Genomic DNA, 57,109 nt, shown 5'->3' with positions numbered 1-57,109 from the left:
GTTAAATCCGGCCATAAAGTTTATTGCTTCAGACTCACAGGCGGGTGAGAACACGGAAGCAAAAAGAAAAGAACAGGGTTCAGGGCCTGGCCCTGTGCGGGGGAAGCTGAGTACCCTCTACCTCCTAGGTGGGGACCCGCTGCCCCCAGCATTCTGTGGGTGCTAGCAGTCTGGTCTCTGCCACACAGATAGGGCCCCAGCCAGCTTCTGCTGTCTCCAGCCAGTCTGAAACCCAGCACCGAAGGCCGCAGCCTCAATTCAGTCCTGCCAAATGACCCTGGCCCGCGAAGACATATTGCCACAGCCCCATAAGGAATCCCGCCAGTATCGGCCTCGGCCCTGCCCGGGCCTTTCTTTCAAACTCTCCAGTTCAGTTCAGCCTTCTACTTCAGTGGCCCGAGCCCCTTCAACTCCCAGCCCCCCATCCCAGAGCTCCGCGACCCCCAAAAAGCCTGGACGTGGCCAAGCTTAGCAAGAGGGACGGGGGCCCGCCAAGTTTCACACACAGACCCATTCTCAAACACACAAAAAAATCATCTTTTTTGCACGCCGGCGGGAGCAGCGGAAGTCATTAACATCCCCGATTGTGAGCAATTAAAGTTAGGCCTGGGATGCGGCTCGGCCACAGGCGCTGTTCACCGTGCTGCCCCCACAAAGCTGGCTCTGACTTTGCTAATTTGGGCAGAGGGAAAAGTTTGTTCTCCCATTTTTGAATTCAGAGACAGTTTCAGCGTTACTGAGCCAGAGAGAAAGAAGAGCAAGAAACTTTTCCGAGTGCAAATAAACTCAAGAGGCGAGAGCTTACCTTAACTTGGAGGGAGCCATTTTTCAGAGAGTTTTGAGAACTTGTGGTTTGGACACTTCTGGACCTAAAATTGACAATTTGAATGACCAGGCAGCACACGTAGCCTGCAAAAGAGTCAAATGGAGCCCAGCGTTAGTGAGATTATATGTTATGTGGTATATAATGTTGGATGTCAACTCCCCAAAACCATAAAACTTACTTTAATGGCCCCACGTGACGTTTTATAGCCAGTGAGCCGATCTGTCTGTGCTATGGATGATTTTACGATCTAATTCATAGACAAAACCCTATTCATTTGGCACCCAAATGTCATATAGCCGGAACTGGGGCTTATAAAGTTTACTGTTATATAACTTTTAAAAGGAAAGGCGGCATCCGTGTAAGCAGTGGGTAAATGTGCAAATCTCTAGTTGCGCTTTAGCTGCCCTGAGGAGTTTCCCAATGGAGCTAGGATGGGGTAAGTACTTTCCATTTGTAGCAAATTAATTGTAGCAAAAGAAGCCAACTGGGTTAAGTAAGAGGAGTGGGGAAGGGGTACTAGGGTGGGTTAGTGGGCAGGGGGTTTGGGGTCTACATCCTGGCAGAGGATCCCCTTCAGCAAGGCCTAGGACAACCTTAGGGATGAAGGATCTGTGTGGGCCGGACTGTGGCTAACAAAGCCCTGGTTTTTCTCTCCTTTCTCTTTCTCTCCTTTTTGGCACCCACTAAGTTAACTTGGTTTCCTCAGAGATGGACAGAGTGGGCTCAGGCCTTGGAACCTCCTACAGCTTTTCCCACCTGCTTCTGGCCTGAATTTTCTGATGGCTCAGAGTTAGGAAGGCCTTGAGTCAAGGTGGTGGTGGGAGGCCACCCTGAAGAGGCAAGCTGCCCAGGTAGCCTCAGACGCACCAGCTTCCAGCCCCGCCGCTGGGCAGACATTAAAACAGAAAGAGCCCTGGCTTGCTTGCTGTTTGGCACAAATTAGACGACCAAGAGAACTTACAATAGAAAGTTTATTTTTTGTTTCCAGTCAGTTTTTATCCTTAAAAACAAATACAAAAAAAAAAAAAAGCTGATCACAGTTTGCTTAAACAGCCAGACTCAAACAAAATTTGTAACTTTGTTCACAAAAACATACATCACTGAAGCTGCGCTTAGAAGAGCCACTTCCAGAGTTCGTGCAAAGGGTCCTACAAAGGCACGCAGGGACACACCGCTTGGAGTCACAGTTTTTGTCACAGTCACTAGCCACTACACGTTGAACAAGTTAAGTTGTGTCTCATCAAGTCACCTCTACAACAGCATTAATTACACAAGGAATATAGGTAGTTTGGATAAAAATATCTTTAACAGCTTGGAGCTATTGAGACAGGAACACTTCCACGCACATGCACGTTAACCAACTCAAGTGCAACACACAACATTGGCACTAAACGAGGTTGAAGGGGGGCTTTTTGTGTGTGTGTGGGTTTTTTTTTCTCTTTTCTTTTTTTTTGTTTTAGTTACTTCAAGTAACACAGCTTGCTTCATATAAATAAGTTAAAACATCTATTTTTTTTTTCAAGACAAAGCCATTCAGGACAAAGAGATGAACAGAGGCAGATCTACTTATACAGGCGCTATCATGGCAATAAACAGGCTCATGATTAAAAGATGAATTAGGGCAACGAGAACAGGGCTTCTTCACAGAAGGAACACAGGGGGAGTTTGAGACAGTCACCTTAGTACTGACATGACGGAGGAAGAACTCCGCTAATACTGCTCAGTACTTGACCGGCCCAGAGGCCCAGGGGCTCAGGGGCGGAAGGCCCCTCCCGCCGCGGCCATGCTCATGCTTTTCAGCTTGTTATCTTTTTTCCACTTCATCCTCCGGTTTTGGAACCAGATTTTAATTTGTCTCTCGGAGAGGCAAAGAGCATGTGCTATTTCAATCCTTCTTCGGCGGGTCAGGTAGCGGTTGAAGTGGAATTCCTTCTCCAGCTCCAGGGTCTGGTAGCGCGTGTAGGCCGTCCGAGCCCTTTTGCCTTCTGGCCCGCCTATGTTGTCTGCAACAGAAAAGTCAGCGGTTTAGCCACCAACTCCTTAGCACCTGGTTCTAAGACTCAGCCAGGGTTCTGAGCTGGGGGAAAAGACTCAACAAGTCTCCCCTCCCTTTCCCCCCTTCCCGAATTCCCTTCCCTCTTCCTTTCTGAAGTGGAAAAACAACATGACTCTGGGACTCTGAGCACAACTGGCCCACCTGAGGCTGGAACCCTGTCTTGAAGGACAGCTTGGCTCTCCCTCGACCCCAATCTGCTCTTTGGCTCTCCACGAGTTGTCATAAGCAGGGCATTGCCCTCCCAAGCTGCCCACCGCCCAGAAACGCACCGAAGCACTGCCTTTTTCTGAGTTCCCAAGTGGCCTCCAGGTCACCCTCCGTTAAAGTTCCAGCCGCCCTAGCCGCCTTCTGTTCCAGCCTGTACGCTTGGGGCGCCCGCTTTCTTTTTCTTTTCTTTCCTTTCCTCTCTCTCTTGGACCCAAACTTCAGAATTTCGCCTGCCCTCGCCTGGATTATTCCCCCCAAGCCCCTTTTAGGGGGCTGTAATTAGTAACGCTGTTTCCCCAGCGTAGCCCTTCTCATAAATTATCCACCCTGACAAGCCCGATTCATGGCCCCTACTACCATCCCTACCTCTCCAAGCCCTGCTCGGCTGGCCTGACCCTTAAGCGCGCTCCGAGGCACTGGGGTTCCACATGGAATTTCTTCCTCTTTCAACATCTAAACTTTTGCTCGGCCACCCCATTCCCCCCAGTATTTGCGAATACAGGATGCTGCTGCAGTAATGGGGAGGAAGGAAAGAGGAAGGCAGGGAAAGGAAAACCGCAGGGAGAGGCTCTGCGGGCTGGAGAGAGGCGAGACTAGGCGAGAGACCCGGAGAGTGGCTGCAAAGAACAGAGGGTGACCGAGACCCGCGCCCCCACGGACGCGTGGATTAGAAAACGGCTGGCTTTACCGTGACTAATGTGCAGCTTGCGCATCCAGGGGTAGATCTGAGGTTGAGCTGGCGGCGCCGGGCTCGGCTCGCTCTGGGCGCTCGCCTGCTCGCTGCTGGCAGGGGCGTCCTCCTCGGCTGCGGACGCCGTGCCAACCCCCTCTCTGCTGCTGATGTGGGTGCTGCCCGCGTTGGCCGAGGCGCCGCTGGAGTTGCCCAGGGAGTTTTTGCCGCCGTGGTGGCTGTCGCTGCCGGGCGAGGGAGCCACCGCCGAGCAGGGCAGCGGGTCGGGCGGAGGCGAGTGCGTGGACGTGGCCGGCTGACTGTACCTGGGCTCGGCGGGCGCCGCACTGGCCCCGGCCGCGTAGCTGCGGGCGCGCTCGCCAGAGCCAAAGTGGCCGGAACCCGAACGGCCGACGCTGAGATCCATGCCATTGTAGCCGTAGCCGTACCTGCCGGAGTGCATGCTCGCCGAGTCCCTGAATTGTTCGCTCACGGAACTATGATCTCCATAATTATGCAACTGGTAGTCCGGGCCATTTGGATAGCGACCGCAAAATGAGTTTACAAAATAAGAGCTCATTTGTTTTTTGATATGTGTGCTTGATTTGTGGCTCGCGGTCGTTTGTGCGTCTATAGCACCCTTGCACAATTTATGATGAATTATGGAAATGACTGGGACATGTACTCGGTTCCCTCCTACGTAGGCACCCAAATATGGGGTACGACTTCGAATCACGTGCTTTTGTTGTCCAGTCGTAAATCCTGCCTGATGACCTCTAGAGGTAAACTCGTGCACTAATGGGGGAGTTGGGTGGAGGCGAGAGGGGTGGCGCGCGCGCCCTGGGCGCGTGCCCGCCACCCGCCGCCGCCGTTCAGTCGGACTCGAGCGCCACCCTCTGGAGGCAGGGCGGATCGCATCGCTTCCGACCTCGGGCTGCAAGGGCCGGGGTCGAATTGAGGTTACAGCCCATTATGGCAAAATTATTGCATTTCCCTCGCAGTTCCATTAGGATGTACCAATTGTGAGGCCGTCAGCTGCCGATCGCACGCCCGGCGAGGATGCAGAGGATTAGGGGGAGGTGGTGACTTGGAATTATTTACAACAACTTTATTTCCCTGGCTTTGTAGCCCCTCTTATTTTTGTGTAGAGGTTGGGGTCGGTCCTGCCCGTCCGGCCCGCAGCTGTGAATTTTGAAAACACAGATATCACCTTCGGGGAAGGGAAGACCATTTAGCCAATTGAAGAAATAAATCCTGCCCACAGCAGCAGTCACAATTAAGGCTTTTTCTTTTCTTTTTTTGTTTGTGAGCCTGTGAAGGGCAGTGTCCCTGCCGCTCTTAAATGACAGGCGTCTATTAAAGACAGCTTTTTGTGTAGTGTTGCTCCGAGGCGAGGTCAAATTCCATACACTCGTATAACCAGAGTCGACTTTTCTTCCGTGTAAATATGTTTTTCGTATCATTAGTTTGCTATCTGATTTGCTTATTTATCCAGCCTGGAATATCTTCAACCCTGGTCTGTTTCCTTCGGCCAGCCGGGCCCCAGGTAGCAGGGTTCTTGGTGAACCCAGAGAGTGGGCCCTGACTCCCTGCAGCCTCTAAGGCTGCTTGGAAGTTGGGATCTGTGGGTAGAGCTTTTGGGATCTCTCTTAGACCTCCGGGAGTAAATTGCGGGAACTAATGGAACCATTTCGTGGCAATGCCTAGTATCACTGTAGTTATTTTCCTGGGCTCCAAAAGACGAAAGCAAATCACAAATGTAGCTGAGAGGCGAGCAGAGTCTCCCTACTAGAGGCCTGGCATCTCAGGCGCCCCTAGCATGCTTTTTAGCTAGAACTCTTCAGGCTCCCATGGTCCTGGGCCCCCTCTTTTGGGTCCTGAGAGCTTCTAGGTGTCGGCGCCTGCTCTGTAAGAGGCAGGGAGTGGGAATCGGGAGCTGGGAGCTTGCGGGAGCCTTGTCGCTCCCGAGCTTGTACTATTCCACTCGCGCCCAGGTTGGTTCGCCTCGGCTGAAGCTGCAGCTCTCCGGCAGAAAGACTTGGTTCTGTCGGAGAAGAGGAGAGTTCTCCTTTGTTCCTCCGGCTTCTTGTTTAGGGGCATCCTGAGAGGCCGCGACAGGGCTGGGGCCCAGCTCTTATGCCCTTTCGTTCCAGTAGCCAGAGCCGATTTGGCGATGCCCTTGGATGGCGAGGGACCAAGGCGGAAAAGCTCAGACAGCAAACCGGGCATTGCCTGGGGCTCTTTCTTCCCCCAACAACACCGCGTTTGTAGCTCAGGGAGCGCAGAGGCGCCAACACAGCAGCAGGGACAATTCTGGGTGCACCCCGGGACTCCCAAGCTGACTCGGGCAGCTTTGGGGGAGAGAACCTGTGTGTGTACAGTATGTCTGTCCCACAGCTGACATTGGGTGTGTGAGTTTTGTTTGCTTGTTTTCTGTAATAAGTAAATGCGCAGACTCTTGCAAAGCTTTGGACTTCCCTAAGCTGCAGAAGCACCCGGGTGAGAGCAGGCTGGAACAAAACTTGGGGGAGCAGGCAGGAGCACCAGGGGGCAAAGCCAATAGAGATTAGGACGCTGGCCTGGTCCCTGCCCTGGAGTCTACTCGCCCGCCTTGGCCTCAGAGTCTTCCCCGCTGGGTTGTGTGGAATTGATGAGTTTATTTTCCTTTTTCCACTTCATGCGCCGATTCTGGAACCAGATCTTAATCTGACGCTCGGTGAGGCAGAGCGCGTTGGCGATCTCGATGCGGCGCCGCCGAGTCAGGTAGCGGTTGAAGTGGAATTCCTTTTCGAGCTCCAGCGTCTGGTAACGCGTGTAGGTCTGGCGGCCTCTGCGCCCGTGACTCCCATACACCGCACCTGCAGGCAGAAATGTGTTGCGGGTAAGCGAGACCAAAGGAATCCACTCTGTGTGCCTTCCCCCTGCAGTCTCTAAGCCTGAAAACTCCCTGCTGCCACCCCAGTGTCTAGCACCGCCACCGAGGGCAAAAAGCCGGCTGAATGGCCAAGATGATTTCATACCAAGAGAAACGTTTTCACCTAAAATCGACTTGGGGCGGGAAGTTATTGCTTTTGACAAATGTGTTTTGTTAGAAACCCATTAGAAGCGAAGAAATAACACGGGCATTCTTAACTTGAGGGGCCAAAGTCACTGTTTCAAGGGAGGGTAGCGTTTACTTGTCTGTAAATGGAGTAGGGATCCTAGGAGCAGCAAGGAAACTGAATTCTCACATTGGTGTCCGTGAAAGAGGCCATGGAGCTTCCTTGTGTGGGATCTCAGTGTATTTTTGGAAACTGAAATATGGCCAGCCTTCTCCAATCTTTGCATATTGGTTAGCAAGCACTGTGATTCATCTGAAGGCACTCCGCTGGGAGGGTGACTTCTGAAGCCCTCATTAGGTTCTGTCCTGCTGCAGGGGGAAAGGGGACTCCCTGTGGGATCTTGGAAAACTTGGAGTAAAGAGATGGTTCCATAGGTGAGCTGGTGGGATGTGGCCCTGGTGGGACTGTGATGGGCTGTCCCGGTGCCAGAGGTACCCAAGCCAGGTGTGAGGCTCAGGCACGGTCTCAGGAGGAGATAGAAGTTGGCTTAAAGTGTGAAGTTGAGTGGAAGGTAAAAGTGGGAGGAGAGAGGAGAGAGAGAGAGAAAGAGAGAGAGAGAGAGAGAGAGAGAGAGAGAGAGAGAGAGAGAGAGAGAGAGAGAGAGAGAGAGAGAGAGAGAGAGAATATATGAATATTCTGAGAAGGTGGCCTTCCACAGCTTCATAGCTTTGCTGGGGACATTGAAAGAGGTCAAGTGAGGGAAAGAGGGACTCTGCCTGCCTGGGTTTCTGGTCTTGGGAAGGGCAGAAGAAAGAGGAGAGGGAGTGTGGAGGAGTTTGTCCATGGTGTTTTCTGGAGACCCCTTTTGCTTGAAAACTTGAGGGGTGTTACGAGGGTGCAGCTGAGCAGCTTTCTCATCTGGACCAGCCCCCCCCCATTCTGTTGCCCCTGTTACAGGTCTCATATAGCTTGGCAGTGAATGAATCCTTCACACAACCTAAAGTGTCACCTTACGTGGCTCTCCTGGCCCAGGCTTTCCTCTGGCTGGGCCTGATTGTCCCACTGGGAATGTTTAGGGCTCTCTCTCTCTCTCTCTCTCTCTCTCTCTCTCTCTCTCTCTCTCTCTCTCTAAAAACAGACAGATGGAAACTTTGTCCATTCTTTCCTTCTTCCCTATCTATCCTTCCTTCCTTCCTTCCTTCCTTCCTTCCTTCCTTCCTTCCTTCCTTCCTTCCTTCCTTCCTTCTTTCCTTCCTTCCATGCCTGCCAGCTTTTCCTTCTCCCTACACTCTCTAGGGTGGGGGAGCAGGGAAATGCCTTACCCGCACAGGAATTCATCCGCTGCATCCAGGGGTAAACAGGGCTCGTGTACTTCCGGTCGGTGCCTTCCTCATGGAGGGCTTTGCCCTGCACGCTGCTGCTGTCAGGTTTGTACTGCTGTTCGGGAGAAAAGTGCAGGTAGTCCCCGGGCCCCCTCTGCTTGCTATTGCCCGAGGGTGAGGCGCCACTGAGGTCCTTATCAGAATAGAAACATGAGGCCCCGTATTCGTAGGATGCCCGGTTGCAGGCCAGGACCGAGTTGGACTGTTGGTAGAAACAAGGTGAAGTGTATGTCTTGTCCGGAAGACTCGATGCCCCGTAAGAGGCCGGGAAGGGCCTCAGCGTGTCATAGCCGGCCGGGTAGAGGGGCAGCTGGCCCAAGAAGGAGTCCTGGCCGCTGGGCAGGCTCCCAGGGAAAGTGGGATTCACAAAATAGGAACTCATTTGCGCGCCCCTCTGCAGGACTGTGATTTGTTGTGTATTAGTACATCTGGCTATAACTATTAGTAGTCATCGAACTGGTTTGTTTCTGGATGGCCGAACGCCAAAAGCGACAGCAGCAAATCGCACCAGCTGACGCAGCGGCGGCCAATGGGAGCGAGCGCCGGAGCCCGCTCCCCGGGGACCGCGGCGACCGAGGCAGCAAAGTTACAAACAGCCCCCAGCCCGCCCGCTCGCCGCCCGCCCGGCAGATTAATGGGCGCACACAGCCAGCCGGCCCCCGCTCTCCCCCACACACCCCTGAACGCCAGCGGTGGGCACGGCCCGGGCAAGGATGTGTAGATCAGAGTCGAGTAGAGGCACTAGTGCCCAGGTCAATGAAAAGGCCCCACCAGGCCTGCCCTTTCCTCTTTCCCTTTTTGCCTTGTTGGTTTTTGCTGGTTTTCTCCTCTAAACAGGAAACCTGACAAGCCTGAGCCAGAAGGGGCGGTGACGAGAATGGCTTTGCTCTAGAGAGCCCTCTGTCCCAGGCGGGACCTGAGCTGCCCCTCCCCTTGTACTCCCTTAATCGTGGGTGTGGGTTCTTGCGCTGGAGAAGGGTCTCTCAGAAGCCAGGCCTTCACGCTGTTTTTCAGCCCCGTGCTTTAGGGATTTCTGACCGCCTATCCCCTCCAATTCTTACTACAGGTTGGGCCTTACTGCCAAAGGCTGAAAGACCACTCCTTTCAGACAAGGCCCAGGCCAAAGGCAGGGCCTTCCTGTACCCCCTTCTCCCCACTACTGCCCTCCATGTGTGACTCGCCTACAATGGCCCGTGCCTGCATGGGCTTAAAGCAAGCAACAACACGACTGTGCACCGTATCCTGTCCGTGAACTCAGAAAAAGGAGAGGCTAAAACCCATAGTTTCAAGAAGAAATGATCTACAGAACAGTGTTTGTGAGACCGGGAGACCGGACTAGGAAGCCATCCATGAGACTTAACTCCTCTCACCCAGTGTCCCATGCAGGACTCCCCTAAGCTACTGGACCGGCTTAGAGCAGTGACAGATGAAACTCCAGATGCACTTTCTCCTTAGTCTCACTCTAGAAGCAAGAGAGGTGCAGGGCCCCGGCTGAGCAGGGCTCTTGGATTGCAGCTCCTGCGGCCCAAATCCTCGCACAGGATAATTAATGGGCTTGGCTTCCCGGTAGTACGTTGATTGCACTGTCGTGGGGGCATACTCACTTTCCCCCTGCCTCGCAAAATATTACTACTGGGGCAGTAGCTACAGAACCAGAACAGTTCCGTCACTCTGTCACTAGCTCCAGAATCCTGAATTGGCTTGACCACCCGTTCAGGCCTGACGATTCCCAGACTGGACCTGGAAAGCCTGTCTTGGGCTTGCTTGCATAAGGATCAGTCTCATTTTGTAAAACGTGATATCGGTTCCATGGCATTTTCACGACTGTGTTTGTAGGGCTTGTAAAAGCCCTTGATTCGGCTTTAAAATCCCCAATTGCGTGGGCGGCAGAGAGACTGTTTATGAGATTTGGTTGGAATTCAGGAGGTTGTTTGTAAGATCTATAAAACCCTGGTTCGTGTGGACTAACGGGGTTTGGGCCGAGGTAACAATCGGTAATGGTCCTGTAGGCATCTGGTTAACGACTGACTTCCTTAATCTCTTCTTTGCTTTTTTTTCTTGATCTTTCCTCCTCTCCACCCCCCCCCCACAAAAAAGGGGAAAACTGGAAAAGGGCTTGCCTAAGGTCGGCCTCCAGAGAACCCATGAAATCACTCCGAAGGAAGGCTGTACCAGAAACGGTGTGCTGAAGTCTTTATCCCTCCAACCCAGGAAAGTTTTTTTCTTTCCATAAGACCAAGAGTTATCCAGGAGAGGATAAAATTTAGCATTTCTCACAGAGAAGATGCAATACACAAAACACAAAACAAGAAAACTTGGGAGAAAAAAGGGGGGATTTTTTTCTTAAAATGCTCTTTGAAGAAAATAAGTTTGAGTTATTGGTTCTTAAACAAAAAATCAGATAACAATTATTTCAACCAATGTCATTTGAAGCGAAAATAGGCATTTTGCAAGTGTTAATTGTTTGTATTTATCGTCTCTCTTCCATTCCTCCATGTCCCGCACAGGGTTGGAGCTGGTGACAGCTTACCATTCGTATTGTTATGCTTTGACCTGGATTCCAGATTTAATTGTCTCAGCCAAGAAGAGAATCTGATTTCTCAGCTAGGAGCCAGAAAATGTATTTCCAGGTTTTGTAAACATTAAGATGGAAAAAAATTAAATTGAAATCTTTACGTGTAAGACAAGGTTAGTGCATATTTCAGTTGCCAGTGGATCTGTTTATTCTTCCATATGTATATATGGGGGGCGAGGAGGCAGTCAGTTCTGATGGATCCACTGAGTGGGGAGCAAGATCTCCACACTCTCCACAGAGCCTCTCCTAAGGTTATGAGAGTGACCACCCCAGGACTCTCTGCTAGGTCAAAGCCACACAGAAAACTTACCTTTCATCTTCTCTTCAAAGAGGCTAGGATGGCAGTAGGTTCGCAGAGTTTGCCCTTGCCCTGGGCTGCCCATTGAGCCCTTCCACTTCGGCCAGCCTGGAGCGGGGCCTGCAGGTGTGTGGGAGGACCCTGAAGGTCCATCTCCATCCAGCCAAATCTCTAGCCCAGAGCCCAAAGCACACAGGTGTTGCCTCTGCCAGTCAAAGGCCCTCCCCAAGAGCCGCCTTCCAAGCCATAGCCAATTCTCAGGGCCAGCCCGGCCAGCAAGGCCTCAGAACTACAATTGATCTCTCCGAGGTCAGACTCTCAAAGCCAACGCCTTTCCAGATTGGCAACTGACGTGCGCCCCCAGGGCGCCTTTGGGACGCGTAGTTTGGACAGAAGCAGCCATAACCGGCCAGGCGGCCTGTACAACCAGTCTCCATGGTGCTGGGTTGGGGGCGAGGGGAAGGACCCGAGTCTATTCCGGCGGCTGAGGTTTCTGTCAGGGATAGCCGAAGCAGGGAGGTTTCACAGCCAAACAGACCCTGGGAGATTGCCCCTGATGCCCGCCCCCCTTCCCCTGCTTCTGGGGAAATCTCTGAGGGGCCGGTACAGCAGTCGCGCCGGGCTCGAAGAGGCGGGCCGCTGCTGGCGCCCGTCCCGGTGACGGCCACAGCGTGGCAGCAGCGAGCTCCCAGCACAGTCGTAATAAATAATCTCCCCTTGGCAGTCACAGTCAGGCAGTCAGCGGCCCTAGGAGGCGTCTGCGGCGGCGCTTTATCTGCCCCTGCCCGGGGCGCACCCACAGCGTTATCCGCTGAACATCCCAAATATCAACGTGTCATTCTTAATTGTCTGGCCTTTGCTGAGATACTATCTTGTGATAGGAAAACAACAACAACAACAACCAAAACCAAATAAACAAAAAGAACTATTGCCCAGAATCTCGCTACTCATTCTCCAGTGTCTCTGTCTCTCGCGGGGGCAAATCTGATCTGGTCAGATGCGTTTTCACGCTCAGCCCCCATGACTGCTACCAACGCGCAAAGCAAAGCGACAGCCAGGCCAGCAGCACTCAGTGCCGCCTCGCGGCTAGCTGTGGTCCTCTCCCTGGTTGCTTAGGAAATAGGGGACCTTGAACATCATCCTTCCGCTGTCCTTAGGTTGATTGGGGCTGCCATTCTGTTATTTCTCAGTCTCCGTTTTGCAACCTTCCTTCAGAAACCTTAGGTTTGGTCCTTCCACACTCGCCAACACAACAGTCCTTTGCACAGAAACATCCCCCATTAACACCCAATTAATTCGATTCTCTCCTCCAACACAGAATTCCACATATGCACCTAGCCCATTTCTCAGGGCTCCAGACATCTCTCTGGTCGGAAAACCGGGCAAATGAAGCAGAGAATCATCGGAGAACTCTGAATTAGTAAGTTTTGCTTTTGTGTTTGCTTGTTTACCTCATCCTCCATTCTCTCTGAGACTAGCCCTACTGGAGAGAACAGAGAGTTGACGCTAACGCTTGTGGGCTACCTCGCTTCTCTCTCCCCTCGGCCCACATTCCCAGGTCGGGAGCTATCTCTGATATTGGGGAAGTCAGTTAAATCAATTTGGGTCATGAATGAAATAATCCCAGATTCCAGGGGCTGATAGGGAACAGTAGAATGTCAGATGATTTCCCTTTGGGCTTTCCGGGGTCACCGGGGAAGGGGGAGTGAAGACCTAAGCGCTCTTGCCCAGTGCCAGGGCACTGTGCCACAGACGGGAAGGCCGATTTGCCTTGTGAGTGGTGTAGGTGTTGTCCGTAGTGGGTGAGAATGAGTGACGTGTTTGGGCTGTTGTGTGAAGGGACAGTGTGGATGATGGTGAGAAATGCCCCTTTTCAAAGTCGTTCTGGGTGTCCTCTCCTGCCACCGTGGCACCTCACCCACCTTTCCCCTGTCTCCTTCCCACATGTCTCACCTTCAGACCGCGGCTCCCAGAACCTCCTGCCTCTCTGACAGCTGTCCGCTTCGGCAGCCCAGGAGACGAATTGTCCTCCTTCCTGGTGCCAGAGGACGCAGGAAATTAGCCAGGTTGTGAGTTGCAAAGCGGCGGCTGCTGCTCCAGGAACTGGACGCGCCCCACCTCCAGCGACAGCGGCGGGCCTGGGCCTGGCAGTGGCTTCCCCTCGCTCGCCATCGCCGGACAAAGCGCAGCCCAGGCAGGCTGAGAAGGCAGAGCTCCGAAGCACGCAGGACGGAGCGGAGCAAAAGAATGCGGCTCTATTCTCGCAAGGGAAATTATAAAAAAGTTCATGTTCACGGTTCCTATCCACATGACCGACAGCGGCCAATGGAAGGGCCGAACAACTCATAAAGTTGTATTGCAAAGTTGTAAATTTTCATAAACAACAACGGATTTATGACCCTTTCCCCATCACTAAGAGGAGGCAGCTCTTACACCGGCGCCATCTTACCACTGAGGCTGTCCCGACTTGGGGCTGCAGGTTTTACAGACCCTTTTAGGTACGATTTATTAAAAAGAGTCCTAAGAAGCTGGTTCAACCCAGCCAAGAGATAAAAATGGAAATCTTCGCGGGCCAAGCTCAGGATCCTCTAAGCTACTTTCACCGCCCCTCGACCCTGGTCCCTCGCTGCTCGCCCCTTCCCCAGCCACAGTTCCTCCTCAGCAACAGGACTTGCCTAGGTTGCGCAGCAGCCGTGTCTGAGGTCCATGGCAGTCCCAGAACCCCTCCACTGCAGTGTTAAGCCCTGGGGCATCTTTTGCCTCTACTGAAGGCTAAGTGGGGGTGCTGCGGCAAGTACCCTGAATCCCATTTACTACTCTGGGACTGGACTCAGGGCGAATGCGGAATCCGGAATCAGTTGGAGGGTAGGTAAGACTATTTGAGAGCTCAGTTTGCACCTTTAGAGGAAAGGTTGAATTTGGAATTCGTTCTCCAAATGCATGAAGTTTGGGAGGCCATAGGTAGAATACACTGTATTAACTACCAGCTGTTTTCAGTGGATCTAGATATTGGTGTGCGCACACAATAGCCAGACAAATACATCTACAAAGAGGAAGGCACATAAGCAATTACAGACACAGAAAAACGTGCGGCTGGACACAGAAACCCACACATCCAATTATAGACATGGAAAACGTTGATACACAACAGATATACACACATCATGGATATGGAAAAGTGCACAATTATGAAAATTATAAGCAACCACACATAAAAAATAGAAATATGCTTATTCGTCCAAATCTAAACACAAAACATGGAAAAAAGAGACAGGGCACATTTATACATGAATATTTAAAATCTGGACTCCAGGACAATTTCTGCACGCTGGCTTCCCCTTGGTCCTTTAACCTGCAGACAGGGCTTGCCCTTCAGCTATGGCCGCCTCCCCTAGCCCCAAACCCCCTGAAGAAAGCAGCCAGTGTTTCTTTGTCACCAAGCATCTTTATTGTTACATAAAACATAGGTAACTGGGCTGGGAAGCACGCCTTCCCTGAACCCCAGGCTGGGTCTAAGGGGGACATGGGACAACACGGGAAATAATGGGCACTGGGGTGGGTACTGGACCCCTCCCACCCACAACAGAATTAGTTCAATACAACACACCATGCTACAAAGTCACCCCATTAAAACATCCTTCCCAAGTCAAGACATTCCTTTACAAATGAGCTCCAAGATTATAGAAATGACCAAAAAAAAAATCTGGTTCAAATATACAGTATTTATCCTAGGTAGGAAAAGTCAGGGCATAAGTATACATGGCTGAGCAGTAGGACACAGAAGCAAGGGAGGGGACAGTGAGGCTGGGAACATTTCCTTAGTCCCACAAAAGCCAGTCTGAAGCCAGCTCAGGAATGCTCCCCTCCAGAAATAGGGGTAATGGCCCTGAACTTGAGGTGCCAAAGCCAAAGAAAGAGGGATTCTAGGTTGCAGCATTTGGTATGCTTTGGAATAAATATATTATTTTTCAATTTAAATAGAAGCCAATGCCCTGGTCCCTGAACCTCATTGCCTTGTCATCGAAGCCTCAGTGACCCCAAAGACTGTCAGCTAGAAGCATCAAGGCCTGGCCTGGGAGGAGTGGGCACGGTGAAGCAGAAAAGCTAGCCAGCACAAAATAGGTAGTTTAGGCCTAGTAGGTAGTACTGGTCATGTGTTTTGCAGGGATGTGGGGGGCAAGTGCTGGGTGTCTGCCACTGTAAGGATGTGGAGGGAGCTTCTTAGGAGTGGCAGCCCACTGGGGCTGGGCCCATAGGTAGTTTGGGGGTGCCTCTCAAGGAGGCCTGTGCTAGGTAGTATTTTGACTGTGCCAACGTACAACACTGGCACAGAGTTGGGGGTATCTACTGAGGTCCTCAGAGGCAGAGAGGGTCCACAAGGTAACCTACTTTCCCCCTGGGAGCTAGAGTGGGTGATGGGGTGGGTGGGATGAGGGTGGGGACTGATTCCCTCTTTCTCTCTCTCTTTTTTAACACTTTATTTCCCCCCATTTTTGTAACTAAAATCAATGAGTCTCTTAAAGACGCTTTCTCGACTGTCCCGTGCAGTCATGGCCCTGTTTCTGGCCCTTTATTCCTCTTCCTCTTCTTCCTCCTCCTCTTCTTCCTCTTCCTCCTCATCCACTTTGTCAGCAGCTGCCTTGGAGACGGAGGGCACCGCGTCTTCGGGGGCCGCAGTGGGAGCCTGGCTCTCATCTTTATGCTCTTTCTTCCATTTCATGCGCCGATTCTGGAACCAGATCTTGATCTGGCGCTCGGTGAGGCAGAGCGCGTGGGCGATCTCGATGCGGCGGCGCCGTGTCAGGTAGCGGTTAAAGTGGAATTCCTTCTCCAGCTCCAGTGTCTGGTAGCGCGTGTAGGTCTGGCGTCCCCGCTTTCTATCAGGCCCTGAGAGCAGAAATTTGGACATATAGACAAACAGACAAGCAGGCTGAGATGTGAACAGAAGAGTGTTTTAGTCAGGCCTCACTGTGCAAGAGCCTGTACCTTCCACCCTGCCCAAACTCAGGCGCAACCCCCATCATCCCCAATTGAGCTGGGGGGAGGAGTGTGAGCGGAAGACCCCGGGGCCAGACAAGCGAGCCAGTCTGTGAAGAGCCTTACAGCAGAATCCCAACTTTACAACCGGCCTTTCCAGCCGGCTACGTTTCTACAATGTCCTGCTTCCCCTTGACAAAGGGAAATTGTAAATATAGAGTGTGGCAAGGAGGAGACTCTGCACTTTTGCCAGTCAAAGGCAAGCCAAGCCGCTTTCCAGCCTGGCTAGAAAGTGGGCAACCCTCCTCGGCAGCCCCATGCTCAAGATCTTCCTGTGGCAATCCCACCCTCTGTCCTATTTGGTCCAACTAGGGTCTGGAAACGGCCTCTGATACACGGGTGAGTGGCATCCCGGAGGTCTTGGCTCTCCTTGCCTTTGAGAACGAAAGCCAGGCCGAAAGACAAGGAGTAGGGGAGGAAGAGCTGGAGTCAAGAAAGGAACGGAGAACAGGAAAGAGGGCATAGAGGAGAGAGACTGAGGGAGAGAAAAAAAAGAGGGAGAGGAAGAAGGGGGACGAGAAGGAGGAGAAAGAATATGAGAAAGAGAATAGCGGATAAACTTACTGTAAAAATTCCAAGGCAAATGGAGTTAAATAAATTTACGAGGATCGAACCCATTAATTGGGCCATAAAAAGTTTTATGGGCCTCATTTACATACAATGCTATGGGTCTCTCCACGCAATGGCGCCTCAGCTCTAATTAAAACCAGAAAGGCAGCGCCACCGGGACTTGCGGGGCCGCTGGCTGGAAGCCGCCAGACTGGGCTCCCCGCGCCCCGCGCCCGCACCCCCGCCCCTTTGCTCCGCCCGCACACCGACCCGGAGGGCCGAGGCGCCTACCTGAACTGCGCATCCAGGGGTAGATGCGGAAACTGGCCTCGGCCGGGCCGTGCAGCACGCCCTCGTCCGCCTTGTCGCAGGCGCCTTTGGCGAGGTCACTGCAGAGCCCGGGGATGTTTTGGTCGTAGGAGGCGCAGGGCAGGTTGTAGGCGTCGGCGCCCAGGCCGTAGCCCGACGCGAAGGGGCTCTGATAGAGGGGGCTGTTGACATTGTATAAGCCCGGCACGGTGGAGGCGAAGGCGCCGGCGCCCGGCCCGTAGCCGCTTCTCTGCGAATTGGGTGCAAAGGAGCAAGAAGTCGGCTCGGCATTTTGGAAGAGAGAAGCCCCCGCCGTATATTTGCTAAAAAGCGCGTTCACATAATACGAAGAACTCATAATTTTGACCTGTGATTTGTTGTCCGGCAGCTTTCAGTGTCGGTTTTACGAGGTAGCGTGATATATGATAACATTACACCCCCAGATTTACACCAAACCCCATTTTCTTTTGGACTGAGCTCGCCGCGGCACGTGACCGCCCACATGACCGCCTCCGCCAATCTCAGCAGCCCTCACAGGTGGTCTCGCGCCACGGGCCGGCGGCCGCCTAGAATGGAAAGGGAAGAGGCTCAAATACGCGGCCCACGCAGCGGCCTGCACCCCGCCTGCCCCCAGTTGCCCGAAGCAGTAAGAGCCCCATCCCGGTGCCCGCGCTTTTGGATGTCCGGCAGGGCTCGCCCCCACAACCTCATACCGATTCCTGAACCCCAGATCTAGTGTGTGGATTCCCGCTGTCCCTGTCCTCTCTGCAGACTCAAGCCCCTGAAGGGTCTCTGCAACCTGTCGGCCCAAAGACGGTCTTGAGAGAAAGATTTACTCTGCCCCCTCTTTCTCCAAGCAGAACGTTTAAGCCCGGATCTGATGCTCCAGGGCAAACACCGCAGGCGCAGCGTCCCCTCTAGCTAAGCAGTGAGAATGCTGCCACAAACTGGAACCATGTGGTTTGAATAAAGTCAGCGTCTCCCAGCTTCCTTTCTTTAATCGGCGGAGCACTGTTTATCCGCTCTAAAGGAAGCAGTGAAATATTTATCTATTAATGAGCCTCATTTGCCAACAGATTTATTAACATGAGATTCCCTTTCCTCCTCCTGGACACTGCCGCCCTGCAGACTCTCTGTGTTCACTCCTGGGCACCTGGCTGGCCCTCAGCAATCCAATAGGTGGCTCAACACCCCCTTTGTCTTTCCCACAACCCCTGGTGTTAACCCCCCCCCCCCCGCATCACGGGAAAACTGGGTCATCCTCCCGCAGCTTGGAAGCTCGGGTCCACAATTTTCTAAATACATCCTTCATAATGGGAGGTTTGGAGCAGCTCTCAACCAATTTACCCCTGGACCTCCACCTTGGGGGCCAGGAAATAGTAGATTTTTTAAACTGGTTTAGAGAGAAAGGGGGGGTCTCAGGGACTGGGGCTGTAGCCCACCATGGAACCCCAGTTTTTTAGGAGATTATGAAAAGCAAATAAGGGACCCCCTCAAGGGCCAACTGGATCTCACAACTTCACCTTTCTTTCTTTCTTTCTGCACAAACGCAGTCTCACTCTCTAACAGTCAGTCTCTCTCCCTGGGGGCCTACCTCGCGGGGCTTCAGACCCCCAGCAGTGATAGATCAGATGAAGGCCCTGCTGCCCAACGCTGTCTGAAAGATACTTGGGTGAATTCTTTCCCTAAACGCCTCATAAACTGCCCAGGCCTTGCTGGAAGACTGGCCACCTTTTACTGCTCAACTCGATAGCACATCATAAACCCGACTTCACAATGGAATTGCCCCGGAAATACTCTTTTAAATTATAGAGTTTGGTTGCTCGTGTACAAAGCACTTTCTTATCACTTTTGGTGGGTCCAGGCTACTCCCCTCCCCCGGTTCACCGCATCCTCTCAGGGGATCTTGGAAGCACAAAAGAGGAAGGACGGTTCAAATCCCGCGGCAACGGAGCCCCAGCGCCTACCTAGCAAAGGGCCCCCAGACTTCGGTGGGGAGGAGTGCAGGTGGGATCTGGGCTATCTCCCCCGGAGCATAGGAACCCTAGGGCGGCAATATCCGGGATCCCCTTTATGGCGAATCAGGATGGGAAACAGAGGGGGTAAAACAGGAAGGGGGAGAATTCAAATAACAGCGTCTTGTAACAGAGAAATAAAATTTTAAAAAAGCTAAAGGAAGACGAAGCTAACAAAAAGAAGGCTAGGAGATCAAAGAGGAGAAATTAGGCTACTTTAGACCAATAAATTGTTCCTGGGGTGACACGAAGCAAGGCGCAAAGGGAAAGACTAGGCAGGCCGCCGCTGTCTGTCTAGACTCAGGCGACTGGCGCAGTCCAAAGCGACGATGTGAAAGTGGAACCTTCCTTTAGAAGAGGCCGGACAACCAGAGTACGGAGCAATTTGAGGTAGCCCAGGAAAAATCACACTCACACGCCTAGGAAGGTCGTCTGGATTTGGCACAGCACGACCAAGAAGTCCGGGCAAGAAGCTCTGTCCCCGTTTGTCACGGCCAAATATGGTCCAAATTCTGCTGCTTTCAAGGCCTTGGCACTTGTGAGCACAAGTCTTCTCTGAGCAGGGGTCTCGAGGTCACTGAAAACCTTCCCTTCGTTTCTGAGTCTAGACTTCACAACACAAAAGTCTGGACAAAATCAGACTCTCAATAAAGCCTATTTAATTCTACGTTCTCTGGCCATTAGTTCCCTATTTATTTGACAGAAATGTGTTTCTAAGTATGATAATATTCACATACTATTCAACTCAGGCCCTGGAAAAGACGCCTTATAAACCAGCTTTTAATCTGCAGAACAATCTAAATATTTCTGAACGCTTTCCCAGAGTTAGGTCTCAGACCTACTGTCAGAGTTTGCTTCCTCTGTTTCCTGTTGTCAAATACTCCTCAATGTTTAAATCTAGATATAGAATATAAACTCAGCCCTTGACAGAGAATGGCATTTTCCAGAGAATCGAATGGTTCCGAGTTTGGGGTCTTTAAATATTTCTATCCTCCTCCCCCCATAGACTTCAGGCTTCAGCTTCTGCCCCCCACCTGGCAATCGAATTGTAGCTTGGATGCGGACATCAATTCCTCCCCGAAGCGAAAAAATAAGCGCGGTTTCTTGCCGGGTCTTGCCTGGATGAAGCCTCTCCAGCAGAGAAAACCAGAGAGCAGCCTGCCGGCCGCCGGTCGGCCAAGGGCAAGGGAGGCTGCGGGCCTAGACAGCTCATCAGGCCTCTGAGCCCTTAGAGGCCCGCACCTACCTGGGGCCTCTGTGATCGGCAGCGGAGAGAAGAGGTGCCCCCAACCTGTGACTTCCATTGTTAGAAAAATGGAAGCTTCTATTTGTGTCCACTGGTCAGTGGGTTCGCCGCTTATTTGCAGTTACATAAAGACAGATTTCTGAGGATTAGGGTAAGCGAGCACCGGTGACTCTCCAGGAAGCTATAAAGCCCTTCCTACAAGCACAGGCTGTGAAGTAGTGTGTGTTACATACAGAAATATAATCATGCTGTGTGTCTGTCATGCCCACGTGTATATAGGAAGATTTTTAAAAGGGAGTAGGAGGGAGGGAGGGAGAAAGAGAGAGAGAGAGACAGAGACAGAGACAGAGAGACAGAGAGAGAGAGGGAGGGAGACACAGGAGAGATGTCAGCCAAAATCAAGCCCCTAGTTTTACAACGTGTTCAGCACGGAGATGCGAGTCATAAGCATTTTGTGGGTTTGGCCTAGACTATTACGACCCAAATAAACGCACAGCACAGCCTTTACTTGCGGCGCTTCGAAGGGTTTGTTCTCTGTCTGCTCCTGTGTTTTCTTTCCGAAACCATCCTACATGGGGGGCTGATCCTCGCACCCTGGCCGTGTTTGTTCCAGAGTATGTCCCCATATCTAGTATTAAAAGTAGGCTGGGAGTGGATTGGGTTTTTTTTTGTTTGTTTGTTTGTTTGTTTGTTTTTTTTTTTTTTTTTTGCTTTTAGCCTCCACAGCCGGCGACAGCCACAGTAGCCTTGGTATTCCATTGCCAAAGAAATACCCCTGCCAGAGAAACAAGGGCGATTTCAACCTCGTGAACGCCAGTCCTGGTGCTCCGGTGTTATTCTACTTATTTAAACATATCATTTATTTTCAGATACAGTTCCTAGTGTATGGCCCTGAGTTACCCCAGCGCGGCTAAAATTCGAGGCAGTTCTACATTAGACAGCCACCAAGTACGGTTTTATAACTAACCAATTTTCCGCCGCCGAATTTTAAAGTCAGGTATTCAAACTGGCCGAGTTCTGATGTCTGTGCTCGCTCTCTCTCTTTCTGGTGCTGGCTCGGGCTAGGCCCTAAACCAGGGCGCAGGTCTCGGGGCCTCGAGGGTCGGCGGAACCCCTGGTCACTGTGTGCTTTCTTTGTGGGGTCATCTGGTCCTGGGGCTGTAGGTTTTCGATCCCTTGTCCGTCCGTCCGTCCGTCCGTCCATCGTGAATGACCGTCCCCGAGCGCCTCGCTACCCCTAGGTAACTGCTGGGATGGAGACTGTGACCCTGGAATGGAACCTGCTCTCTGAGCCGCAGCCCCGCACCATCCGCACCGCTGCTGCCACGCAACGCAGTGGTCTCGGAATAGAGCCTGAGAGAAGCGAGCGCCGGCGGTCAGGCAAGCCCCGGCGCATGCTTGTGTCCCCGGGAGGCTTTCAGGTTGGCATGAGCAGCAGGAAAAATAAACGACCGCTGTTCACGCAGATCCCATTCCAGAAAGGCGCGTTTCAAGTCGACATTTTAGGAGCTTCCTAGGTCGCAGCGGCTGGAGATGGCGGCTGGAGTGGCTCTTGCGTGGAGCCACACTGCCATCTCCTGGATTTTTCTTGGCACTGCAGCCGCAGCGGCTCGGGCCCGCGTGAACTTAGGCCACGCCGGTGACCCCACCAGCGTCCCACTCCCATGGGCGGAGCGAGGGCCCTGCCCCCAGGATCCTCGGGGAGCCGGGAAACTACGCTGCAGAAAGGGCAATGCCCATAAAAGAGGGCTGTTTCCGCAGTCTCTTTATCGGAGGCAGACAGAGCAAACAAATGAAAGGGTTTTGGTGGGATACCCTAATTGGAGCTGGACAGTTGTAAACTCATTAAGAGCCGAATTCCAGACAGTTTGCAGACCTTCCTTTATGGCACACCCTTACTGCCCAGGCTTTGAAGTTCTTTCTGTCTGCAACAACAGAGGGCATGCCAACCTGGCGGCGCATTGGGGGTGGGGGCGCCCCATCCACGGGAGCCCTGGTACCCCTTTCCCGCATTAGGAGACGATCAACATTGGGGGGGGGGGGGCGAGAGTTGTGAAGAAAAGGAGTTTGGGGGAGAAGCAAAGCCGAATCCTCTGGCTACATCTGGAAGGCACTTGAGCCTCCGAAATTGTGGCTGTTCCCCCCACGCAGCCCTTTACACCCCATAAAGGGTAACAGCCCTCATTTTCTTTTATGGCACTTTGGGGCTTGTCTGTTGCTAAGGCCTGCTTCTGTGAGGAATTAAGCTCCGGAGGTGGCGTAGCAGTGTACGACGCTGACACCGGTCCCCTCCCCAACCTACCCTGGACCGGTTGGCAGGACCCAGTGGGGAAGGAGGGTGCAGATTTTCCATCTCCTGGAAACCTCCGAATATTTGTTGGGCCTACTTCATTGTCCATATCTGGCTCCCGTTCATTTCTTCAGAGCAGGCCTCAGGCCCTCAGCTTCTGGTCCTGTGCCCCTCAACTCGATCACTCTACTTCCAAAGGCCCCAGCCCTTTTTGTGGGTTCAGATTTGGGAAAATTTTTTTGAGGCACCAAAATGGAAAAAAAAAATGACTTTTCCACCGCTGCTGGCCACCGCTGCCCAGTGCTTCTGTCCAGGACCTCAGATGCTTCTCTTGCCTTCTGGCAAATAAAACACGAGGCCCAAGTGACTGGCTATACCCGAGTAGCGTCCCCCGCCCCCCACCGCTTTCTGCCCCTGCTTCTACCGACCTGGTAACCGGCTGAGTCGGGAGAGCTTAGGCCTGGCCAGACTGGTTACCGCAGATGCCGGCTCAAGCACCTTGATGAAGACAGAATTAGTGTTCTTTCATCTCAGCCCTGCCTCCACCCAGAAAATAGACCCAGAAAAAGAAGGTACAAAGAACAGATCCGCACAAAGTAAAAGAATCAATATATTTTATTTGGCAAAAGTTAAATATCTCAACACAACAATTTGGTCAGTAGGCCTTGAGGTAACTATTGCAAAATATACAGTGTACGTTCAGTCAGATGGAAACCCCAAATTCATCAAGGATACAGATCTACAGTAGCCTAATGGCGGTTTCATGGTGTATAATTTATTATCAATAAGATTAACTCCATTACAATAAGCACTCATTTTCCCCCCCCAATTAAAATTAAGCGTAAACCATAGGTAGTAACCCTCTGCACATATGTATAGCTCCGAAATTCCTTACTTCTCCTCTAGTGCGAAAACAATATTCAAGCTTGTCTGATTATGCTTATCTCTTTAATATGGAGATTCTATATACATTGGACAAGACTGGAGTCTAGAACATGTAAAGATGAAGATGCCCACATTTCAAAAGGAGAGAAATGGTGACTCTATGCGTTCTCGAGAACCACCTGCCTTCTCCTTCTGAATCTGATTTCCTGGGGAAATCCTTACAGCTAGTTAGTGTACAGTATAGTTACACAGTATCCCACTACAGAGCTATACGCGATGCAACTGCTTCTCTTCGCCCTAAACAACCTGAGTTCAAATCGAATTCTAGCTTCCACGATCACAATGGGTGCCTCACCCAGCACAGAAGTTTGGGTCACAAAACATAATTACCACAGTAAAACACAGTGTTCAAGTATTTTGGCAGCGTGACCTGCCACACGAAGAGCAAATTAAATTAACTACAGAGACTAAAAACTATACAGCCTGTCAACAGTTGTGCATTTTATATAAAAAGGTAGTTTTTTTCTCCTTTTGCTTTAAGTCAGAAGCAGGTAGATTTTTTTAAATATATATACAAGCTAGCAGTACAGCCATCAGAGCTAATGCCCTCCCTTGTGTGTGTGTCTTATAGAAAATGGAAAGCTTACAATACCTCCTCCAATAAAGCCGCAGGCCTAGGAGCCAGCCTGAGCAGGGACTGCCAGGGGGAGATGAGGCCTGGGGTTTAGAGCCGCTTTGAGCGGTTGGTGGAGGCTGGGATGGAGGGAGAGGAGGGAGAAGGGAACAGACAGTCCTTTCTTTTTCTTTCTAGCTTGCTCTTTCCTAAATGAGCCCCGCATGGCTCATTCGTCTTTTGCTCGGTCCTTATTGATCTTCTTCATTTTCATCCTGCGGTTCTGGAACCAGATCTTGACCTGCCTCTCGGTGAGGTTGAGCAGCCGGGCCACCTCGTACCTGCGGTCCCTCGTGAGATACATGTTGAACAGAAACTCTTTCTCCAGTTCCAGCGTCTGATGCTTTGTATACGGGCACCGCTTCTTCCGTGTGGAGCGAGCATGAAGCCAGTTGGCGGCCGGGTTATCTGCAGGGGAGAGAGACACGGGTTTAGAAGAAGGTATCCTGGAAGGGTGTGAAGGAGCCTTTGGGGGTGGGGGGTCTCTCTCCGAAGTGCAGGATGCCCCTGAATTGGTTAGAGAAAATACAATGAGCCCTGGCAGACGAACCCACGGAGGGTCACCTATACCAGCACCCCTCCCATCCCCACCCTCCTCTCTCCCGTCCCCTGCTCTCCTTCCTCCCACAGTCTGCACATTGTGAAAGAGTGAAATTTGGAAACCATTTTCTTTTTGCCAGCAAAGCAAAGAGCAGGCTGCCCCGTGTTCGTGTGGCAAGACTAAACAAGAATGCTCTTTCTCTCTTCACTGTCTCCCTTCCCCGGCTTCCCTGCAACAGTCCCCACTCTATTTGACCTTCCCGGAAGGCCTTGGGAGCTAGGCGGGAGGCAGGACGCCCCAAGGCCTTTGATCGCGTCTCCACTTTATTTGAATAAATCTGGCCAAGAGACCCCTCGTGGCTCCATAGGCTGCAGCCTCATCTTGGGCAGGATTTACGCAGCCACCGGCCGAAAGCAAGAAGTGGAGAGAATCGGAGGTCTCCCCAAGCGTCCCGGGTCAGGTTGCCCGGCTGACGTTGCTGCCGCAGTTCGTGATCAATCTAGCCGCACAAAAGACTTCTCTGCGCTGCTTTCGAAGAACCGCCCAAAGTCTGTCTGTCCTGGGCCTGGGCCGTTTAGCAGTGGGGCGACGGGTCTCGGCTCAATTCGTTGCGCCCGCCCCGCCCCCTCTTGCTGCAGCATCCTCCTCCCCTTCCCCCAGCCGACCCGGACTGCTCCGTGCAGTTTTCTGCACTTGGGGCCCCTGATCTTAGGTGTTCCAAACACCAACTTCTGGTTCTCGACCCCAGATCCAGAGGCTCCCATCGAGGACGAAGGCAGGCTCGAGAGAGAAAGTTGACGCGCTGGTAGATCCCGGTGGCCGGCGTGGAGGCAGCGGCCGGCTTGCAGGGAGGAGACACTTACTGGGATCGATGGGGGGCTTGTCTCCGCCGCTCTCATTCTCGGCATTGTTTTCGGAGAAGGCGCCTTCGCTGGGTTGTTTTTCTCTATCAACTGGAGGAGAACCACAAGCATAGTCAGTCAGGGACAAAGTGTGAGTGTCAAGCGTGGGACAGTCACCCCTTCTGGCCGACAGCGGTTCAGGTTTAATGCCATAGGGCCGGCTGGAGGGCAAGCCCGCGAAGGAGAGCGCACCGGGCGTGGGCTCCAGCCAGGAGCGCATGTACCTGCCGTCCGGCGCCGCCGCGGCCACGGGCGCCTGGGGGTGCACGTAGGGGTGGTGGTGGTGGTGATACACCGCGGCAGGCACCGCATTGGCGCCCGCCGCGTGCACCGGGTTCCACGAGGCACCGAACACCGCCGCCTTGGATTGGAAGCTGCAAGGGCTGAAGTCGGGGTGTTCGGTCAGTGCTGCCGCCTGCCTTGGGGGTTGGCTCAAGGCCCCTGGAGCGTAGCGTCCGGCGCCCAGCTCGTCAGCAGCGTCCGTACCCAGCAGGAAGGAGTCCACATAGTAGTTGCCCAGGGCCCCGGTGGTGGCCATCGCAGTAGCCCGCGCCTGACCGGCCCAACCCGACCCGCCGAAATTATGAAACTGCAGATTTCATGTAACAACTTGGTGGCACCAGGGGGGGGGTGAAGTACAGTCACCTAATAAGTTGCCGGCGCCCGCGCCCCCATTGGCCACGCGCGTCACGTGTCCGCCCGGCAGAACAATAACGCGTAAATCACTCCGCACGCTATTAATGGCCCGGTGTTTTGCAGTCATAATTTTTATAGCAAAAGCCATATGTTTTTATGCAAAGGGATCGCACCGCTCCACAATCTGGTTTGTTTTAATTGTGGCCAACGAAGATTAAAAGATCAAATCTGGCCTTGCCTCTGTACTCTGCCTTGTCACCCCCTCAGACACACACACACACACACACACACACACCAGACACACACACTTCTTAAGCGGACTATTTTATATCACAATTATTCACGCCATCAGGAAGGCGCGGGTCCCGCGTGTGAGTGTGGCCAGCAGAGCCCCTCACATAAAATTAGACAATAATTGAAGCCATAAAAAAGCAGCCAAATCGCATTCTCACTCTACTGTATTTAAATCTATATTTATGATATTTCATAAGGAGTTATTGTTTCGGAAGCCACACAGGCTGGAGGGAAGTCAGGAACAACCAACAGATTCTTTTTGCCTCACTGCGGCTCCCTGTAAAAATTTATGAGAACGTGGAAACGTTAATTTAGACTGTGGTGTTTGGTTGGTGAGCACCCTGTAAATAATCCTTTCGGTCCTCAGAGATGCGAGTTTCCCCCCCAGGCCCGCCTCAAAAAGTCAAATGCAAGGCTCTCTCCACCTCAAACAGAGTGAGCACCTCCCCTGCCGCGACGCACCGTCCATCGATGCTACAACCACCTAGGCTGGGTTACCGGGCCTTGCTAGACCATAGTTAGTGAGACAGCACCCAAATCGTCCTTACTCCACAAGGGAAAACTCCACAGAGAAACTGCCAAGAAGGGAACTGCCAGCTGCCTGCAAGGGTTTAAGGATCTAATTGTGTCACAAGCACCGCCTGGACCCAGGCCCACGACTTTGAGCACAAGCGGTTCAGCGAATGATTTCTCAACCAGCGACCCGGTTCTCAGCTCCATCATCTGTAAGCCCTTCCCCGCCCCCTCCCCCGACCGGAGCTGGGGGAAAACATGAGTTCTAGGGGAGTTTCTTTTGCTGAAGGGCAACCTAGCCTAAAAGAAGAGCACCAGCATTGGTAGTGGCCTTTCCAGGGCCCAGTATGAGCCCTTCTGGGATCCTTCCCTCCTCATTTTCCCCTCCAATTACCCCCTACCCTACTCCCTTCTTTCCACTCTCTTCCCTTCTCTTTCCTTCCTTCCCCTCCCTCCCTCCCTTTTCCTTCCTTCCTGTATCTAGCCTTGGTTTTCTGTGAAAAGCAACAGAGATCCCCAAAACTAGGCGACTATCAGCTCAAGTCCAGTGCTACAGATCAACCCGGGAGGAGCATTGGACATTGACTTTAATCTCATCCTTTGGCCAAATGGAGGATGTTGTTTCTCACCCCTTAGAATCTTTCCAGGATGAGAGAAAGTGAAAAGGCCACAGCCACTGTTGTTCATTGGGGAGGGGGGGTGACCCTATCCCAATTCAGAACACAAAGCCACAACTCCTAGAAACTGTGTAATGAAATTCACGTGTGAATTCTGCGCCTTCCAAGAGTGTGTTTCTCATTACCTCACTCCACCATAAGCAAAACGGCTGGCCTGAGACACTTCCATCTTTCTTTTAGCCTCCTTTGTCACAAAATAGCTCAAGTAAACACCTTCCAACACTCTAACACATTCCTATTCCAGGAGATAGGAAACGCCACGACGTTAGGCTCTCCCAGCGAGGGAGGCTGCGTTGCCCCAGGAATACAAGCCTCCTTCTTTGCTTCTCAGCAGGAAGAAGAAAGTGGCCAACACCAGGAACTGGAAGTGGCTTGTCCCTGCTGCCTCAGTCCCCTCCCCCTAAATTTTCCTTTTCTTGCAAATTCCTCCAAGTCATTCTTACCCCTACCCCCAGCAAAGTCCAAGGTGTTCTAAATATCTGGCAGTCCTCTGAGGTTCAGATTTTCATTTAGGCAATAACCCTGGAGTATACCTCTGCTCTAAATTGTGAGTGGCAGAACATGCCTGTCTGCCTTTTCGCTTTTTTTACCAAAAGAAGATATGGATTATTATTATTATTTATTATTGTTATTATTATTATTATAGCTTTTAAAACAACATTAGTCTCCAAGTAGAAGAATTACAAAATAAGTAGCAGGCATTGAGTGTTAAGCAGCTGTTTACTGGTGGGAGAAGGGGGAGGATTTCCCAAAAGCAGATACTGTTCTTGCAGCCCAGAAATTGGATGCAAGAGTATTTAGCGTTTTATTCCTCCTTTCTTTTTGATGTGAAAGGGTTTGTATGCACATCTAGAAACAATGAATGGTTATAATTACAAAACCACCGCATTCCCAAACTGAGAATCTTCCTGAAACCTTAGCCTCTGAAATAAATCCAACACCCGGATCCAGAAAATGGCAGAGAAGAGTTGGCGGGAACCGGAGTACTGGTCTTTCAGATAACAGGTTGTTGAGCTGAGCAGTGAAAACAATTCCCAGCCTGAGCTGGAAAGGGAAACAGAATTCTGTGGTCTCAGGCCAGAGAGTGTGCTGCAGGGGGAAAGGGTGGTTTGTTTCAGTTTTCTGTATTGAGAGTGATTAGGGTTGCTTTCAGAGATTACGATTTAAAATCAATACTTAAGCCTGTGTCCTTTTAGTTCTTAAATGTGGCATTGTTTCCACTCATTTAAAAGGCAGTGGAGTTGGGAAGGGCCACCTTCTCAAACACTTAGCTGGATAAGGGTTGGGGGTGGGGGGAACTAGGCTAACATTTTCTGGATCGGCTACCACTTGCAAGCCAGCAAGCAGTCAAGCCTTGGCCCCAGCGAGGCTCCTTCATCATGGTCAAAGCCCGAGTTAGGGCCGGTAAAGCTGGCGGAGCCGGCCTGAAGCTTCCTGCCGGAGCTTTTTCAGTAACCAGGCTCCACAGAACCTAGGCTGGGCTTCCGCTCTGATTCCAGCTTCCGAACCAGTGGAACTAGCGAAGGTTTCCTTCCCTGCCCTCGGTTTGGGCACACAAAGACGCCGCGGGTACCCCCTCAGCGGATCTCTCAGGCAGCTGCTAACGCAAGGCCGCCGCCATCCGGTCGTGATCGTAACCGAGGCCTTGTCTGCGCAGAGGCCCACCAGGCCAAAAAAACGCGGACCCGAACAGCCTCCGTTATGCACCCCTTCCTCAGCAGACTCAAACTCGTGCACCGAGATAAAAATGAAAGCTTCAAAAACTTTCTCCAAGCTAGTCCTTTCCCCTCGGGAATGGCGATTTGGAAAGGAAACGGAGAGATAGAAAACTGGACAGAAAGATGGAAGACACAATAAAAAAGAAACGGAAATAAGGGAAAGAGCAACGAAAAGAAAAAAGAAAAGGATAAGAAAGAAAGAAGGAAAGAGGGTGGAAATACGTGAAATATACAGCGGCGACTTGGGGAGCAGAGGGCATGCTTGCAGAGAGAAGGGTGAGCGACAAGACCAGGATACCAGCCCCGGAAGGTCCCGACTCTCCTATCTCAGCCCTCAGCCCGGGGCTCTACTGGCGAACGAATTTTCCCTCGGCTCAAGGCCGGATTTCAGTGGTGCTTCTGCGTCCCAGCCCAGTCTCACAGGAGAACAGTAGAGCCCCAGGCAGGCGCAGGTCTACAGTAGGGAAAGCTCACACAGCGAGAGAGCGCCCCTGACCTTGAATGGCCCAGGGTCCAGAATTCTTACCACGCCCCCGGCGTCCCAGAATCAGCCCCTAACCTGACCGTACCTGCCCCGGGCCAGGTGTGGGGCGCAAAGCGTGAGGCGGGCTGGATGGCACAGCGCTGAGGACCCGAAGCTCCTCCTGCACTGGGGATCCGAGGTTGCCACCGCAGGCCTGGCACGATTAGGGCCTTGATGGCCGGCCTGGCCACCCCGGCTGGTACCTGGAGACGCTTTCAACTGAAGTAATGAAGGCAGTGTCGTGCTGTCGAGAGAAAGGTGGATCCCAACAACAGGAAACTACCTAAATCACCGACCAGTTCTGTTGCTGCTGGCGCCGGGCTGCCTCGCCCGCCGCCGCCTCCGCTGCCGCCACCGTCGCCACCAAGAGAAGAGCCCTGCGCTGTGATCGTGCCCAGACCAGCCCTCCGCACCCTGCGCCAGCCACTGCCCTAAACCCGTGGTGGAGGAAAAAGCCACCGGTCCGCAGGAAGGTACGCCTTGGAGAATGAGAGAGTAAAAGGGAGAAGGGGGAACGAGAAAAAGAGGAGGAAAAAGGAAATGGAGGGAAGGACGAGAAGAGAGAGGAGACCGAGCGGTCTGCCGAGGGTTCCCCAGATTCTGCAGCTTCGCGAAGCAGAACAGTGCGGCAGCCTCCTCGGACGACCGGAAAGCGCAGGGGACAGCACCGAGCCCAGTCCTGTCTGGTCGCGGCCTCTTCGACTTGCTCCCCGCAGCCTCTCCCCCCCCCCCCCCCCCCCCCCGCCAGCTCCCTCCTAGCCGCCCGCCCGCTGAGGCGCGCGCTCCCGCGACCCTCCCCCTCATAGTCGCTCCCCCCCACCTCCGGCGAGCAGGAAACGCGTGGCCTAGCGGAGGGCCGCCAGGTGGGGGAGGCCCCGCAGGGGGAGGGGGTGATTCTGGACAGCTCGGCCCAGGTCCACTTAACCGCTGCCTCAGGCACCAGTGGTGCTGTGAGTGGTCTCTCCTCCGCGGATTTAGGGCGTGGGGTCTTCTGGGACCTGGACACCCACAAAATAACTGGCCTCTGTGAGTCTCTCTGGGGCTCCCGAAAGAAATCCTGTTTAGCTTCCTCTGTCTATGCAGCTCTCCTCTCAACTGAAACCACTGGTCCAAGACAGCCACAATCCAGATATACTAGCAAGTCATAAAACTGAACAAAAGCCGACAAACCTTAAGGCACCGGGGCTATAGGGTCCAGACAAATTACGACCGTCTAGGTAATATTTAAATAGATGCCTAAAGTAATTGCAGGGGGCTCGGGCTAGCCCTCCTGTTGTAAAAGTGGTGGACAGGATAAAGTGGAAGGTGAAGATAAGAAATCAAAAAAGAGGTAAAAATTAAAAAGCTTCATTCCACAGCTTTTATTCTATAAGAACATAAACATCATCTTTTTCCACGCACAGCAGCAATACAATATTAATTTATTCTGATTTAAGATTTGAAGTAAATAAAGCTAGAACTAACATTTATAATAACGATAGAATGCATTTGTTTAAACAAGATTGGCAATTTTTCATAATAATAGACATTTATACAGATTTGTACTTATAGTTTTTTTTCTTTTTCTGCACCTACAGGTTTGACCCTTTTATGCATGTAACTTCACAGTATAAAGAAAATCCAAACAATGTCTCCCTTCTCTCATCTGCTTGCCCCAGCCCACTTAGGCTCCCATGAATTTCAGAAAGCCTACAAAACAGAACAACAACAGCAAAAGTGAATTAAAACAAAACAAAAGTAAACAAAACAAAAAACCCCAACTCCATAAGATAGGGAGAATCGTGGTGTGCTTTTCGCGTGTTACCAAATGGCAACAATTTTAATGGCAAAAATCCACTAATTCCACATGTATAAACAAACCTGCATTATTTATCAACAGCCAGGACATGGAAATTCAAAGGTAAATGAAGGATTTTAGTCAGGCAAAGCAAGACCTTAGGCAAACGGGAAGAGAAGGTTCCTTCTCTTGGCCTTTTATTATTATTTTTTTAAAAGCTGGGAGATCTTACACAGGAAGGAAAAAGTTAATCTTTCTGATTATTTCTTTCTCTCTCTTTTTTTTCAATCAGCCAGGTCAAGCCCTATAGCTAACCTGCATGTCCATGTTTTAATACTCTGCTCTTGGCCAAGGAAGAAAAGAAGGAAGAAAAGAGAAATCAGGCCTGTACTCCCTGATTAAACACAGCCCAGCACTCCAGGCTGGCGAACCCGGTGGCGGCTCCTTGCACCATTGACCTCAGGCCAGACACCTCAGCGCCGACAATGGGACCTAGGGCTTCCGGCTAAGTTTACCCAGGGCTGAGCAGGAAACCAGATCCGGGTAGGAGAACTGGGGCAGTACTAGCAGTAGTAACCCCCCGAGGCAGCGGACCTAGCCCAGTCAGGACTTGACAGCGAGGACAATCTCAATCTCTATAGAATTTTAGCGATATGGCTTTATCCCCCAGAAAATAAGTAAACCAACACCAAGCAAACGGACAAAGAAACAAAATGTCAGAACAAACCAGCCCTGCACAGACGAAACGGCCTGGGAGACGGCGAGTGTGGAAGGGAGCAATGGGGCTCCGGCACAGGTGCGAGTTCTGGGGCGGAGGCTGGAGGCAGAAGGAGGGGTACAGGCGCTCTGGAAGCGAAAATACGGGCGTTGCCTGGAAGTTTCATCAGGAAAAATTAAAGTTGGCTGTGAGCTCCCGGATTCGGTTTTCTCGGTTCATTTTCTTCAGTTTCATCCTGCGATTCTGAAACCAGATTTTCACTTGTCTGTCCGTGAGGTGGACGCTGCGGCTGATCTCTAGGCGCCGCTCTCGAGTAAGGTACATGTTGAATAGAAACTCCTTCTCCAGTTCCAGCGTCTGGTGCTTCGTGTAAGGGCAGCGTTTCTTCCGGCCGCTTTTTGCCGTGAGCCAGTTGGCTGCATTTTCGCCTTTGGAATTGCCTGGAGTTTAAGAGAATGCAAAGGGGAAGGTTAAGTCGAGGCCACTAGGGCTGTGCGAGGGGAGTGAATTCCGGGTCTTTCCCATTAGAGGGATGCCCGAATTCATAGAGAGAGGGTTATGCCCTCCTTTGACTTTCGGAGAACAAGAAATTCCTCCAAAAGGCATGACAAAATCGAGTGGGCCTCCAATCCGCACCCGGTCCTCCCAATTTACATTTCCCCTACTTTTTTTCCAGGCACCTGTTTTAGCACCACTCGGCGGGGCGCTTGGAGAATGAAAGGCCGGGGTAGGCAAGGCCGTACATCTTGAACTTAACGCCTTTCTCTGCCTCTCACGCAGTGGCAGGGAAGCATTTCCTGAGGCCCCCAGCCTGGGGGTAAGGGATGTTTATTTGGATGAGAATCCAGCAGCTTCACTAAGGCTTACCCTAGCCTCCTAGATTGCCCTAGGCCAGAGAAGAAGGATATAGTTGGGCCAATAGGAAAGTCCCCAAAAGCCGATTCTGGGGTCAAGGGCTGTTCCACCTCTGTCTCTCCAAGAAACTGGGGTGTGCAGTTGGGTGACAACGAATTCCAACAGAAGGGAAATGGCCACTCCTAGGTTTTCAGTTCAGGGCCCAGGCGTCCGGGCGGGATTTGCCTTTTCTTCTTCTTGCAACTAGGATTCCCGCCCCTCCAGGAACTTTGAAAAAGGCACGGGGGATCGTAAACTCGAACTTCGCCGGTTAATGGGCTTATTTATTGGCGCTGGCGGCTGCTTATTTTGGATGCCTTACAAACATCCGTGCTATCTGCAGGCGAGCCACTTTCCCTCCCTGCCCCTCCCCCCGCGTGGGCCGCGCTGAGCAGGCTGGGCTGGAGACCAGGGCTTGGGGGTACTCAGGGCCACAAGAAAGTGCATGCACGGGAGGAGGGCTGCTCACTGGTGTCCTCATCCCCCAAGTCTGGGTGAGCTGGGGCCAGCGCTAAGGACGTCTTGGTGTGGGGCACTAAGCCCGACATGGCTTTTTACAGCATCCCCACGCCCAAATATTAAAAAACAAGTTCAGAAGGTCAGCCTGCCTTCAGCTTGGGCCAAGGCCTGCGGCTGCCGCGCGAGCTCCTGGTCCTCTGCTCCTTCCTTGTGGGTCTGTCTGTCTGCCCGCCTGACTTGAGCCCTCGGTTGCTCTCTGCTTACCCAGGGAGTCCTTCTCCGGCGAGGCTTTACTGTTTTCCGAGGGGGCCGGGGACAGCTCCTCAGCTGCCGAGGATGACGCGTGCGCCTCCTCGTCGCCCTGCGAGCCTCCGCCGCCGCCACCACCGGTGCAAACCAGCGTGGGCGGAGGCGTGGAGTCGAGGGCTCGCTCCTTCCCGGCTGCCTCCGCCGAGCTCGTGGCCAGTGCCGGCGGCGGGTCGAAGCCGCGCCCCGGGGGCTGCGCAGGGAAGGGACTGGCGAGCTGCTGCGTGCCGCCGCCGCCGCTGCCGCCGAAGCCCTTGGCCGTGCCGTAGGCCTGGGACAGGCGGAAGTAGCCCGGCACTGGCACTCCGCTAGATGAGCCCAGGGTGCAGCCGTCGGGCGGCGGGCCCCGCGGGAAAGGAGCCAGGTCGGCGGCGGCCGAGCCTTTGGGGCATTTGTCCGCAGAATCGTAGAGGCAGTAGGAGCTCTCTTCTTTGATGTTCTGCGCAAAAGAACACGAAGTGGCCTGTGGCGGGGGTTGGGGCGGCTGCGGCGGGGGCGGCTGCTGCTGCTGGGGTTGTGGCTGCGGTGGCGGCGGCCCGTCGGGCGGTTCCATCCGGCAGGAGCGGGGTGCGTCCAGCCACAGGTCTAGGGGCGCGGGCGCGTAGCCATGAGCCCCGGGACCCATACCCCCGCTGCTACCTCCACCACCACCACCACCACCACCACCACCGCCTCCAGGCGACGGCGCTTCATTGCGCTTGCTGCCCAGCGCGGGGAAAAGCCCGCAGCTTTGCAGCCCGTAGGGCAGGTCGCTGGCTGGCTGCAGGTAGACCCCGCTGTGGGCGTAGTAGCCGCCTCCGCCGCCCCCCGCGCTACCGCCACCGCCACCCGCCTCGCCTCTGGCGGAGCTGATGAGAGAGTCGACCAAAAAAGAGTTCGCGGCAGGGCTCTCCGAGCATGACATTGTTGTGGGATAATTTGGCGAAGGGAGCAGATAGCCCTTTCTGGCTGACATTTCTTGTGCAAAACATGCTGAATACGATTAGCAATCCCCCCGCACCGCGGCGGGCGCCCGCAGCCAATCCCGAGCCAGAGTTTCCACGCGACCACTCCCAGTTTGGTTTCGTAGGCTCAGGGCCGCTCTCCGAGGGCGCCCTCGAAGCCCGCGATTGATATAAATATGTAATCTGTATTGATGGGCCAGAAGACGCACGCCTGACACCTATGGCCCGAATGCCAGAACTGTGGGGGCTGCCTCAAAGTGGTGGTCAGGAGAACTGGCTCTTGAGTCTGCAAACCGCCCCCCCCCCCGCAAAGAATATATTTGGAAGCGCCCTTGGGCCTTGGGCTCTTAACAAGTGGGGTGTTTATGATGTGCACCCCAGCCATCTTTGGGTGCTCCCATATCTGCAGGAGTGTCCATGAGTCCCTGTCGTCCCTTGATCACTTAAGCAGGCCCTGTCTCTGTCTCTTCCTTCTATTCATTTCTGGACCTGGAGCTGGTCCTAGTTCTTAAATTTGGCTTCCCAAAGTGACAGGCGTGGTCCTAAGGCTGTTAAGACCCTCGGAGTGTCCAGAATCCACAGTGAACTGGAAGCTAGCTAGTACCACTCGAACACGTACAAAGAATACTGCCCGAAATTCATTGGTTGATCACTGCCTGGCTCCTCCGTCCTCGCGACTTTCCCACTCCATCCTTTGGCCAGTCAAGATTTTTCTCCTTCCCTATGCTCAGTCGGTTCATGGCTCTCAACTTCTGCCATACAACCTTGCAGAGCTGGCATAGTGATATGAAAATCAACTGTCTGGCAAGCCTAGCAAAGGACTTCCCCCCAGTCAAAGGCTTACTCCCCATCACCCCGAGGAGACCCAAACTCACTTGCTTTGGGGGACTAGAATGTTAGCTTTGGGTCTCTGGTGTCTCTGTACTGGGACAACTGGAGGTGAAACCCTGGGGGAACATGCCCAGCAAACGCCTCTACCACAAGGCTTTCTCTCTTGCTTTCCTTTAAGCCTTAGCGTTCCTAGCCTCCCTGAGGTTATGACAAAAACCTGTCACTAAACTCTTATCTTGCTGTTTCACCCCACGACCCAAAGACGTGGCTGGAGCATTCCTTGTTCCAGCCATTTTGTGGTACAGCGTGCACATTTTAACAAGGTGGTGATGAGGCGATCCATTCCCTGGAAGGTTAAGCTAGGTTTGGGCCCTATTATAAAAGACTCCAGATACCAGGAGCTTTGCTTAGCAGACACTGGGTCCTACTCAGGGGTGCTTTTTAAAGCAATTGGAAGTGGTCATCCTGGGACCCGCTAACCCCCAAGTGTGTGCCTCATCTCAAGCTCAGGAAATGTGACCTTCTCCGGCAGGATCCAGAGGAGATTGTGCAGTTAGTTGATGCTTTGCCCCTGACCTGTAACCCACAAGGTGATGAGGTCTCCAGGATGCCCTAGGCCTGCCAGCTCTAGTAGGAGCAGGAGTGTTGCTGACTGCCCAGATCCCAGGAACAACCTTGTTCAGGCCTCTGCAAATGGCAGAGAAAGACTCTTTCATTTAAATGATCATATTCTGGTTTCTCCCAGAATGAATCCAGCCACTGGACAGTGACGACCCTGAGAGTGAAAACACATAGACTGGGCTACACAGAGGCCAGCCAGCCTCTGGCTTCTGAGATTCCAGCGTCTGGGGATTGTTTGCCGCTGCTTGGCCAGCCGCCGCCCTGGAATCAGGGCTTCTGCTAACACTAGCAAGGTTTCCCTGTCACTTCTACCTCTGTCCCCCCCCAAGGTGACTGTCTGGGAGGGCTGGGTATCTAAGCATCTGAATGCAAAAGAAAGAAAAGGGGAGAGAAAGAAAGAAGGAAGAAGATGAAGAAAGAGATGAGAAAAAAGGGGAGAGAGAAAGAGGATACGAACACCGATGAGCATCAGCCCGCTGCAGCTGGAATTTTCAATCTACATTAGCCACCCTGGAAACTAAAGTCTGGGTCTGTGGGAAACATTAACTATCTGTTTTGCTTCTGTGCCCAAGGCCAAGGCAAATTTTCTCTTGGGTAGGCCTAGCGAGCAAGAGAACCAGAAGTCTGCAGAGCTCCAGAGCATTAAAGCCTATGGCCCTCCCTTAAGCTTCCAGGATGTGCTTGGTCCTTCCTCTGTTCACCAGACAGGTGGGACTCTGTTCAGTCTGTCACCTGACAATGCCCGGAAGCTGGGGGGTTGCCAGAAAAAGGGCACTTTGCTCTTCAGCGATTCAGATACCTCTCTGGAGAGAGATGTTATGTGGAGAAGTAGGTCTCAAGAGTGCTGAATGTTCCTTCAGGAAAAGGAGCAGCAGCAGGCCAGCAGGCTTGTGGATCAGGGTTAGACCCCTCTGCTGTCCCTGTCATGTAAAAAGGAGCTTCACTGGTAGTGACTTTTAAAGGACCAGTGGCCATCGGAGAGAGTGTTTGAGATAGCAGAGGCTACAAGAATAAAAAGAAAGGAGCTGATACAGATATGAGAGAGATCTTTCTTAACCTTCCAAGGTTTCAGGGAGTCCTCTGAGTAACCTAAGGGTAGTTCTGAAAATCCCAAATCTTCATTCCCATGACTTGACCTATCATTTTCAAGGGGTTTATAGACCCCCCCCCCACAGCTTTGTCCTTAAATTCTCCATCGAGGACTCTCATGGGACTCAGCAACCCCTGCCTATCTGTCTGGCAAAGCAAGCCAGGTGCCCAGCTGCAAGCCGCTCAGGCTGGTCCTAGCCAACTCCTTGTAGGATGGCCAAATGGGCTTCTAGGTTGGATGCTATCCAGAAGCCTGCTATTGCTGACCAAGGTTAAAAAGTCAACTCCAGTACTGCACATAAATGCCTCTAAATGCCATCTCTGCTAAAGGTTGGGAGAATTAGATTGCCCGCTACCAACCCCACGGACCATGGCATTGGCACTTGGATCTTCATCAGCCTTTGTGATAAGCAGATATGTTGCTCTCAACAGTAACTTGCCCCCTGCTAGAAACCAAACGGCAGCGTGTTTAATTTGAGCTCTTTCATTTCTTTCCTTGTTTTAAGTGTGTAAGCCTTCATGCAAACCCCTCTCTAACTGGCCGCTCTGTCTTACTCCCACTGAGATTTGCTGAGCAAGGGAACAACAGGAAAGCCTGTTGTGGGATACTGTGAGGTATCTGGCGGACTGGCCTGATATGGCTGTCCCAGAGTAAATATAATGACTCAGAAACTCGAGTTAAACGTGAAAGATAGGTTGAGTGCCTGCTCGGCTTTCTTGGTCTGGAGCCCCAGGCTTCTCTCAGCCACCCTGAAGGCTCCAGTGTCTCCCTAAACCACAACAATGAGGTGTTAGCCTCCTCAATAAAAAATATTTTGTTTATTGAGCTCCTTGGCTTTCAGGAGATTCGCCATCCTCCAAAGGATTAAGTATACTGATTCCCTTTTCTTTCTTTTCGCCTTTGCCCTTCCTTTCAGCTGCTGAATTCCCTTTTCCTTCTGTAGATGCCTTTGACCTAAAACCCTTGGTGCCTGCTGTCCTTAACCAGACCACTGGAGCAATCACTGCTGTCGCCACAACCGCCACACTCTGTGTTTGTTCAGGAGTAAACATTGTGGGTTTCTACCTGGAGATAACATCCATTCTCTCCATGGGAAATGCCAGACACATGGATCAAGAAAGTTTGAGGATTACTCTGTATTTGACTTGATAGCCAATTCCTCTTCCTGTGTAGGTCCTTGGGAGGCCCTCAAATACATTCTTATTATGAAAATAAGTTGAGTTTGTCACTAGGACAAAACAAAACAAACAAAACAAAAAGCAAAATACCCCTAGGTCCTGAGAATGAAATATAAATTAGTTTGTATATAGAGATCATTCTCAATGCTTTTTTTTGAAGGGGGGCTCCAAATTATCTAGAGGGTGTAGAGATGGATTGCAGCTTCATAGAGGAAAATTAATACAATTTCAGCATGTCGAGCATTAACAAATTTCAAAAATTCTCCCATTTATACATTTATGAATAACTAGATTTTTTTTCTACAAGCAATATTCTTTTCTTGTTCTTTAAGGGTGTTGCCTTTTTCACGGTTGTTTAATGTGTGTTTTTTTTCTTTTCTTGTCTACCAGGTTCAATCTATCCTTAGGTTAAATATTTTTCTTTCTTTTTTCTCTAAATCCAACCCTTGAGATAGCCCTTGCCCTTTAGTGGAGGAAGTATTGGGGTCTTTTGTCAGTAGTCTTGAAGTACCAGCGTTCTTAGTTTTGTAGGTAAAGAAATGGCCCTGGTCTTAAAACTGGAGGCAGCTCAGGCGTGTAAGGAGAGCTGCTACCCACTGCCATTCACAGAGTGGGCCTCATTTCTGCTCAGGGTTGCTTTTTTTCCTGGCACGGCTTTGGAGCCCACACATCACAAAACTAGCAGTTCATAAGCACGATTTTTGCTCACACACTTGCGAACAGGGGCAGCACCGATTTGTTCTAAAATTCCTTTTACTCAGCCACGGCGTGGTTTATTTCGGAAAAGAAAGAAATTACTTCGAGAAATAAATGAAAATATAATAAAATAAAAATTTAAATATGGGCAAAACAGGAGATTTAAATCTGGCCTTCAAAATGCAAGCGCTTTAGTTATTTAAAACTTGTTTTTATGAAAGTCTTGAACAAATGCCTGCTGGGTCAGACTTAATCCCCCATGCCGTTTAAACAAATATAATGATATTTACTAATGTGCTTTTGTATAATTTGCAAAATGTGCAATTCAAAGTCCCTTCCTTTTAACGGCTAGGAGATTTTGTTGGAAAATGTCTGCCAGGGATATGATGCCACATTCCAAATTCGCAGTACGGGGCTGTCTCCAACATACAGAGAGAGAGAGAGAGAGAGATGCGAGAGAGACGAGAGACGGCGAGAGAGAGCACGACGTAGACGAGAGAGAGAGAGAGAAGGAGGTAGAGATGAGAGAGAAGAGCCCCGCGAGAGAGATAGAGGAGGAGGAGAGGAGAGTGAAGAGAGAGAGAGACGAGTAGAGCAGAGAGGAGTAGAGGAGAGAGAGAGAGAGACGGAGAGAGACGAATAAAAGCAAACAACCAAATACGACTTCTTGAATGACCCTTTTTGGTGAACAAAGCTATTTCTGGCCTGCTAGGCAGACTTCTAGACTGTACCTCCGAGAAAACAGGCAACCTCTGCCCCAGGGAATAAACCCGCTCCAAAGGCCACAGATGTTGACCACACCATTGTTTCCAAGGAGAAATTTTGTTTTTCTTAGTCCACCATCTCTTTCTCTCCGAAGAAACGTAATCCCACAGCTCATTCTCTCTTTTGCCTGGGTTCCGACCATACCTAACGCATTCAGATCTGAATATTTCAGTAAAATCGAAAGATCGCCTGGGGTGAGAAACTTAGGTGAAACGCTGGCGCACGGAGCTAAAACAGACAACTTTTCTCCTTAGGCCTCCCACTGCTTTCCAACCACAGAGATCCAAGGGGAGCGCGGGGGAGGGGGTGGCAAATGCGCATCACCCTACAAACTCAATCATGGCCTAGAGCTTTGCTTAGCCATCGGCCACGTTCCCACTCCTCCCCTCCCCACTACAGTGAAATTGATAAACTTGTGGCCACTTACCTTGACTCATTTCTGAAATCATTGCCAAAGGGCAGCAGCTTCTCCACGCCGCGATGTGGAGAGGCCTAGTGAAGGCGCTTTGCTTTAAATTACAACCCCAATCACTTCTTGAGCGCGAGGTTCCCTATTTTTTAATACGAAGGGGAGCCAGGCAAGTGAAATAAGGTACCGTGCTGCTCTTAGTATCAGAAGCGAACAAAGGCCAAGAATCTCGCTGGGGTTCCCGGCTCCCTGGCGGCTTTGACATTGATCGCAAGTGCGCCATCTCGTGGTTGTTGCAGGTCTAGGCGAAGTTGGAGAGCCAGCCTGCAGCCCAGAAAAGGAAGCTGGCTCCCGGCAGAGAAAGAGGGAGAGAATGTGCCCAACCCGCTGCTATTGAGATCTCATTTTTACATCTAAGAAATTGCTGCAAAACCCCAGCCGGGTTTATAGCGGCGCATTCCAAATATGCAAATTGGCCGGCCCGGGACGGGTTTACGACCACATTGTCACAGCCATCGGAGGATGGGCTTTTATAGGGCTCAGAAATCAAACCCTCGTCCGCCCGCCGCCCGCCTGCAAGCAGTTCTCCTGGCTAGACTCTCTCTAGCAACTTGAGAGACTTTGGTTAATCTTTAACCATCCCAAAGGAAGTCTTTTCCTAAACCGGGCTTCCCTGCCCGCCCCCCTTAGCCCCCCAGGAGGGTCCTTGTTCTTCTCAGTGTGTCTGTCTATCAACCTAGACATTCATCCAGGGGGTCTGTCCCTCTCCCCTTTCAGCTGGCTTTCTCCCGTCGCGCCAGTTAGACAAACACACAAACAAATAAACAGAGCAGGGTTTGAAGCCGAAGGCCTCTCTTCAAATGAGACCCTCTCTGCTGCTCTGCCTCAGCCTGGGTGGCTGGAGAGAGGGTGGGGTGGGCAACAAAAGGTTCTGTCCCTTTCAGCCATGCCCTCAAGGTTATGGGTGATGTCCAAATTTAAGGCAGAAGTTCAAAGGCAGCAAACAAAGAGCAAGCCCGCATCTTACTTTGCCCAAGGGAATGGAGAGGGAGCTGGAGCTGGACAGGAAACCCTAGAGGTTCCCGGGATTCACTTCTGCCATGATATCTAGTCTCTACTGCTGAAGGGATCCACAGGGCACACTCAGAGGGGCTCAGCTCAGTCCTGAGGTGAGGTTAGACTGGGCCAGGCCATTGGCCATTGCAGACCCCCAAGGCCTTCTTCTCTAGGGCTGAAGTCAGTTGGAGGGAGCAAAGTCTCACATACTAGGCCCTGACAAATCCCATCCCTAAGATGCTGCTTTCCTTGTGGACATATAGGCCAGGCTTCCAATGCTTTGCTTCTGTGGTAGCTCAATCCTGTTCTACCACCTCTGCACACACCCCTCAGGGGCCTGGAAACTGGCCCCATTTACAGGTAAAAGGATGCTAGCTGAGGGGAGACATTTGGCAGGAAAAGGCAAACAGGGAGAGAAATGTCACACCAGGACCCAATACCCACATTTCTAGCCTCTTCATTTCCCATGTGCCCTCGTGTCTGTGTGCAGGTTAAGACACAGAGGAAATACAGGGTGGATAAGAACCAGCTGAATGCATTCATTACAGACAGAACCACCAGGGATTTCTCAACAAGGGAGACAGAAGAGATTCACTTGGAGATCACCTGGCTCCCCAGAGGAAGTTCTCAGGTCTTGTGAGGCTAGCTCTAGGCATGCCAATACTTTCCAAATGTTACAATATTGTAAAAGAATAAAAAGACCATCTCCAACATCCTTCTTGTTCTCTTCAGCATCTTCAAAGAAATCAACTAATTGGGGGCAGGGCTGGGAGGAAGAAGAGTATTGAAACACATTAGGTTATGGTTTCTTTATTTACAAGTCTTTTGAACACCATCCCTGTATGAAGCATACATTCAAATATTTTTAGCAGTGAGCGAGTTTAACCGTGGAACACTGTAAACAGATAGAGCCTTTAAATATTTTTATTATTCCCCACCCCCCTCTACATTGCATCTTAAACTTCGCTTTGGTTCCTTCGGGGAAATATATATATAATATAATATTTATCTTTTAAAATATTTCCAAATCACTCTCCGGCTCTTAGAAGATTGCCAGAAGCTTCCAAGCTCAGTTCTGAGTCAATGAGAGCAGAGTGCAGCCTAGGAATGGGAGATCTGGGAGCAGGGAGACTTCAGCCCCTTATAGCCAAACCCACTGGCCAGGCCTGCTGCTCTGCTGCCTGACACCAACTGAATCCAAGCTTCCTAAATGTCATGGAGGCTTTGCCAAGCTCTAGCAGTCCACAGGCATTTCCTGCAGAGATTGAGGGACCAGCAGCCAGCTTAGCATAGCCTCTGGATTTCTCAATGTCTTCTACAAACTCTATGATTGAGTGAAGACCCATCACCACCATTGGGAGGCAGAAAAGCCAGGTAGGCTGTTAGGAGTTCAGGCTTGGGTACAGAACAATGGGTGGCCAGGAGGGATGGAGAGATATTAATATCACCTGGACAGAATTCTCTTTCTTCCAGGACCCCCAGCTTTCTCCCTTTTCACAGCCACCTTTTAGTCCACCTTTCTTTCACATTACTTTAGAAAAGCAAACCCATTCTGGACATCTAGGAACCCTCCCCTCTCCTCCTACCCCATCCCCAAGCTGACTTAGGCCTGGAGAGCATCCACCTTCTTGACTTAGGAGTCCTGGGGGTGGGCAGGCTCTATTCAGAGGGTCCTGAAGGGGTGGCCTCCAAGGGGTTTGGCAGGGGGCCCAATCCCCAGTGACCACACCCCAGCCCCAAAGCTTTTGCGGGCTCTAAGAGCAAACCACCAGGGGTCCCAAACCATTCATCCTGTTGATTCACAACTCTTAGAATCCAATTATTAATAGGAAGCTTAGCCATTGAGATCTGAACCTAGAGTTTTCAGGCCCCTTCCTATTGGGCTATCTCTGCAGGGGAAGCCTCCCCCTCTCTTCTACATCACCCCCCTTTTTCCCAAGTCATTGTGTGGCTTGACCTTGTCAAGGGCAAAATCTGCATATTATTTCACATGTATGAAACCCCCCTCCCAATTCCAGGAGGCTGGAGCTTTAGAGAAGTGGATTAGCCGAGTAGTATTGTAACCGGTCTCTGTTAATCTTTTTTTTCCTTCATTCTTCTGTTCTGAAACCAGATTTTGACTTGACGATCGGTGAGGTTGAGCATGCGGGACAATTGTAGGCGCTTCTCTTTGTTGATGTAGACGCTGAAGAAGAACTCTCGCTCCAGCTCCCGGATCTGATACTTGGTGTAAGGGCAGCGCTTTTTGCGGGTGCGTTGGCCACCTAAGGAGGGAAAGAGGCAAGAGTGAGTAAGGAATAGGGGATGCAACTTGCCCCAGTACCCCCAGTGGAGAAGAAGGTCTGGCCACTGGGTCTGGAGGCCCAGTCCAGGCCCCTTCAAAGTCTTTCCAGGCCCTTGCCTTCAGGCTGCTATTGCTGGCCAGGGACAAGCTGCAGTTGGAGCCGGCTTCAGATAAAAGCCAGCTCCCTAGATAGGCCCCCAGGGAAAGGACTCAGGCTGCCCCTTGAGCAAAAAGGAGGGCTTCCCACAGCAACAGGCGATTTTGCGCTGGCTAAACCGCTTTGAAAACAGGCAAGTGGGGGGTTGCGGACTGTGCCTTGCCCCGCCAGACTAAACAAATAGCCGCCCGAGGACATTTCACCTTCAGCACCTGGGCCGCCTGTTCCTGAGGCAGTAAAGGCATGCATCCTGGCCCCAGGCTTTCCCGGTTGCAGCCACGATTTAGCCATTCTTAACATCTGGGGCGGCTGCGGGGTCTTTGTCAGCCTGACTTGGGATCAAGAGCTCCTGCATCTTCCGCCAGCCTCCCAGGTCTCTCGAGGTGGGAGGCGGCAGAGGAAACCCCCTACCCCGGACCTTCACACAGCACTCACTGCTACAACACAGCCAGAAGGCCCTCAGCCGGGCAGGGATGCTATTTTAGGGAGGGTCGAAGGAAAAGAGGCTTCCTTAACCCTCAGGCAGGAGCCAGTTGTTCACCCCCACCTCCTTAAAAACAACAACAAAGACAAAAAGAAAAAACCAGGTTGCTTTTGACTGATTTAATAACAACTGTGAATAACAGAACGGCGGCACGTAATTACCACCGCGCCAAAGGAAAATGGCTTCCTTTGGACAAAAAGGCCAACTTTAGGTTAATTTGTTTCTTTTAATATATTGCTCCAGCTAAGCGGGCTACTTTATCTGTTAAATGCGCTCCTAGCGCCATCGTTAAACAGCGATGCCTTTGAATCCCAGCCGGGACTGGAGTCCCGCCGCAACACATGGCTTTTATAAAAATCTCCGGATTACCTCGCTATCAAAGGCTCCTGAAGCCCTTGTAGGGGGAATTTACAGGCGCCCACCTCCGGCTCCCCAGCCTGGAGCTGGCCTCGAGCGGGATCATGCTGTTGGGTTTGGGAGCTGAGAAGGGAAAAAAGGAAAAAGGGGAGTTGTATTTTTTTTTCCAAGCGTGCTTTGGCCGGTGGGTATTTCACGGCCAATTTCAGCACTCGCCACGTGATCCCTCCTTTTATAACAAAGTTTTGTTGGGGGAAACCTAAAGGCCCTTCATAAACCTTATATGCTTATAAAACAGCATATAAAAATTTAACAGCGGTGCTGCGCTAGATTCCCAACTCCCCTTTCATAAAGCGCTGGGCGCTGCCTTTATACGCACCGGAGCTGCCGGCCTTGTCCTCAGTGTGGCCGGAAGACGACTCGGGGCTGCTGCTGCTCTCGGGTCGCCGCCGCCGCTCCTTCTCCTCCGCCGTCGCCTCCCGACAGCCGCCGCCGCCGTCCGAACTTGAAGTTGCCGGCGCGCCCGTGGCCGCCGCAGCCACCGCCGCAGCGGAGGTCGCAGCTGCCGCTGGGGGCACTTTCTCGGCGCTCTTGTCCCCAGGGTAGTCGGAGGAGGCGAGATTTTCCGGGGTGCCGTAGGCTGTCTCGAAAAACTGGTCAAAAGCCTGTGGCAGAACGCCGTTCCTGCCCACCGTGCTATAGAAATTGGACGAGACGGCGGGGGTGGGGTGGTGGTAGACGTTGGCCGAGCTCTTGGCCAGCACGTCGCCAGGCACGCCGGCCGCGCTGGGCGCCTGCAGACAGTCTCTGTGCACGAGCTCCTCCGCGGAGTAGCAGTGGGCCAGATTGCCGCGGGGGTGCCATTTAGTGGCGGGCTCAATGGCGTACTCTCTGAAGGTCACTTCGCGCACGGGTTGGACCTGGGGCAGGTTGGAGGAGTAGGAGTATGTCATTGGGCGCGAAGACGGGGTCTGGGGCAAAAAAGAAGGGAGGCTGGAGAAATCTGGACCCGAGACGTAGTAAGTACAACTTGGCAAATACATGTTAGAGGAGCAGGGACCACGCTCATCAAAATCCATCATTGGGCTACCTTGGGCTCTCCGCAGTAGCCGAGCTTAACATGATTCTCCACTGCAGCTGCCTCTTTGAAGCGGATCCGTGAAGTAGAAATTTGGAGACGTAAGCTGACGTGGAAATCTATCCCCATCCTTAGCAGGGAGGTGCTGGTCATGTGACCCGATGTTGAAATTGACAAGCTGTGAGCTAGTCCCGGCTTTTTTTTTTAAACCCCCTCCCTTTCCTTTTTTCCCCCTCCCCTCCCTCCCGGCTTCCTTTCTTTGTAGCCACCTCAGGGGAAGCGACAGATCGTCACTCGGTGTTCTCACCGAAAGCACGTAATCGCCGGTGTAACTCATGTTGGCTGGGGGGCCTCCCCGCGCGCAGAAAGGCTGGGGTGCTCCCCCAAGCAGCTCTCCTTTGCTCAGCTACATGGTCTTGGTCCACGGGTGCGCTGAGGGCTGCGAGAGAGCGCAACTCCCGATGCCTCCCCCCACACCCCGGTGGGTGAGGGATGCTCTGGGCTGGGGATGGCCAGGTGAAAGCCTGGAACTGTGTGGCTCCAGGTCTCCGAGCCTGTTAGCCGAAGGCTTACGTTCGCCACCTCCTTCTTCGCAGCCCCCCCTTACAGGCTTGCTCTGGGAAACACCTCAGCCTCAGACCCTGGCTGGACCCCATTTGGGGCCAGGCTTCGCAGGCGTGGATGTGCCGGCCTCGTGGCTTGTCCGATTTGCACGGTGACTTGATTACACGCTCTCATTCATGGTCACTTCCGAAGCGCTTTAGTGCCTTCCGTCCCCCAAACCGCTAACAGGCAGAGCAGCTTTCCTCCGCGGTTTGTCAATAATATCCGCGGTCCGGAAGGGCCTTCGCCTTACCCGGGTTCCACCTTCCCTGCATCTTTTGCCTACTTCCTCACCCCACACCCTGCCTTTGGAGGAACCCTCTTCTCCTCAGCTGCCTGTAGGGGTTCGGAGTGACTCCGAAGAGCCAGAGGCGCTGGGACTGCGCTTCTGCTCACCGGTCCGCAAGCTGTTCTGTCTCCTGAAGCTGACGAATCGGAAACCATGCAATTGAGGCGAACTTTGGGCTGTTTTAGAGGCGCTGACATCCGAGGAGCCTTCTCCTGGGTATGCTGCACCTTTGGGGGACCCATTAGGCTGCTTGCAGCTCTTCAGAGCTGTGAGGGAAATGGAGGGTGGCAGAGAGGGAGTAATGGCCCAAGGTTCCCCGGCTAAGAGAGGACTAACCCGCCTCTACTTCCTTGCAAAGCCGAAGAATGAAAGCAAAGGATATTCAAAGAAAAAAAAAAAAAACAAACAGACAGCTCTCATCCTTCTTGCTATGTAGTCCATAGGAGAAGCACGATGCCAAAGAAAAGAGAGGTGTTCTGGCTGCCTGCACCTTGGGCCACAGAGATGTCTTGAAAAAGCTAAGCTTGATGTACAGAGAGATAATGCTCAAGAAGCCATAACTGCTAGGATAAACTTAGCTCTCTTCAGAGGAGGAAACGGAGATTAAGAAGACAAAATATCGCTTGCCATTCTGCAAGACTGAAGAAGTGTTTGGGGAAAATGAAAGGAAAGAGAGGGTACAGGGCAGCTAGGCATGGTCAAAGCAGGGAGGGGACCCAGAACTGGGGGCTCCCCACAGCTCCCTTAGAAGGAGCTAGGGTGCCACAAAAGTCAAAAGTGAAAACCTTTTCCCCTTTCCTCATCCAGGAAATAGCCAAAGGGGGAGATTTAGAGTATAAACGCTAAGATCTTTGGTATTTAAGTGTCAACATCGATTTATTTATTTATTGCTGAGCTAACTGTAACTGACTCAATAACAAATTTAATCATGCATTGCTTTGGAAAAGAACTATTCTCATTATGTATTTTCTCCAAATAATGACCCACCATTGCATTGGAATGCCCACTGTAAATATCAATAATATCAAATAATTACTGTGTAGTGGAGTAAACTAATTTATTAGCATTAATGTTTATGTGGCTCTAGCTCCCCCCCCCCTTTTTTTTTTTACAAGGTTTGCTTATCACAAATCAAGATCCTGGACACATTGGTTTAATGAACTCTTTATTCAGGATTTGTTGCAGGAACTTTCATGCCCCTTGGATCCCTGAGAGCTGAACTTGAAATTATTCCTGCATCTTCAGCTTGACATATTTGTCCGCTGTGGCTTCCCAGATGACTGCAGTGGTGTGGGCCCGGAGAGAAAGGTTGTTGGGGAAGGGTAGCTTCAGGCCTTCTAAATCTGGGGATCGAAACTACAGGATGGTCCTGCAGCAAAAAAACAAAAACAAAAACAAAAAACTTCTATTTCCTGCAGTGGCCAAGGAGGCAAAATATTTATCTCTTCACAATATCTTTTTGGAGGCTACATAAAAGGGAGGTGAGCTTGTGAGCAGCAGTATCTGAGCAGTTCCCTGGGTTGATTTTTGCTAACCTCAAACTTTTGCCCAGCAGCCCACCCAGTCCTCGCCACCCCTACCCTCGAACAAAAGGAATGCGTGAAGGGTTTCAGTGACTTTGCCTTAACAAAGGCGCCACCATTGCAGGGCTCGCCCCGCCCCTGGGTGAAGGCAAACAAATTCTTGCACTTGTATTAGGGCTTTTAAGACCATAATTAAACCCGGGGGCGTCTAGGAGAACCGAAAGCAGTTCTAGACAGACCTGCAGATTTTATAGCAGTTTTGGCAGTCAACTTCAGCTTGTGCCTGAGCCGTGGGGCCCGAGGTGGCCCAGCCACGGGGGATGCAAGGCCGCCTCCCCTGGCTACATGGCAGCTTCTCTCATAATTAGCTCGACTTCTCCGGATGCCAGGGAGAAGGGGTGCCTGCGGAAAGGTCGGTGTGACACTGTGCAGGTTCTCATCGAGGGAGGGCTAGTTAGTTGTGAGCGAGAGCCAGCCGGCAGGTAGGTATCCCATGGGTGTTTGCTGGAGACAGGGCAAATTCGTCAGGAAGGACTGTGGGCGAAGAAGGTGCTCCACGAAGGTGATTGTCAGAGCAATTAGACAGACAGTAGAGAAGAGGGGTGCCCTGAAGGGATTTGCATCCTCGAAGGGAGCGTGTGGGGGCGCTGCGGTGAAGATGGTTGAAAAAAAAGGATTTGATGGCAACAGAAGGGAAATGGCCAGGAGCTCTGGAGCTGCCAATTGCTGTTTAGTTCTATATGCAGAGACAAGAGATGGGATGCTCAAAACCCCCAAGGCTGCTCAATAGAAGCCGCTTCGCCTGGCCCTGACCTGCTTGAACCTGGTAGAGTATTCTTCAGGCAGTCATCAAGGCCGGAGCTGCTCTGAGGTTCCGACCCAATCTGGGGAAAGAAAGGGAGGTGGTTCTTCGGGTCCTTGGTTTTCACTTAGCTCTGAGCCTAACTGACTCTTCGGCTTTTCAGGAGGTCGAAGGTCGATCATAGCCCACCAGGCTCTGTGAAAGACCGGGCTAGGGATAAGACCACACCGGAAGGCCAAGTCCGAGTTCCATTCCAAGAAGAGGCGGCTGCCGGCAAGGCTATGACATTGGCCCTGGACATTGGTTTCCCAGGCGCTGTTCTTTCTCAAGAACTCCACAGCGAGCGGGCCGTCTCCAGAAAACACTCCTCAACGTTTATTTCCTTTAATCGCCAACCCGGAGCCCTACGGCGGCTAATGCAAGAGGCCAAAAATGTTTGGAGGAAGAAAAACAAAGGCAGGAAGTGGTCGCGGCCTGACGGTGCGGGTGCGTGTGTCTGTATAGAAGGGAGGGAGCCGGTTCAATCTCCTCTTGTTTTTCCAAACTTCAAGGTCTAGGCAGACCCCCTTAGCACTTGGCCAAGGCTCTCGGCCCAGAGACTGGAGGTGGCCAACAAGTTAGCCTTGTCGAACTGAAAGGCTAAGAAGGAAACTTGATCAGCAAAACACACCAAGCCTTTTGAAGGTTTCTTCTGATTTTATCCCGAAAGGGTGGGGGTTGTATTGGTATCCACTAAGGCTGCTGTTTTCCTCTCATCGGGCTTAGTCGGGCTTAAATGCATCATGAAGGGAGGGAGGTTCAGGCACCATTCGCTCCACCCTCCTTCTCCAGGTAGAATACCAGAATAAAGTGTGTCCAGGTGCCTCTGCTGAATCTGCTTTTCCGTGCAGTTGGACATGGATGGGGCAGTAGTGGGACAGCGCTTCGGGAAGTGGCCTAGGCTGTCTGTGGCTTTGGAAGGATCATTTTGTAGAAAGGCCATGTAAAGCCTTGTCATTATCGGGGTGGCTGTGCCAGGGGTGTTTCCAATACAGTCATTCAAGAGACTAGAGCTGCAAGCACTGTCACTTGATAGACTAGATAGTACTATGCCACTTCAAGGAAGAACAGAAATGGACAATGCGAGTGCACTTCTAGACTCTGGGCTTCCTAGAGTCAATCTGAAAGGCTTCCCTGGCTGCAGAGCGCGGGAGGCAGCAGTTGCCAGATATCCCTAACTCAGGGGATCTGAAAGCCCCATGGCAGTTCCTTGGAAGCCTAAGCATGGTATCCATAGTGTAAATGTTCAACCAAGCTTCCCCCACTCTCCAGTCCCCCCCCCCCCCCAAGCCTTTCTTGTCCCCAGGCAGTTCCTGCTGGTCTGTTTGCCTCTTCTCAGCTAGCCTTCCTCAGGCATTCTCCTGCCCTTTCTGTTGTCTCCCCTTGCTTGAGCAAGGGCTGAGGTGTTCAAGTGCCTCCAGAAGGAACCTACTAGGCAGGTTTAGAGAAAGGGGTCTATTAAGTTTCTTACTTTCCTCATTTTGACCTCCAACAGAGAGAGAACCTGAAGTGGATTTCTTTCCCTCATTCAATGAGTACTATATATTCCAAGCACAACCTCCTCCCTTCATCCCCCCCCCCCCCACGGAACCCTTGCTCCTTTGCTGAGCCCATCACCTTCTTTATTCTAAGTAAGTACAGGAGCCCGGGATGAGGTGGACCCACTAGACTAACCAGGTCTTGCTCTCAATTTTCTACAATTGCTGTTCAGTAGATTGATTAAAACACCATAAGTATTTCACCTTTTGTTGCTTGCATGAGCCTTACTTTCCTCTGTTTCACAATATTGCATTGTGTTCATAAAGGTAAACTGAAAACTAGTGCTGATCTGGTGGCCATCTTTTCCATGGGTGTGAGAGTAGGCCAATGAGGGGATTTGGTCAAATAGCCACAAACACTTCCCAGTGACTGGAGCCAGAACTCCATATAAGTACCCTCTCCTACAAAGAAGGAGGTGTCTTTGGAGTATTTTTTCCCCATGGTGAACTAAGGAGATAGATTTCATAGAATGGCCCAAAGATCTTTAAGTATTTGTCCCCAAAGTATGGCAGATTATGGCCAATCCATCACGTTATACGTAGGCAAAATACCAGGGGACTACTCTTATCACTAGCAGGTGGAGACAGGTTAATCTGTATGTTTGGCTAGGTACCAACCCCCTCCCCGAGCTGGTCTACCTGTTCTTTAAAGCAAGAGAATAGGTCACACCTTGAACTTGACCTCACAATTGGTTCTTAGCCTGACTAGTGGGTCCAGTCACTACCCAGTGCCCCTAAACATCTGAACAAGCCCACATCCTTCTTCTGGCCACTGGAGGGTGTACCACAGAGCTCAGTCGAGGGTCTCAATCGCCCAAACAATCGTTTAGTTTAGTGAGTCTCAGGCTGATGGGAGAAGGGAGGGTTCATTTGAGAACTATTTTTATTTTTTATGGTTGTCAACTCATTAGAGATTTTATTTATTCTTTCCTATAAAGTGGGAGCGAGTGGGGTGAGGAAGACTTTGAAGGGTGAAAGTCTGGTTCTCAATATCCACCTCCTATTCACTTCCCTTCCCCGCAGCAGCAGTTCGGCCCAGCCGGGGTTTCCTCAGCTGAGTGAGTGTGTCTGCAGTAAAGACAGAGGAGTGTAACACAACCAGGAGGTTGGCTCTGGTCCTCCGGGTGAGGATCTGAAGGCATCCTGAGGCCCTAAATTACAATTGTCTCCTAGAATAGCTCCACTTCCACTCGTTACTTTTGAAACCCAAAGCGGCCTCTGTCTCTGTGGAGGCCCCCACTAGGAGCCTTGTACTGGGAGCCTCCTCCCTTCACCCTGCCTGGCAGCCCCTCTTCCCTGGTACCTAGTCCATGCTACTCATCCTTATGTAGCTCCTTGCCACAGCTCTAGGCGGAAATCCCAGCTTTTTTGTATTTTGAAAAAGAAAAAAGATACTTTGCAGGTCTCTTTTGGTTCTCTTTGGGGGGGGGGTAGGCTGAGTGGCCAACTAGTCTTAAGCTATGTGTTTACTGCTGGGCCTGACGCACTGACCTGCTGCAGGCTTTCTTAGAGGAATTCTCTGTCCTGTAGAGCACAATGGGGCAGAGAGGGGGGTGGCGGGAGGGGCAGGAGTCAAAGGGTTTTACATTGGCATAGTCTACCTCCTTTCAAGTAGACATAGGCAGAAAGGGCATTAAAGGTCTCACCAAAAACCCGAAAAACCCTGAGTTTGGACTGGACTGGATGAACCCAGCAGAATATTTATTTCCATATCCGATTCCCAGCCGCCAGGCCGGCTGAACCACTCACTGTTCCTATCCGACCAGAACTTCCATTCTGCCCGGTCCGTTCTCCTGGGCGCACATATGCTCGCTCTCTCCCTGGTTAGGCCTCCGCGGACACGGAAATCACCCATCAATTTCTGCCCTTCCAGGATGAAGGCATAGCTTGGACTATCCCCAGCTTCAAACACCCCTTTCAAAGGAGGATGGGGATAAAGGGAATTGAAAATTAAAAAGAATCTTGCCTCAGTGCTAAAGCTCAGGCTACCAGGGCCAGGATCCGCTTGCAGCAAGAGTGATGGCCTGGCCAATTACCTATCCCGTGCTTTTCTGTAATCGTGGCGGGCTTCTTTCTTCAGGCGGCCCTGACCGTGAAGGCGGTGGCGCCGAGGACTTGACCTTTACGGTGTGAAAAGCCGTAAGGAGCGGGAGGAGGACTCCGCGCTGTCTCCAGCTTCGGCCACCCAATAGCAGCTAAGACAATCTACTCAGGCCAGGCCGCTCACCCCCATTTCCCCTTGCATTTCGAAAGTGCTGGACCACAGGCTCGCGGCCAGGAAACAAAGCCCCAAGCGCGGCTTTCACCACCTACCTAAACCCCGAGGGCAGAAGTCAGCGCTAAAGCTGGCTTCCCAAGGCCCTCACCTCTCGCAGGTTCCCAGCCTCCCCCGTCCAGCACCTGGGTGTCACACAGTGCCAGCCAGGCCCGGACATGCTGAGCTCCGGTGCGCCCCGGTCCTGTCTTCAGGCTTTAGGCGGCAGATGCTCGGGGGACCGCGCGGCCCGAGGCTGCTTCCCGAGCCAGGTGGAGCTCGCGCGCGGCTCCCCGGGGTTCCTCCTCCTCCCGCACTCAGCTCCGACCTTCCAGGGCGGAAGTGCTGGGGACAGCAAAACACGATTTCTTTTCAGCCCCTCTCAAAACCCCTTTTCGAGAAAATGCCCCTGTCAAGTTTTATTTCCCGTTGCAAAACCACCTTCCACGCTGCCAAGAATTAAGACCAGGAGAGATTAAATACCCGATTATTCTCCAGGGGACGGAGGGGCGGGGCGGAGAAGGGGGCACCCTCACAAAACCTCGGTCGCCTGTCCTCGTCCTCAGCAAATAGCTCCTGGAGCCAGGCGAGGCCTGCGAGGCCTGTTGTGACGTCAGCCTGCAACTCCGGGTGGCTCATCGCGCGTGTCCTCGGCCCTCCTGTGTCCACGCGGCGCGGGCTGCTAGTTAGTCCCACCACGGTGACCTCCGCCCCGGTGCCGTGGCTCTTCTGCCTGCCGCCCTCAGGCCGTCGGAGCCGGGTGGGCTCAGGCAAGGTTCGGGCCTCCATCTTGAGCAGGGGTGTCCTTTGCCAGGGCAGGAGCTTTGGGGCAGAACCTGTCCCTAAACAGGCGAGACACTCAGCAGCCATCTAAGTCCACGGACACTCTGCTCTCACTCGCCCACACCGTTGCACCTGGGCAGGCTCCGCGCCTCCCGACGGCTCACAGAAATGTGAAGATCTTAGACACCGGTGGAATTCCTTCTGCCGGGTGGATCCAGCTCTGCCGCAGAGCCGGATAGAAACGAAATCGACTGTGGCAAGGCCGTGGCTGCTTTCACGCTGGAATTTTTCTGCGCAAGCATCACCATTCTTTTATAAAAAAACATTGTAAATAGCAGGCACATCTCAGGCATTCGTCAGCTCTAGGTAGATGCGTGAGGACTGAGTAGTAATTTTCATAAAGAACGAAGCCAGATTTTATTTACCCGGCGGCCAAGCAGATGAAAACTTAATTAGCGTGCCTGTCTAAAACCCAGGCAGGCATAAATCTCGCCAGGCCTTTTGGATAAGGCCGCATCTTTTGCTTATGAAAAATGGGATGCGGGCACTCGCCGCACATTTCTCTGATTCTCCAGGTCTTGGGCTGCTGACACGCAGTCGATCAAGTTTAAAGGAATGCGCATAAATCAGCAATCCCCTAGCGACTCTTCCTCCGAGGTTCACAAGCCCAGAAGGGCGCCTCTGAACCCCCATCAGGGGATTAGTAGTCCCGGGCAACCTTCCTCACTGCTCCTTGCCCCGGGAATTCACGGAGAGGAAGCCACTGCATCTTCACCCACCCAAAGCATCGAACAGTCTGTACGTCCGCACACAAATACAGCATCCTCGGCTGAATTTTGCAGCCTTCGGGTGAATCTCTAACAAAACATTTAAACTAAGCTGAGTATTTTCAAATGAACATCTCCCCCCTTTGTCTCCAAGTTCCTTTGTTTTTAAAATCTTATGCTAATTTTAAAAAGGAATTGGCTTCAGTTCGGCATTAGGCATAAATACTTAGTGAAGTCCACAGTGACGTTTTACAATCGTCCACTTAAAGTTACTTAATAAATCTGACAGTATTAGGAGCAGATGGAAAAGGTCGTTTTTTTCAAGTCCCATATTTATAATTTTTTTATTCAGGAAGTTTCCTTTTTGAAAAAAACTTGAATGAGGTTTTCAACATCATTATTCATGGATCAGTGTCTGCCATTATTGTTCCTATAGTTTTCAGAAGGAGGCCAATGTTCTCCTGACTGCCTTTGTTCTAAAGGTTTTAGGCTGGTTGCTATTTAAAAACTGAGATGTCTCCAGCCAGGCATGGTAGTGGGACTTCTTTAATCCCAGCATTCGGAAGACAGAGACAGGTGAATTTCTGAGTTCCAGGCCAGTCTGGTCTACAGAGTGAGTGAGTTCCAGAACAGAGAAACCCCGTGCCTCAAAAAACAAAACAAAACCAAAACCAAATGATAATGATAATAATAATAATATAAAAACTTTGAGAAGCCATTATAATCCATAACCACCTCAACTAATCTGGTAAATCCATGCCTATTTTAAACAAGAAGGGTGTTAGGTGAGACTGTGGCTATCAACAACCAGTTCAGAACTAAAGGGAGGGGCACCCTGACATCTTCTGGGGAGAGAGAGAGAGAGAGAGAGAGAGAGAGAGAGAGAGAGAGAGAGAGAGAGAGAGAGAGAGAGAGAGAGAAGATACTTTACCCAGGACTCTGCAGTAGTGCCGGCTTTCAAAAGGGGCAGTATTCCATCTGCAAAGCTGCTGTTGGCCTCTTTCCTAGGCCCCGTAGGCTCAGAATATTTCTTACATCTAAAGAAAAATGTCTCCCTTCAACAGAAGAGTCCCCGTCGGAGCAGTTCATAAACAGTGTTTGATCCAACTCGGAGGGGAATTTCCAACACTTTAAACATTTTGGAGACATCGTTAACTTTGCTTGATGGTAGTTCACTTGGAAACGGGGCTGTAACACAAGGTGCAGGGCGGTGGGTCTGAAGCTGTGTTTTCATTTGGTTCCACAAAACGGCTGAAAATCCTCAGGGCAGCAAACTATGATGGCACTTAACAAGACCATCTGAGGTGTACATTTCGGGAGCATCCTTTGTTGAAACAGCTTTATATTCTTTCCACAATTCCTCATCTACAAAGATATAAAGAAGCTCTCAGTCTTCAGGCGCGGCTGGAGATGTCTCCATCATCTGGGATTGTAACTGGCCCATATCATTTTCCACCAAAGGATGATAGCAGTTCTCCCATGCGCTATTAGTTTCCTCTAACATAAAGATAAAATCAACCTGCACCTGAAAATCCAAATCCCAATCCTCCAGGTTCCATCGACACCTAACACGTGTGCACAGAATGGACGTCACACACGCAAGCGCGCGCGCGCGCGCACACACACACACACCCCTATGTGTATATTAAATACATAAACATGAAATGTATTATTTATGGCTCTGAACAAATCTCTTGTGCTGTTAGGGGGTCGGGTCAATAGCAGTAGCTATAATACTGATTGTTAATATAGTTGTGATGGTGGCTGTTAATATTAAGTATATTTATGTCTCCCACAAATCAAATGGTAGATTTGCAAGCATCAATATAAGATTGCACACCACCCTGGATCAACGCCCAGCTTTGAGTAGTCGAGGATAATTTTCCTTGTGTATCCATACTCTGACCACTTTTGGAGATATTTAACTTCTACTGATGTCTCAAAGAGGCGGATTTCTTTGAATTTCTGAAATGTAACTCTAGAAGTCTAGAGTTAGGAAGGTATGTGGACTTTTTATTTGCCGTAAAGATTCCCAGATAGTTCTAATTAAGGTCACAGACCACCTTGGAGGGCGAGGGCCAGGAAGGCAGGGTTATTAAAGAACACCTCTTGGACTGTAACAAACATGGACAGCTTTAAAACAGATCCGCAGAAATCTGATGCAAAGCAAGCCGCTGTGAGGACGAATTAAAGTTGACCATTAAAGAAAGGAAGCAAACTTTCACCACATAAAGAGCATTTTGTACCTTAACTCCAGAATTCACCTTAAATTACAGTGTCTTCAGTCATTAGCAGTTAAAAATACTCTGTCTGTACAAATTCTACAATTATATACACAGGCACACAAACACTGATATTCAAATGTATACACGTATAAACATATATTATATATTTACATATGAACAAGCACATGTATCATTTACATATATTCAAATCTCCCTTTAGAGCAAAAAAATTTATGAGTATCCAATCTCTAAAACCAGTCAAGGGGGTAAGAGAGTTTGATTCCCTTTAGCAGAATTACAAGGAGGCTTGTCAACACTA

The 57,109-nt window shown here is 51.5% G+C and overlaps 6 protein-coding genes across 6 annotated transcripts; all 6 read right to left on the bottom strand.

Moving 5' to 3' along the window:
* Positions 1-1,779: 1,779 nt before the first annotated feature.
* On the bottom strand, positions 1,780-4,990 carry Hoxa5 (homeobox A5). The gene is made up of 3 exons (XM_038319374.1): positions 4,970-4,990; positions 3,778-4,693; positions 1,780-2,829 (listed from the first exon to the last, which is right to left on the bottom strand). Exons 1-3 carry the CDS (start codon positions 4,988-4,990, stop codon positions 2,579-2,581), a joined length of 1,188 nt encoding a protein of 395 aa, XP_038175302.1. The 3' UTR covers positions 1,780-2,578.
* Positions 4,991-6,357: 1,367 nt separating this feature from the next.
* Positions 6,358-8,564, bottom strand: Hoxa6 (homeobox A6). Its single transcript, XM_038319098.1, has 2 exons — positions 8,123-8,564; positions 6,358-6,617 (listed from the first exon to the last, which is right to left on the bottom strand). The coding sequence occupies exons 1-2, from the start codon at positions 8,562-8,564 to the stop codon at positions 6,358-6,360; spliced, it is 702 nt and encodes a 233-aa protein (XP_038175026.1).
* A 7,061-nt stretch (positions 8,565-15,625) lies between these two features.
* Positions 15,626-17,308, bottom strand: Hoxa7 (homeobox A7). Its single transcript, XM_038319124.1, has 2 exons — positions 16,933-17,308; positions 15,626-15,942 (listed from the first exon to the last, which is right to left on the bottom strand). The coding sequence occupies exons 1-2, from the start codon at positions 17,306-17,308 to the stop codon at positions 15,626-15,628; spliced, it is 693 nt and encodes a 230-aa protein (XP_038175052.1).
* Positions 17,309-24,228: 6,920 nt separating this feature from the next.
* Positions 24,229-26,040, bottom strand: Hoxa9 (homeobox A9). The gene is made up of 2 exons (XM_038319698.1): positions 25,464-26,040; positions 24,229-24,467 (listed from the first exon to the last, which is right to left on the bottom strand). Exons 1-2 carry the CDS (start codon positions 26,038-26,040, stop codon positions 24,229-24,231), a joined length of 816 nt encoding a protein of 271 aa, XP_038175626.1.
* A 6,483-nt stretch (positions 26,041-32,523) lies between these two features.
* On the bottom strand, positions 32,524-34,972 carry Hoxa10 (homeobox A10). The gene is made up of 2 exons (XM_038319761.1): positions 33,976-34,972; positions 32,524-32,798 (listed from the first exon to the last, which is right to left on the bottom strand). Exons 1-2 carry the CDS (start codon positions 34,970-34,972, stop codon positions 32,524-32,526), a joined length of 1,272 nt encoding a protein of 423 aa, XP_038175689.1.
* An 8,708-nt stretch (positions 34,973-43,680) lies between these two features.
* On the bottom strand, positions 43,681-45,971 carry Hoxa11 (homeobox A11). Its single transcript, XM_038320730.1, has 2 exons — positions 45,269-45,971; positions 43,681-43,871 (listed from the first exon to the last, which is right to left on the bottom strand). The coding sequence occupies exons 1-2, from the start codon at positions 45,969-45,971 to the stop codon at positions 43,681-43,683; spliced, it is 894 nt and encodes a 297-aa protein (XP_038176658.1).
* Positions 45,972-57,109: the final 11,138 nt, after the last annotated feature.

The sequence above is a fragment of the Arvicola amphibius genome, chromosome 2 (genome assembly GCF_903992535.2).
Source record: "Arvicola amphibius chromosome 2, mArvAmp1.2, whole genome shotgun sequence".
Classification (NCBI taxonomy): domain Eukaryota; kingdom Metazoa; phylum Chordata; class Mammalia; order Rodentia; family Cricetidae; genus Arvicola; species Arvicola amphibius.
Note: the sequence above shows the minus strand (reverse complement) of the source record. Positions and strands in the feature narration are given on the sequence as shown.

What these genes read in the sequence shown, in the direction of transcription:
- Hoxa5 (XM_038319374.1), bottom strand. Translation starts at nt 4,990, where the DNA reads ATGGTCTTCCCTTCCCCGAAG. An exon ending in TGGTCTTCCCTTCCCCGAAG is followed by an intron (nt 4,694 to 4,969) that starts GTGATATCTGTG and finishes CGGCCCTTGCAG; the next exon opens with CCCGAGGTCGGAAGCGATGC. An exon ending in CAAGCTGCACATTAGTCACG is followed by an intron (nt 2,830 to 3,777) that starts GTAAAGCCAGCC and finishes TTTCTGTTGCAG; the next exon opens with ACAACATAGGCGGGCCAGAA.
- Hoxa6 (XM_038319098.1), bottom strand. Translation starts at nt 8,564, where the DNA reads ATGAGTTCCTATTTTGTGAATCCCACTTTCCCTGGGAGCCTGCCCAGC. An exon ending in GCGGATGAATTCCTGTGCGG is followed by an intron (nt 6,618 to 8,122) that starts GTAAGGCATTTC and finishes TTCTGCCTGCAG; the next exon opens with GTGCGGTGTATGGGAGTCAC.
- Hoxa7 (XM_038319124.1), bottom strand. Translation starts at nt 17,308, where the DNA reads ATGAGTTCTTCGTATTATGTGAACGCGCTTTTTAGCAAATATACGGCG. An exon ending in CCCCTGGATGCGCAGTTCAG is followed by an intron (nt 15,943 to 16,932) that starts GTAGGCGCCTCG and finishes TTCTGCTCTCAG; the next exon opens with GGCCTGATAGAAAGCGGGGA.
- Hoxa9 (XM_038319698.1), bottom strand. Translation starts at nt 26,040, where the DNA reads ATGGCCACCACCGGGGCCCTGGGCAACTACTATGTGGACTCCTTCCTG. An exon ending in CAAGCCCCCCATCGATCCCA is followed by an intron (nt 24,468 to 25,463) that starts GTAAGTGTCTCC and finishes TCTCCCCTGCAG; the next exon opens with ATAACCCGGCCGCCAACTGG.
- Hoxa10 (XM_038319761.1), bottom strand. Translation starts at nt 34,972, where the DNA reads ATGTCAGCCAGAAAGGGCTATCTGCTCCCTTCGCCAAATTATCCCACA. An exon ending in GCCGGAGAAGGACTCCCTGG is followed by an intron (nt 32,799 to 33,975) that starts GTAAGCAGAGAG and finishes CTTAAACTCCAG; the next exon opens with GCAATTCCAAAGGCGAAAAT.
- Hoxa11 (XM_038320730.1), bottom strand. Translation starts at nt 45,971, where the DNA reads ATGATGGATTTTGATGAGCGTGGTCCCTGCTCCTCTAACATGTATTTG. An exon ending in GGACAAGGCCGGCAGCTCCG is followed by an intron (nt 43,872 to 45,268) that starts GTGCGTATAAAG and finishes TTCCCTCCTTAG; the next exon opens with GTGGCCAACGCACCCGCAAA.